This window comes from Cornus florida, unplaced genomic scaffold, assembly GCF_030987335.1.
Source record: "Cornus florida cultivar Cherokee Brave unplaced genomic scaffold, ASM3098733v1 CherokeeBrave_3.0.0_Hap2_Chr09, whole genome shotgun sequence".
Classification (NCBI taxonomy): Eukaryota; Viridiplantae; Streptophyta; class Magnoliopsida; order Cornales; family Cornaceae; genus Cornus; species Cornus florida.
In genome coordinates this window covers 51,085,447-51,157,535 of record NW_026775579.1, presented here as the reverse complement: position 1 = coordinate 51,157,535, position 72,089 = coordinate 51,085,447, and the positions used below count along the sequence as shown (strand labels likewise).

At 36.8% G+C, this 72,089-nt stretch overlaps 2 protein-coding genes and 1 pseudogene across 2 annotated transcripts; 1 reads left to right on the top strand and 2 right to left on the bottom strand.

Moving 5' to 3' along the window:
- The first annotated feature begins 15,213 nt into the window (after positions 1-15,213).
- LOC132272603 (GDSL esterase/lipase 3-like) lies at positions 15,214-21,960 on the top strand. Its single transcript, XM_059773718.1, has 5 exons — positions 15,214-15,292; positions 15,419-15,762; positions 21,219-21,472; positions 21,572-21,627; positions 21,722-21,960. Exons 1-5 carry the CDS (start codon positions 15,214-15,216, stop codon positions 21,958-21,960), a joined length of 972 nt encoding a protein of 323 aa, XP_059629701.1.
- A 687-nt stretch (positions 21,961-22,647) lies between these two features.
- Positions 22,648-40,053, bottom strand: LOC132272602 (receptor protein-tyrosine kinase CEPR2-like; annotated as a pseudogene).
- A 17,962-nt stretch (positions 40,054-58,015) lies between these two features.
- On the bottom strand, positions 58,016-63,402 carry LOC132273899 (receptor protein-tyrosine kinase CEPR2-like). Its single transcript, XM_059775004.1, has 3 exons — positions 62,873-63,402; positions 59,064-61,700; positions 58,016-58,654 (listed from the first exon to the last, which is right to left on the bottom strand). The coding sequence occupies exons 2-3, from the start codon at positions 61,621-61,623 to the stop codon at positions 58,302-58,304; spliced, it is 2,913 nt and encodes a 970-aa protein (XP_059630987.1). The 5' UTR covers positions 61,624-61,700; positions 62,873-63,402; the 3' UTR covers positions 58,016-58,301.
- Between the last annotated feature and the right edge of the window lie 8,687 nt (positions 63,403-72,089).

The following is a 72,089-nucleotide window of genomic DNA, read 5'->3' as shown; positions in this document are numbered from 1 at the left end:
CTCTTCCGCAGGTCGCTCCAGGTCAATGTCCATGCGATCGGCAGCCGGACCGACTGGTGCGTCGTCCGCTGCAATATCTGCTGCTGTTGGAGGTGCCGGCTGTGCCTGGGCTGCCTCCTCCTCCTCTAGTTCAGCTGCTGCCTCTACAGCTGGCTCCTGAAGACTCCGAATAAGAGCATTGTAGCTCTTCTTCTAGTCACTCCTCCTATAGAAGCTGGACCGTGCAAGGGGCTCCTCATCTGGGGGCACTCTGTAGCACTGGTCAAGAAGGATCTGCGTGATGAGGTGTCCGAAGGGTAGGACCTTAGACCCCTTAGGGTCCTTCCTAGAAATGAAAGAATCATACAGCAACCTCATCACACTCCAGATGAGGACTGGGATAGATACCCAGCAGCCCGTGTAAAAAGCGTAAAGAGCTGTCAAGTAGTCATGACACCTCTGGATCTTGTGGCCCGCCATGTAAATGTTCTAGAAGAGAACTGTGTCGATAAACTAGAGGTCATCAGGTAAAAAGGTCCTGGTGGCGAATGTCTGACCACCGGCATGATGGCCTGTCAAGGAGACAGCCATGTCAGAAAATGAAGGCCTATGCAGCCTCGGGTATGTCTCTGCAAGCTCAGGTGGACACCGGTGTGGGCACTGGCAAGCACGGGCCAGAGTGTCAACTGTGATGACAATCTCGTGGCCGTCCACTGTAGTGATCATCTCCGCGGTAGATCGTGGCGAGGGCCGGAGATGCTGAAAGAATAGCCGCACCAGTCGCGGATATACAAGGCCGGTGACTGGGGCAAGGATGGCTGAGAGGCCCCACTGCATGATATTTTGATAGCCAGACCGGGTCAGGATAGACTCGGAGAAGTACTCAGTATCGAAGTACGACTCCTGAGCCACTGTCATGGCTGCATATCTCGGCAGCAACTGGTCACGGCGCTGAGCTGGTAGAGATGGCTGCGGTGATGGCATGGCGGCTGCATCTGCCTGATGGCGCGCAGGAAAAGGTGATGGTGTGAAGGCTGGAGGAGCCTGGGATGTAGATGGCACGTGGTCAACTCCCTCCTCAGCCTCGTGGGATGGGGACTGAGGGGGAGTAGCCTGTGTGGGCTCCTCCTGAGCATGAGATGGCTCTGCAACCATCTCTATCCTGGGCCGTATATGTCTGCGGGGTCGCTGTGGCCCCGAAGATCGCCTGGCTACTGTCTTGAACCGTGGAGGCATGATCTATAAAAAGACAAGAAAATTTCAATATATAAGTCAGTGCCAGATATATAAGAATTTAAATGCATAATAGAAACATGTACGTCAAATAAGATAGACAAAATATGGATGACATGAATCTATGATAATGATGAAATGTGAGTCATGCTAAGCAATGTAGGTATGAAATGCATCCAATGTGGAATATCACAGGCATTGTGCATATAAAGATAGTATGAAGACGACACAAGATGAATGGAGTGTGTATGTATGATCTTTGAAAGCTCGATCGATCGAACTTTAAGTTCGATCGATCACCGAAAATTTTCGATCGAAGCATGAAAGTGCACAAGATTGGATCGATCGATCGAACTGTGCGAATGCCGAATTTGAAAAGTCGCAGATCTGTGAGATTTAGAGTACGGGGCCCACACAAACGTGTTTGTGGGCCCATCTACACACCATTCATACAATCAACAACACCCAAACACTCCCCAACTTCAAATCAAATAAAAAACCCCCAATTTTGGTTTGGCCGAATGCATGTGTGTATGTATAGCATGTAATCTTGAAATTGAAGCTTCAACAATGAACGATTCATACATATTGAACATGATTTAACATAAACAATCAATAACATGCATCAATTTAAGCTTGGAATCAAGAAAATTGCATTCGGTTTACCTCTAAACCGAGAGAGATAAGATGAGAGAGAAGAGGCAAAGCCGCGATGAAAATGGAGCTTATCCTTGGCGGAATTGGCTCGCCGGAGATGGGGAAGATGATTGGGATGGAGGTTGGCCGGATTGAGCTTGAGATTGAGAGAAAGGGAGACTTAGGGTTAGGGTTTGTTTCGAGGTTGGATCGATCCAAGTGTATCGATCTAACTCGGTTTTATTTTAAAAACACGATATGCAGAGTTCGATCGATCGAACCTAGGTCTCCACTCTAAAAAAATTTTTTTTTTTTTTTGAATTTGAATTTTGAATTTTGAAAAATCAAAGGAAATTAAATTAATGAGATGCAAATTTCGATCGATCGAAGAAAGATTTCGATCGATCGAAGAGGATAAAGAATGTACAAGTTTAAGGGCTCAAGAGTTGACACGTGTTGGAACTTTGGATCGATCGAACTTGGAATTCGATCGATCGAACTTGGAAAATTTTGAAAAGTCCCGAGAGCATACATTTTTGAAAAATAGATGAGGCCTGAAATTTTTTCTAAGTGTTGGGACTCATGATCGATCGAACCACATGTTGGATTGATCAAAAGATAGTTTGATCGATCGAAATGGTTTACGATCGATCGAACTTTCAAAAATTTGGAGATCCCGAGAGCATGCATTTTGGAATTTGGGTGCAGGTCCAAAATTTTTCTAAGCGTTGGGTGCAAAATGAGAGCTGGATCGATCGAACCAAAACTTGGATCGATCGAACCAAAACTTGGATCGATCGAACCAAAACTTGGATCGATCGAACCAAAACTTGGATCGATCGAACCAAAACTTGGATCGATCGAACCAAAACTTGGATCGATCGAAATTATGCCTAAATGCTGAAAATGACTCGAATGCTCTTGCAATCCCTTACTCAGTTCCTTCTAATGTATATGAACCACAAAAACAGTATCTAGACTTCGCAAGAATCAAAATGCAAGATAGAAATGAGGGAGGAATAGGGTTTTGACATCCTACGAATTTCGGTGCTAATCTTTAACGTCTATAGCAAGACCTAGGGTTCTTTTAACCTGAATCAAATGCATCCCCTCCTTTTTGGGATGAGAGATGTTTCGAGTCACTCCCAACAAATGGTTCTTGGAAGAACTTGTTGGGGTAAACTCAAAAGACGTCTTGAGTTCCTTGTCAAAACTTTCCTTGGGCTTCCACGCCCTTTCACAACAAGAGTTCGAAATCACTTTTCTTGCATGCAATTCTGAAGATGAAGATGAAGGCTTTGAAACATTGTTCATACATAAAAGCTCATTCCTTTCACAAGCAAGATCATGATATTCCTCTACCACATTAACCTCTTCCTTATATTTGTCAAATGGATTGGGTGTGGGGTTAAAGATGTTCAACTTCACTCTCATGTGCCCAAAAGAAATCTTCATTATCCCCGTCCTACAATTTATGTTGGCATTTGAGGTTGCCTAGAAAGGACGGCCAAGGATAACCGGAATTTGGTTCTTTGGATTGGGCACCGGTTCCGTGTCAATGACGACAGAGTCAACCGGGAAGAAGAACTTATCAATCTTAATCAACACATCCTCAATTATCCCCCTAAGCTTCTTAATGGATCGGTCGGCAAGTTGTAAAACCACCGACGTCGGTTTCAATTCACTTAGGCCCAATTTGACATAAACCGAATAGGGAAGAAGGTTAACACTAGCCCCTAAGTCAAGAAGTGCCCGGTTGATGACATGTTCACCAATGATACAAGATGTTGTAGGTGCACCGGCGTCCTTAAACTTGGGCAAAGTGTTGTGTTGTAGAATGGAACTCACTTGTTCGGTTAAGACCACTTTCTTTGATATTTGGCTCTTGTTCTTCCGCTTTTGGGTGCATAAGTCCTTCAAGAATTTGGCATAAGCCGGAATTTGCTTAATTGCATCCAAAAGTGGAAGATTGACTTTGACTTGCCTAAACATATCCATTATCTCATTGTTCTTGGTCTTTTGCCTTTCTTTTGAAATGGACCCTTTCAAGGCGTCCGGAAATGGAGCTTTTTCAAAAACTCTTTCAGCATTTTCTTTCAAAGAATTCTCAGCATTGGACTTGTTCAATTCATTGGATTTCAAATCACTTTTCAAAGAAGAATCATGAATAACATTTTTCAAAGAACTTTTCTCAAACACATTTTTCAACACTGTTTTCAATGAATCTCTTTGGAAAGCATCTTTCAACTCACAATTTGAGGGCTTCTCATTCTCAAGATCATGCACATGCAATGAAGGAGGAATAGTGTGTGGAACGGGACGGGTGACAACTTGAGGTTGTACCGGTTCACTCTCTTCATTAGGCATTCTAACTTGATTGTCTACTACCCTACCACTTCTCAAGGTTGTTACCGCATTGACATGCTCAACATTATGCCCTTCCAATGAGGATTGGGGCATTCATGTGCATCTTTCCCTTCTCTCTAGCATTAAGTGTTTTAGCTATTTGCCCTACTTGGGTTTCTAGCTTGGCAATTGATTGAGAATGAGAATGCAACAATTGAGTATTTGCTTCTAGAGTGCCCAAAGCATTTAAAACATTTTCCTCAAAAGCGGAACCTCTAGAATTTCCTTGAGAATATGATTGGTTAGGAAAATGAGAACTAGCAAATTGATTTCCTTGTGAGTTATATGGTCTTGAACCTTGGGATCCTTGGTTTTGAAGTGGAGGTGGAATGTATTTCCCTTGAAAATCGCCTTAGGAAGAGTTTGAGCCCTCCCCTTGGTTTTTCCAAGAAAAATTAGGATGATTCCTCCAACCGGGATTGTAATGGTTACCATAAGGATTGTTCCCTTGGTTCACAAATGTTGCATTAACTTGCTCAATGGGTTCATTTTGAATTTGTCCATGAGGACAATTAGAAGTAGAATGAAGAACACTAGAACAAGTCATACATGATTCATTTTGAGCTCTAGGAGAATGGTTAGGAAAGGAAGACACTTGATTCGCCAAGTTTTGATTGATCAATTGATCAAACTTTTGAGATAAAGACTTCATTTCAGCGGTTATATCATTTGAGTGGTCAACTTGATGCAAGCCAACACTCTTCCTACCTTGAGAATTTCTACCATTCCTAGATGACAATGTTCTATGCAAAGAGTTTTCACTCATGCTCTCATAAAGACGCCACACGTCTTCCTCTTACCGGTCTATATAAGAACCTCCCATTGAAGCATCAACCATGCCTTTATAATTGTCCGATAAGCTTTCAAAGAAGAATTGGACCAATTGCCATTTAGGCATGTCATGGTGAAGACACTTCCTAAGCAATTCATTGAAGCGTTCCCATGCCTCGTGGAAAGTTTCTCCCTCCCCATGTGTGAATTCTCTAATGGCGGTTCTCATAGCATTGGTCTTAGAAATCGGATAGTATTTTTTCAAAAATTCTTGTTGCATTTCTGCCCAAGAAGTTATAGAAAATGGCCTAAGGTTGTTAAACCAATACTTCGCCTTATCTTTAAGGATGAATGGAAAAATTTTCAGCCTTAAAACTTCTTCCGGCATGTCCGTGTATCGAACGGTAGAACAAACTTCAAGAAACTCATCCAAATGCTTGTAAGGTTCTTCACTAGGAAGTCCATGAAAGTTAGGTAGTATTTGGATAGTTTGTGCTTTAATCTCATAATGGTGTGCTCTAAATGGTGGCAATTGAATGCATGTGGCTGCATTATACTCATTAGGCACATAGTGATCTCTCAATGCGAGTGGTAGATTAGCAACTTGAGGTGCAACATGGACACCTTGGTTATATTGAGCTTGATTAATGATGGGGGGTTGTGGTGCATACATTGGCCTTGGAATTCCCATTGGAATTTGGCCTTGTTGTTGAGGAGGTTGATGAATGTATGGCCTAGGCATGCCTAATGGAACTTGCATATTATCATTTTGCACATTAGGATGAAGGATGCCTTGTTGGTCTATGTGACCAAGGTCTTCAACATGATTATCATTGAGAGCGTCCATTGGTAGATTGGTTCTATGTGAAGTTCCTCTTCCCCTTGGATTCCTAATAGTGGATTCTAAATGCAAATCAAGAGGGACAAGAGTAGGTCTCAATGAACGACGACCATGCATGCACAATGCAACACGAATAAGCAACTTTCTCAACAATGCAATTAAACTTCATAACCACAATTTTCAAATGCAGTGTATGTCAAATAAATGCCTCCACGTGGGCCCCCGATTTAACTAAGGAGATTGAGTAAGAAGGTCTCACAATAGTCCTTTAGCACTTCAACTCCAAAATTAAAAGCTTAGCTTAGCAATTTTACTTAACAATTTTTCATTTTAAGCATTTTTCCTTTGCTTTGCTTTGCTCCTTAGCTTGGAATTACTTTGCTAGCTCCTTGCTCAATGCACCTAGTTAATGGAGAACAAATTCAATAAGTAATAAAAAATAGAAAATAAAAAGAAAGTAAAGACACGATCTAAAGAGTACTAATCCTAATTGAATTTCACAATTTGACGTTGCCAATTGAAAATCCCCGGCAACGGCGCCAAAAACTGACCGGTCATTTACAAGGGTCGTGATACCAAGTCAAGCTTGAAGAGTTATGAATTTAGGAGGTGGCCAAGTTTTACATTTATAGAAAGCCACTACTACCTTTCTTTATATAAAATATAGATAGGGCGAGTAGGGATCGTCCCAAGGGATTAGATGGTGTATCGAATTATGAAACTGTGGTAATTAAGGTTAGTAGGTCGAGTGATCACACAATTGATTGGTTGGTTGATTAAGCTAAATTGAATTCAACTAAATAAAATAATATGAAGTAAACAAGAGAGAGAGAGGTCTTGGGGTGTAGAGATCACCACCAAGCAATACTTTTCTATACTACTAACAAGTGATCAATTGAGGGTAATGGATGTGTTGCAATATGATAAGGGTGTGTGTGCATTAGGTTGATTCAATTGGTAAGGATGACAAATCAAGCAAGTATTGTCTAAACATCATGTGAAGAGCATAATATATCTAAACAATAGAGCATATATTGTCTAGACAACATAGGGATAGCACAATAGATCAAAATAAGTCATTAATCCTTCATTAAGCTCACAATCCACATACAACACAATATTAGAGGAATATGCCATTTGGACTCACAAGCATGGAACATCAAACATCAAGAGTAGATTGTCCTCCCATCTAACATTACACTACCACTACACTAAATCTACACTACTAGCATGAAAATAAAGCTATCTAGATTAGGGGAGAGGCACAAACCATCAAGAATAGGCATAAACCATCAAATGAACCAAAATAGCATTCATTAAGCATATCATCTTGATAATCTCTAGATCTATAGCATCAATACACATAGGCATGCATCAAAAACACTAAATCTAGGGATAAGCACATGAATATCCTACTCTAGCATACATAGACATATGGATAGAATAGAATAGTCAATTGGAAGCATTAAACCATACAAACCATGAAATAATCAAGATTTATATATACATGAATATCAAGATGTATCATACAACACTAATCCCTCAATAATACACAAGATTAGAGTATAGAAAGCATGCTTGGGGCTAACTCTAGCCCCAAGAGGATGTCTAGCCACTCATGGTAGTGATGATCCAACCCTCAAGGGCTAACTCCATGGCTGCTCCTTGTTGGTGAAGATCTCCTCCAATGGTGCTCTAGCTTCCCTCCTTCCTCCTCTCCAAGAATAGCCTCTAAGATCAATTTTCAATGTGTGACAAAAGACTCCCTCAAAAAGTGTATCATATTCCTTATATAGGTAGGTCAAATACACCCCATGATGAGCTGTGGTCGTGCAAGGCATATTCTCCAATGATTGGATGAAGGACGGAATAAATGAGCTGGACTTTAACTTTTTCTCGCTGGAGGAAGTTCGATCGATCGAACCTTAACTTGGATTGATCGAAAATGGGTTTGATCGATCGAACTGCATCTTGGATCGATCGAAGTGGTCTGACTCCTCCGGATAATGACAAGGCTGGGATATTTTCAAGATATTTATGGGGAAAAAGACAAAAGTGGTTGGTAGGCGTACAGCTGTGGATAAGATCAATCATTTGAATAGGACAAAATAGGGTTCGATCGATCGAAGGTGATGTTCGATCGATCGAACTTGGAATTTCAGCAAAGGCCAAGGTTGGATCTATCGAGAAGTACTGTGATCGATCATAGATGTTCGATCGATCGAACTCTAAGTTGGATCGATTGAACTTTTCAGCTGCACAACTTGATTCCTTTTTGCTCCTTTCTTTCTCCACTTTGCTCCCTCCTTTGGTTTATCTTAGGATTGCTTCAATTAAGCTCTTATTTGGCTGAGTTAGCTAAATTTTGGGATTAGTGCCTGAAAATATAAATAACACGTAATAAGTCTAAAACGGCAAAGTAAGATAGATAAAGGTACTAGAATGCTTAAGCTTAACGGGTTTAAATGCGCACTTTTCAGTGCTCATCATCGATAGCTAGACGAAGCAAGATCGCACATTAATCCTCATCTACTGGGTCCGTTAAGAAGACTTTCTCTACTTTGCGGATAGGGACTATGCTGTCAATGTAAGGCTTAAGCCGTTGGCCATTAACCTTAAACAGAGATCCATCGGCCGGATCTTGAAGCTCGACTGCTCTATGAGGAAAGACGGCGGTGACGGCATATGGACCATACCACCGTGAACGGAGTTTACCGGGAAAGAATCTTAATCTAGAATTGAAAAGCCAAACTCTTTGTCTAGGGGCAAAAGACTTTTTGACAATGTGCTTGTCATGAAAAGCTTTAGTCTTTGCCTTATAGATTTTGGCACTTTCATACGCATCATTGCGAAGTTCCTCAAGCTCATTGAGCTGCAATTTGCGAGTAGAGCCAGTTTGTTTGAGATCAAAGTTGAGCCTTTTTATGACCCAATAAGCACGGTGCTCTAGTTTGACTGGAAGATGACAGGCTTTGCCAAAGACAAGTCGATACGGTGACATGTCAATTGGTGTCTTATAAGTTGTCCAGTAAGCCCAAAGTGCATCGTTTAGTCTCAATGACCAATCTTTGCGGTCCGACCGAACCATTTTTTCTAGGATATGCTTAATCTCCCGATTAGATACTTCCATTTGACCACTCGTTTGAGGATGGTAAGGTGTGGTAACCTTATGAATGACAGAGTACTTATAGAGGACGGATTTAAGGTAACGATTTTAGAAATGAGATCCACCGTCACCGATGATGGCTCGGGGCATACCAAAATGACTAAAAATGTTGGATTGAATGAACTGAATCACGACTTTATGATCATCAGTTTTGGTAGCCTTAGCTTTAACCCATTTGGAAACATAATCCACCGCTACAAGGATATGCTCATAGCCATAAGAAGATGGAAATGGTCCCATGAGGTTGATCCCCCACACATCGAAAATTTCAATAATGAGGATGGGAGTGAGGGGCATCATGTCTCTCCTAGACATGGATCCGAGCTTTTGGCAATGTTCACAAGATTTACAGAAATTGTAAGCATCCCGAAACAAGGATGACCAATAAAATCCGCTTTGAAGGACTTTGTCAGCGGTCTTTCTAGCACTAAAGTGTCCCCCATAAGCAAGAGTGTGGCAGAAATTTAGGACATTTGTAGTTTCATTGTCGGGAACGCATCTCCGGATGATTTAATCCGGGCAGTACTTGAACAATTCCGGATCTTCGCAAAAGAAATGCTTAACTTGGGAGAAGAAACGGTCACTTTCTTGTTTTGACCAATTGGAGGGAATTTTGCCTACCGCAAGGTAGTTGACAATGTTCGCACACAAAGGGAGATTTGAATGGGAAATCTGAAATAGTTGCTCATCCGGAAAGGAGTCTCAGACCATAGCAAATTCAGAGGATTTCTCAATGAGTAAGCGAGAGAGATGGTCTGCGACAACATTGTCGGTCACTTTTTGTCCCGGACTTCTATATCAAACTCTTAAAGTAAAAGTATCTATCGAATTAGGCGGGGTTTGGTCTCTTTCTTCACGAGCAAATGCCTAAGAGCGGCATGATCCGAAAAGACAATGACCTTGGATCCAAGAAGATAGAAACGGAATTTATCCAAGGCATACACCACAGCCAACAATTCTTTTTCAGTGGTGGTGTAATTTAATTGAGCATCAGATAGAGTCTTGCTAGCATAATAGATGACGTATAGAAGTTTATCCACACGTTGGCCTAAAATCGCGCCTAATGCATAATCGGATACATCACACATGATCTCAAATGGAAGAGACCAATTAGGCGGTTTCATGATTAGGGCGGATGAGAGAAGAGTGCGAAATTTCACGAAAGCTTCCATACAAGCTTCATCAAAATTGAATAGAACATCCTTGGCAAGAAGATTACACAAGGGCCGAGAAATTTTGCTAAAATCATTGATGAAGCGACGATAGAAGCTGGCATGGCCAAGAAAGGAACGGATTTTACGGACAAAATTTAGAGGAGGGAGGTTAGAGATTAACTCAACTTTGGCTTTGTCAACCTCAATTCCCCGTTTAGAAATGACATGTCCTAGAACAATGCCTTCTTGGACCATAAAATGGCTTTTCTCCCAACTTAGGATATTGAGTTGCATAGAAGATGTGGAGCTTGACTTGCATATTGCCAAAGGCAATGTCCATCACCCCGGTTCGGCAATTAATTGAAGTGTTAGTCGTAGCTAAAAATGGCTTACCGAGGATCACGGGAATATGCTTCTTTGGGTTATAGACCGGTTCCATGTCAAGAACCACAAAGTCTATCGGGAAGTAAAATTTGTTCACTTTGATAATGACATCCTCAAGAATGCACCGTGGGTGCTTGACTGATCTATCGGCAAGCTGCAAGACTACGGAGGTTGGCTTTAAATCCCCCAAACCTAGTTATAAGTAAACTGAATATGGAATCAAATTTACACTAGCTACTAAGTCAAGGATGGCCCTTTCTATCTTGCTATCGCCAATGACACATGAGATAGTTGGGGCGCCAGGATCCTTATACTTTGGAGGAGCACTATGTTGAATGATTGCACTCACTTTTTTAGTTAATCTCACCTTCTTTAGCAAATGATTTTTGAAAGTGCACTTTTGAGTGCACAAATCCTTAAGAAATTTTGTATAGGGAGGGATTTGCTTTATAACATCCAAAAGAGGCAAGTTGATCTTTACTTGCTTGAAAACTTCCCACATGTCTTGAATTTTGCAATTCTTATTCCCAAAATGTGTCGACTCTTAGAGACGTTGAGGAAACGGAGCCTTAGGTTCATAAGAAGTCTCTACATTTGGGTTGACAAACTTGGAATTTTCAGCATTAGACTTTGGATTTTCCGGAGTGAACTTTGGAATAGAAGAGAGAGGATTTGGATTTTTAGAAGGAAGGGTTGTTCCATCTTTCTCTCCATTAACCTTGTTATCCACAACTCGACCACTCCTTAGGGTGGTGATTGCTTGGACTTGTTCATGAATAGGCCCACTCGGAGGAGGGGTTTCGTCAATCACATGAATCCCTCTAGGATTCTCAAATGGTTGAGCGAGAAGCTTCCCTTTATCTCTTTAAAGGAGTTAGTTCATTGAAGTCGCTATTTGCCCCACTTGATTCTCAAGCTTAGCAATAGACTGAGTGTGGGAGAGTGGGCTGCAAAGATGACAAGAGTTGCTTGTTGGATTCCATCATTTGCTTGTTTAGAGATTCCATCATTTGCTTATTTGCAGCCAAAATCTCATCAGTTGGGAACGCAGGAGGTTGATTAGAGACGTTTGGATTATACTGAGGACAGTAGCTTGACGAGGCCTGAAATGGCCTATTTTGAAATTGAGAAGAGGGCTAATTTTGATGCCCTTGATTTTGAAATTGCGAATTTTGTGGGGCTTGTTGCCTCTACGAGAAATTCGGATGATCTCTCTATCCCGGATTGTAAATATTAGAATATGGATTATTTTTGGGCCTTGAGAACATCGCATTTGCTTGCTCTTGATTGGGATTAGGAAATTGTTCCGGTATGGGACAATCTTCCGAGAGATGGAAAGGACTAGTGCATGATGCACACACCGTACTAGCCGAATTTTGAGACAAGAAAGGAGATAAGGAAGGAGATAGATGTGGTGCCATCAATTAATAGAATTTATGAGCTATGACATCTACTTGAGATGATTCTTCCCTCATTGTCTTCGGTTGACAAGGGTTGGTGTTCTTGGCATTGATTGAGGCTGGGCCCTACGAGAATTATGTTGCAATGAATTCTCACTCAGATTCTCTAGTAAGGTCTAAGCCTCATCCGTACTTTTAGACATGACATCCCTCCACATGATGAGTCAACCATGAATCTATGGGTGTCAGTCAAACTAGCATAGAAAGCTTGCAACAATTGCCATTTTGGAATTAGGTGGTGCGGACATTTCCTAAGGAGGTCTTGTAGTCTTTCCCAAGTCTCATGGAGTTGTTCCCCATCGCTTTGTGAAAAGCTAAGAATAAAACACCTCATTAGATTGGTCTTACTCACTGGATAATATTTTTTTAAGAATTCTTGTTGCAATTGAGCCTATGTAGTGATGGAATTTGCAGCAAGGGAGTTCAACCAATATTTTGCCCTATCTTTTAAGGAGAATGGGAAGAGATGCAAATGGAGAGCATTGTCAGGGAAGCCCCTCAGCTTGATGGTAGAGCATATTTCAAGGAATTCATCAAGGTGCTTATAAGGGTCCTCATTTTCAAAGTCATGAAAAGATGGAAGCATTTGGATGGTGCTAGACTTGATTTCATATTGAGCGGCCTCAATATTTGGCATCACTATGCAAGAGGGATAAACATAAGTGGTAGGGATGAAATGGTCCTGAAGAGTCATAGGAACCACGTTTGGAATTTCAGCTCTATTATTATGGATTCCCTCATTTCTGACATCTCCAACATTTTCAGCCATTGTGTTAAATTCAATTTCAAGTTCTCTTATGCTAGTAGATTCCCTAAGGTTTCTTCTAAGAGTTCTTTCAAGTGAATTTATGTCAACTGGTGAGTCAAGAGTTAGTAAGGAAAGTGACCTACGGCCAAACATCAACAACACATAGCACAATCAAGACAACAATTCATCACCATCAACTCCACATACGATGTTCCCTTTCTCCTCAATTATCAATACAGAAATGTAAATGGCCACGATAAGGACTGATGCTTGCAATTGAAAAGAAAAATAAATAGCCTTGACAAGGGCTTCACAACTTAACTATATCTAAACTAAACACATGCAAGATATTCACAACTTTGAAACTAGAGTTTCGAAAACTTACCTGAAGTCGTCTAGACTTACAAATTTGCTAGCTTTCCTCAGCAAGCCTTAAATATCTAGAATCTCACAAACACTTAAAATGTCACAATGATCAAAACAACACAGGAAAATATTCACAAAACACAATATTGACAATCAATCCAAAGGTAATCCTAAAACCTCGGTTGCAAAACCGTTTACAGTCCCCGGCAATGGCACCAAAAATTGGTCAACAGATCGATTACAATTATAAATCAACCCTTTTGCAATAGCACAAATCATTGTAAAATAGGGCTATTGGTCGGGTAAGTCGAACCACTGGGACTGCTAGTTTATGGCGACTAAGGTATCTAGAATCATTTTTAGAATGATGATGGGGTATAGAGGTTTGTAAGAGTTGTCACTAAAATTATGAATTGAAAAATGCATAAAACAGTAATGCTAAGAAGTAGAGAGGCAAAGACAATTACAAAGGGGACTAGGGAAGTGAATTCGCGCTAAACCCTGAACACATGTTAGATCAAGACTACATTGGGGATAGACAATATATATATGATGGTCAAGAATTATACAGCAACACATGGTTACCTTATAATCATCTAGAAGTTCATTAAATCAAAACAAGAATGATCCATCAAAAGTTTATACATTTGAACTACCTAAACTAGGGTGCAGCATCAAACATACTATCTTAAGCAAAAGATCATCAAGTCTTTAATCAAATGATAAAACACATGAAGTTAGGAATCAAGTATAAACCATCAAAGGAAATACCTAAGCAATAGAATATTAAGTTTCTCTATCAACATGCCATGAGAACCATTCATAATCTTATTTCCATTGTCACCATGAAAATGCAAGCATTATGATTAATATAAGAACCATCTAAGATAAGATAATTAACTTACATCAATCATTTATAAACATTAGAATTCATTACAAGAAGTAATATGCTCTAGATTATGAAAAGACCAAAAATTATACATTATTATCCCCAAAATAGAGCCTAATCTAGTACATGATTACAAGGGGAGGCTTCATCACCTCCCTAGATGGAGGTTTAGTTACCCATTACTGCAGAGAATGAAGAGGATGAAGAAGAAGAACTCTCCATTGTTGCACCTTGAGCTCCAAGAACACCTAAAACCTCTCTACCCTCTTTCTTTCTCTAAAAAGCTTAATGTAGAATGTGAGATATCCAATAATAATGCATCAAGGCTCTTATCTAGCCAATAACCCCTCTTCTCACACTCCATCACGAGCTCTAACCACTCCAAAGAAGTAGAACCACACAAAAATTGCAGAGGGAACAAGTTCAGCACAAAAGCAGGAGCAGATGGGCTGCTCTATATAGATCGGCAGGCGCCCACGGTGTCCTGGCGGGCGCCCGCGGGCTTTCAACTTCGAAGATGGCTATTGGCATGGTTGGTGTGCGCCCGCGGTGGCTCTGCGGGTGCCCGCAGGGGCCCGCGAGCCTGTGGCGAGGCCCCGCAAAACTAGGCAGAGAGTTGAGGAGTTGGCGGGCGGCCGCGGTGGCGCAGCGGGAGCCCGCTGGACCTTGTGGCTGCAACTTCATCAAGGCTTCTTGTAAGCCTCTTCGAGCCGGAGCGTTGACACGGTCTCCACTTTGAACACTAAGCCAAGAACTTCATGCATACAAGGACTCAAAAGGCCTGGCCCAAAAGACGGTCCTCAACAACGATGCACTTACTTCAACAAGAATGATGTCAAAACCGCTTCTTTAATCATAATCGGGGAAACCGACCTGAAACACGACAAAAGTACACAAGTAAAGTAAAACTGTACATTATACTTCATTAATGGACTTAACTCAAGCAAGAAAGGGCGCTTGAATATGCAATATTCGGTGCTTATCAGTTCCACAAGAAATGTCTCCCGTATCTAGCTTACAATTAATCCCAACTTCGCCATCAAACTCAAATTCCTTATCTCCAAGTTTAACTCCAAGAAGAATGAAAAGTCTTAGTGACGTGTATGCAAGTTGCAATTTTTGTGTTGTTGAACCGAAGAACTTTGAAGAAGCAATTAAACAAGAGACATGTAAGAAAGCTATGGAAGATGAAATTTATGTAATTGAGAAGAACAAGACTTGGGAGTTAGTAGAGAAGCCGGAAGACAAAGATGTGATTGGTGTGAAATGGATTTTTAAAACAAAATATAATCCGGATGGCTCCATTCAAAAGAACAAAGCAAGACCTGTAACAAAAGGGTATTCACAATAGCCTGGAATTGATTTTCAAGAAACTTTTTCACCAGTGGCTCGTCTTGACACAATTAGAGCACTCATTGCCTTGGCGGCTCAAAATGGTTGGTCCTTGTATCAACTTGATGTAAAATCAGCCTTCTTGAATGGTGTTTTGAAAGAGGATGTCTATGTAGAAGAACCTCAAGGCTTTGTTGCAAAAGGAGAAGAAGAGAAAGTTTACAAATTAAAGAAGGCTTTGTATTGCCTAAAACAAGCACCCCGGGCATGGTATAGTGAGATTGATTCTTACTTCATCAAAAAAGGCTTTCAAAGGAGCAAAAGTGAGCCAACCTTATACTACAACACACAAGATAAAACTGGGATTCTTATTGGTTCTCTTTATGTTGATGATTTGGTATTTACCGGTAGTGATGAAAAAATATGAAATGAGTGATTTGGATTTTTTGCATTACTTCTTAGGCATTTAAATTTATCAAAAAGAAGGAAGAGTTTTTATATGTCAAAAGAAGTATGCAAAAACTCTTCTTGAAAAATTCAAAATGTTGAATTGTAAATCCGTTTGCACTCCCTTGGTTGTGAATGAAAAATTGATGAAAGAAGATAGAAATAACGAAGCGGATGCATCTCTCTATAGAAGCTTGGTTGGAAGTCTATTATATTTGATATTTTCAAGACCCGACATCATGTATGCTACAAGCTTATTATCTCAGTTTATGCACAATCCAAGCCAAATTCATGTTGGGGCTGAAAGAGGGTGTTGAGATATATACAAGGTACACTTGATTTTGGCATCTTGTATGAGAAAAATGTTGATGTTGTTTACTCCATTATTTTTTTGTCTAATGGAAAGATGACAAATGGCGAGTTTTAACGAGCTTACCATTTGGGGTTTTCACACTAATTATCTAATAAAGGAAGGTGTGACATGTAATTATTGACATGGTTTACCACTAGAAAAGAGAAGTATGGTGAGGTCTAATGGAACTCGCCACACTGGATTATAATTCTGGTTAATATATTCTTTTGGAACATTGAAACTACATAGTTTCATTAGAAGAGTAATTGGTCGAGAAAAGCTTCACCACGTGGAATTATTGATTTAAAGGAAAGTGGGGAGTCCCATTAGGACTTACCAAGTTTGGGATATAATGTCTTAAAAGGAGATGGCATGGAGTTATTACCTTGAGCTTGCCTCATGAGAAGGTTAAAGTCAAAGATTTAACCAACCAATAATTTATCAACACATGGCGAGCTTCATTAAACTTGCCACGGTGGATTAATTCTGTTAAAGATAAATTTATTGGAAGATCCTATTCTTATAGGATACCAATTAAATGGGTATTTTCCATTTAAATTAAAGTTGATTAAGTCACGCAAAGGGGACGTGGAGGCAATATTTTCTCCTTATTTTTAGGAGACATCAGCAACTGCCCAAGCCAGGTTAACCTTTGTTGCTAAAATTCAGCAGGCCGTGGGGATTCAATTTATTTTTATAAGTATATATATATATATATATATATATATATATATATATATATATATATATATATATATATATATATGTAACCCACGATGGAGTAATTATCGTGAGTCCATGATGCCTTGAAGTCTAATGAGGTAGGGTTGAGGAGAGGTTGCTAGAATTAGGGAAGTGCAACACAACCAGGACGCCATGAAGTTCATATGGAGGGTTCAGCCTAAAATCCAGGAAATCGTGGTCTACGGAAGGAAAAGAAGTGGGTTAGATATAATCCCATGATGAAACATTCGCAGAAATTATGGAGTCCATGGCGTCATGAATTTCTAACCCAGAAAGGAAGGTTTGGTTGAGGGAAGTTGCAGAAAATCAAGGAGATGTGGTCTAAGGAACGTGGGATGGTATATATTTATGCGTATATATATATATGCGTATATATATATATATACATATTTGTATATGCAGCCCACGATGAGAAAATATCTGAAGTCCAGGGGCCACAATGCCATGAAAACCAAGATGAAAATAGAAAATCCAACAGAAGGAGGTTATTAAGGCTTAAAGAGAAACGTGGATCTTAGAATAATTCCTATAAACATGCATGTATATATGGAATTAGAGGAGAAGAAGGACTTTAAAGAAGGAAAGAATTACAAGAAATCGTGGAACATGATCAGTTGAAAGTGGTGGAACCATGAAAGGTAACTTCCACTATTTGAAGTAAGTAATTCGTGTCTGAGAAGAAGAAGAAATCAACAGCAAATAAAGGATACATGGGTTTACAGAATTAGACACACACACACACACACACACACACACACACATATATATATGGAATTACAAGGATTGTGGGGACACTTGACTAAACAAGAATACGTCGGTTGAAAGTGGTGGGACTTCATAAGGGAACTACCACTAACCGAGGGAAATTATCAATGATTACGGATGATAAGGCTAAAGCCTACAAAATCATGTCTAAAATTAAGGAAAGAAGTGGACAACATGGGGAAAAAGAACAAGATCGTGGGACACCTGTCGATTGACAAAGAGGACATGTGGAAATTTACTTTGAAACTACCCATGACGTGAGTTCATTGAGGACTAAAGATAACGTGGCTGAAATCTGCAGCAGCGGAAGAAGGAGATGGAAGAAAGAAGTTACAACTGCCTAGGAATCATGGGACATATGGCAGTCTGAAGCCATTCCACGTGGAAGCTGCTGAAGTTGCCACACCAAGCTGCTGCATGCATGGAATCTCTATAAATAGAGCACTCAAGGCTAGTTTGCAAGGCCTGCCTGCCCAGCCCAAACAACACATCGACACAAGCATCTTTGCTTTCATGTATCTCTCATTTCAATAATGAGTTTACACTATGTCTAAACCTAGCACTCTGCTAGTACATGTATTTCCATTCCAGCAATGAATACATATTATTTTATGTTGAGTCCAGCACTTTGCTATCCCATATAACTTTCATTCCATGCGATGAATTGTCAGTCCTGTACTCCTTTTGCTACTTTCAGCCAAGTCCTGCACTCCGGTTATCTTAATTTCCAGTCTTGCACTTTTAATTACTTTAAGTTTGAGCTTTGTACCTTCAATACTGTCTTCATTTCCATTAGCCATAGAATAGTTTGACGTCCTTTTTCAAAGGCAAAAAAGACCCTTCGAAGATGGTCATTCTAGACCTTCGTACAATCGCCTAATCCTTACAACTTTCCAACTGGATAACCGTTCGGATTTCTACTTTGGAACTACTATAGTTCCTGGCACGCCCGCACACCACGCTATTCTATTCCACATTTCCACATAATCCGGAAAGCGGAACTAGTGCTTTCTCACGAGCCGAACAGATGCAAAGTTGTTTGGTTTTTGTGATAGTGATTGGGCCGGATGTGTTAATGATATGAGAAGTACTTCCGGTTATGCATTTTCTCTTGGTTCGGGTGTATTTTCATAGGCATCTAAAAAGCAAGAAACGGTGGCACAATCTTCTACCGAGGCTACGTATATTTCAGCATCATTGGTAGCGTCACAAGCAATATGGCTAAGGAGAATTTTTGAAGATGTTGGTGAAAAGCAAAAAGAAGCTACTCCAATTTTATGTGACAATAAATCCGCAATTGTTATGACAAAGAATCTTATTTTCCATAGTCGCACAAGACACATTGCAATCAAACATCACTTCATTAGAGAAGCCGTGGAAAATGAAGAGATTCAACTCAAGTATTGTAAGACTGAAGACCAAGTTGCGGACATTTTTACCAAAGCACTTCCCAAAAATAAGTTTAAATACTTTAGAGAATTGTTGGGTGTCACAATATGGCATTAAGGGGGGGGGGGGGGGGTGTTAAAAATAAATTAATGCCATGTTCATTGTGCATTTTGGTTTATTCATGTATTGTTATTGTACATGTATCAAGCAGGTACATGTATCAACTGTGTACATGTATCAAGTGAGTGCATGTATCATGTGTGTGGTTGAGAATTGTCTTGGAAAGTTCAAAGGTCTTTGGGAGAATAATATATATAGTGTAAGAGATTTGTTGTTAAGATATATCAACACAACAAAGAATTCAATACAATACAGAAAAATATTGTTTCTTCATTCTTCTCCTCTCTTCACTTAGAAATTATTTAGTTGGTTGAAACTACATGTAATATTTGTAATTTATTTACATATGTATATATATGTGGTGGAGAATTGTTATGTGTATGAATATATATATATATATATATATATATATATATAATTGTGGTGAAAAAATAAAAAGAAATTTTTTTTTTTTAATTAAAAGTGGTGGGACCCACCACTTATACAAATTGTGGCCAAAAGGCCATGTTGGCCTCACATTTTATCCCATTCCTGTAAGCTCTCTATCTCTCCCCCTTCTTGATCCTTTTTCTTTTTCTTTTCAAAATAAAAATTCAATCCTTGATTTCTCCTTCATTTTTTGGTATTTTTGAGAGCCGTTTGCGGCAAAACGAAGAGCCTGTCAAGACTTACGATTTGATCGGAGCAAAAGTGATTTTGGTGCACTCTAGGGATTTTGAATTTAGGACCCATTTTGAGGATTTTTCTACAAAATTGTGGTAGGGGTTTCTAATTCATATTTTCTTGGATTTTAGTGAATTACCTTTTGTTAATCATTGTAAAGCATGCCTAATTTTTGTGGATTCTTGTAAAGACGACTTAATTGTTATATATGTACTATGCGGTTATGTGCTAATTGTTATTTGAGGAGAATGAATGCTTAAATGATGTATATAAGAAATGTGATTTTGTGTTAATTGATGTTTTGTGTGTAAGCATATATGTTTATTATGTTAAATCAATGTTGAATGAAAGCATGAATTACGCATTTTGAAATTTATTATGGAGAGCATATGTGAAATTCAATAGTTGAATTGTGTTTAGAAGCATGAAGTATTCATGCATCCATTGGGAAAGAAAGAGAAAGGGAAAAGTGTTTTTGAAACAAATGAAATCGTTTTGAGAAAATTATTTTTGAAAAGTGTTTGTGAAAACCGGATGCCTAGGAGGCACCTAGTGGTCCGTGATGTTAGTGTAGTCTAGAGGGGAGTATGGTTGAGCTAACTAGGTCGGATGCGACGCCTTGGAGGTGTCTTGTGATCGTGGATAGTTAGCCAATCCACCCTTCGTGATGCCTTGGAGGTGCCTTAGGTCGGATTGCACTAACAGTTTGGAAGTTGAAACGGTAATATTTTGGAAAATGGGGAGCAACATGGGCATGACATTGCACTACATAGGCATACATGGTACAATTGTGACTTGAATGACAATTGTGGTTATATTTGACGTTGTGGTTATGGATTATATCTCCGGTATAGTATGATCCCATTCTCTTGATTTCTATTCGATACGTGGATTCACGGGATCATAAGAGGTGTATCTTAGGCACCTCCTACTGAGCGTTTAGGTCACCCCATTATTTAACATTTTTCAGGATACGGGAAGGAAGTGGCGGACGACGCTCCTCTACAGGTTTTGATGGGTTAGTGGACTGTTTTGTCATACTTTGTAGTTATGATCACATTTAATTATTATTATTATTATTATTATTATTATTTATAAACCCTGGAATAACATATATAATATGCATTGACATAGGAAAGGTCGGTAGTATCCTTAGTTGACCTCGAGTTTGGGTAAGGACCCTGTTAGCGATTCGAACCCACGGTTTCGGGTCGTTACACTACAGCCAACAATATATATATATATATATATATATATATATATATATATATATATGATTCTTTTTTCTTTCTCTTTTTTTGGGTTTTTTTTCATACTACTGCAAATAAAGTGTTTTGGATGTTCAATATAAGATTTTCTCATTCTATGTACAGGAAATATACAATAAAGGAGGAAGAAAATTTGGATTTCAAAATGCAGGACCTTTGGGTTGCATACCGGGGACCTTGAAACGCGAAAATAGCAGTGAGTGTGTTCAAAATAACTCTGCAATGGCAAAACTACACAATATAGCTCTGTCTAAAGCCCTCCAGAAGTTAGAGAGTGAGCTACATGGATTCAAGTATTCAATATTTGATTACTACACTTCGCTCAGCCAAAGAGTGAACTACCCTTCAAAATATGGAACGTTATGGCCATCTTCTCATCATTTGATATTTTCCATAGAACTATGTCCTTAGTTACATAAACTGGTGAGGCCTAGTGCATAAGGCTCCTGCTAATGCAGGGTCTGGAAAGGGTTAGATGTATATGGTCTTACCCCCGCACGCAGAGGCTATTTCTGTGATTCGAACCCATAACCTCCAAGTCACAATGCAGCAACCTTATATATATATATGTGTGTTAAAGTATAACTCTTTCTGGTTTTGGTTTAAAGGTTTCAAGGAAGGGAAGATAGCATGTTGTGGCAGCGGGCCTTTTAGGGGAGTCAATAGCTGTGGAGGAAAAAGAGGAGTGAAGAAGTATCACTTGTGCAGGAATCCTAATGAACATGTGTGGTTTGACTTTGCGCATACCACGGAAAGAGCTAATCAGCAATTAGCACAGCTAACGTGGAGAGGAGTTCCTAATGTCACTGGACCTTATCACAATGTGAAAGCACTATTTGAAATGTAATAGTCCTTCAAAACATTCAGGTTCTACCTTCTAAATGTTTTGTCTCCGATGGAAAACAACATTATTTGCAGTACATTTACTTGTTAGTTGCTAAAATGGTAAAAGCTGAGAATGCATATTCGAGTCGTACGCAACCATTTTGTGCAAATAATTGCAACAAATAATTATGTACCGAGGTTAAAAGAGGATTGCTGAACATACGCCTAGTTCAAGAGAAAAACATAGCTTTTATGGCTTTCACACACTGTTCCCCATCACCCGATTCAGAGCAAAACATACCAAGCTGGTGTTCTGCCGTTTGCACGGATGATTAAGCTTCGACAGAAATAGGATCCAAAATCACAAAACCTGTATCTGCAAGGCTCAACTTGTCCCAAACAACATCCACATATGTGTAATATATGTTTACACACACACACACACACAGGAAACAAAGCAATCTTTTTTTATTTCCAAGTTGACACTTCCTGTAGTTGAAATTTTATCATTTCAAGAAAAACTTTTTCTGTGCTATCTTAAACTCACTGAAGTATAATCAAGCTTGACACAGAGGCTCATAGTATGAGACCTTTGTCCAAAAATGTCTAACTAGTAACAACATTCTCAACCAATACTGCGAAATGTATAACAACAACATTCTATAATATACCAAAGATTGAGTTAAAATTTCCTTGATCAAGAAGTAATACGGTTTATTTAGGGAAAAAAAAAAAAAAAAAAAAAAAACGTAAAACGGTTTATATTAAAAGATGTGTAATGCCAATAAGTTCCGTCAAAGATTGCAGTATATACTATATACAATAATAACTTCAATTAAGGTGGAATACAACACCAATCCATCGATGGTACTCTAAAGCTTTTAATTATAAAAACTAAAATTGAGTACATAAATTTTGCGATACTTGGCTGGCATGCACAACCGGACTTAAAATTTGCACAAAATTTTTCAAGAAGAAAAGATAAGCTGCTTAAAGTGAGAAAGAACTAGAGCAAAACCTTTTAATTCTTGTTGGAGTTGTCTTGAGACGTGACAGTGGAAGGTGCAGCATCAACAAGCATCTTCACGACGTCTTTCATGCTAGGGCGCAAATTTGGCAGCTTGGTGGAGGTGCAAAGCATAGCAACTTTCAACACTTCTATCATGTCATCTTGGACAAGATCAGACACCACTTTAGGGTCAAGAACTTTGAGAACATCTTCTCGGTTATTCAGATGAGCTGAAACCCGGTAAACTATGTCCTTTCCCTCTCCATAACCGTCCTCTACTGGTCTCCTACCAGTAACTAGTTCTAGCAGCACCACACCAAAACTATAGACATCACTCCTTTCGGTGATGTTTAGAGTATAGGCCAGCTCTGCGGAAGACAATAAAAAATGACTGGAAACAATTGCAGTTCAATAAGTCATTCGCTGAATAATCAATTGGTTAAGATTTGAACCTTAATCCATCAAACTGTAAATTTCAAATTTTCAAATAATATACTAGACAGATTTTCAAAAAAAAAAAAGAAAGTAAATTCAGAAAGAAAGAAATGAGCATGTCCATCCAGAAAAAAAATTAAAATTAAAATTGTCATAAAAGGTGTTGTCCCAACCAACCACTGTCACAAAAAAAAAAAAAAACCGAATTCTCACCATCATAAGCAACTAGCAATAATATTTCACACAGAACACTTGAAAGTGGAAATGAGTATATTTTCTTTAAGAAAAGGAAAAAGAAGAAGCAAAACTCACCGGGAGCAATGTAACCATGAGTGCCAGCAAAACAGCTTGATTCAGAAATCCTAGGGGTCCAGGGGACCCTCCTGTGATCTTTGCAACCCCAAAATCAGCAATTTTTGGTTCATTATCCTCATCAAGTAAAATGTTTGTTGATTTGATATCTCTGTGGAGAATTGGTGGGAAACAATCATGATGTAAATAAGCCAGTCCTTTTGCAGCTCCGAGAGCAATTCTGTACCGCTGGTACCAATCCAATTCTGGTTGCCCTCCCTCGACTTCTTGCTGAAGTGCGTCGAAAAGGTTACCATTAGGCATGTACTCTAACACCAAGAAACTTGACGCTTCTTACTTTAGACAGGCATAAAGCTTCAGTACATTTCTGTGCCTGATCTTCCCCAAAATCTCCATTTCTGCTGTCAAAACCTTCACCTCATTTCCCTTCCATATTTGCTTCACAGCCACTGTTCCACGGCCTTTCTTCAAATCCAACCGATATACTTTACCTGTACCTCCGCTTCCAATCAATTTCTCCTCATCCAAGTTACATATTTCATCTGCATTGAACTCCACCGGGTGAAAAGACTCAAGCTTCCATTTCGGATCTTTTTCCATCTCCCCGTCCAGATCATTTTCCACGCCTTCATTGAGTTTGAAGTTCCTGTAACTCACAAGCAATAAGCCACCTAGAATGACAACCAAGGCAGACAGTATGAGGCAGAACATAACTAGTTTACTTTCTATAAATCCTTTGTGACCATGCTCCCCTTCACAAACAGCCATCCCCAAATTCACCTGGGTTGTGGAACTTTTATCAATACATAGCCCCTTGTTTCCTGAAAATGCTCGGTCTCCTCCCATAGTAAGAAGATCAGATGGAACTCGTCCCGATAGTTGGTTGTTAGACAAATCAATGGAACTTAGCTTCAATTTCTGTAAACTTTCTGGTACTGGACCAGTAAGTTTATTTCCCGAAAGATTCAGAGAATTCAGATATCTCATATGCGAAAGGGTATGAGGGATATTACCACTTAAAGAATTCCGAGCAAGATTTATGTCCAACAGCCTAGCACATTCACCCAATTCTGCTGGTATTGATCCTGCAAATGAGTTATCATACAAATACAAAGAAGACAACTGCTGTAGAAGGCCGATTTCAGAAGGTATATTGCCGGAGAACTCATTACTACTCAACTGGAGCTTTTCTAACTGTGTCAGCTTTCCAATTTCTGGTGGAAGATTACCCGAAAACCGGTTGTTCGGCAATACCAACTGATTCAGGCTGGTGGAAACCCCAATATCTGGAGAAATCGTTCCGGTAAAATCATTGTCGCTAAGATCAACCATTTTTGCATAATGCAGTGCCCAAAAGGTATCTGGGATTTTCCCGGACAGGCGGTTTTGACTGATCCTCAACCTCTCTAAGGACTTACAAGCGGCATAAGAATCCGGTAGCTCCCCATAAAATTTATTTTCCACAGCAAGCAAGAACTGCAACTTCCCACTCTCACACAAGTATCTCGGAAAGGCACCAGAAAACTGATTCTCTGATATGTCAAAACTAGTCAACGGCGAAAACCGGCCAAAATTTTCTGGGAATTCTCCTGAAAAACTGTTCTTGAAGATGTGAAAGGCATCAAGATGACGCAAATCTCCGAATCCTGGAGGTATTTTTCCTGAGAAGTTGTTCAGAGACCGCTGAAAAACTTTTAGTTTCTTCAGATTACCGATCCCCGGAGGCAATTCCCCATGCACTTGATTCCTCGATATATCAATATCCTCCAATTGAGTGAGCTTCGCAAGCCCTGGCAGAAGTTCTCCTGTCAAGTTGTTCTTGTGAGAAATATTTTTATAAATTGGCATATTTTGGTAATAAAACAAGTCCTAGTCGAGTTGTAATTTTAGTTACCATATCAAACTTGACATCGACTGCAGAATTCAGAGGTTGACGGAAGAGGAAAGTATTGTTGATCGTTGAAAAGGCAAGAATGACGATTTAGACATCGTTTCCCACTTATTCCCACTTAGGACACAATAATATACATGGTATATTTTCAGAGTTACCAAAATACAGACAATCCAAGTTCAGGCTGGAGTCTGTCTGGTGGGAACCGGTTCCAGAGATTAATACTCGAAGGATAATTCTCTGCCAAGTGGGAACCGGTTCCAGAGACTAATACTCGAAGGATAATTCTCTGCCAAGTGGGAACCGGTAGCAGAAATGGGAACCAGTAACCAAATACGTCGGAAAGGCTTTTGATCTTCTTGATTTACTTTGGACTGCACAGTTCACGAGGTTTTTTCCATAACAATTGACGTATTTTATCAACTGGGGTTTCATCGCTAAAATCTTGGTGTCATCTCTAACTTTATACTTTGCTTTTATTTGCATGTGATTAACTGTTTAATTGTTAAAACATAATATAAGCAAAGTTGTTAAGGACACAGATTTGTTTTCTAGAACAAACTAAAACTTTCTAATTAATATCCGCTGCGTACGACTCACAATTTTGGTATCAGAGCAGATCTCTATACACTGAGTTGATCCTTGTTGGAAAATTTAGTTTTGTTGTTTGTTTTCAAAAATTGTTTTCAACATCATGTCTAAAAATTCTAGAAGGTTCCTTAAAACTAGAAAGAATATAAATTGTAATAAAGGAGATCCTTCTAAATTGAAAGATAAAGAAAACAATAAAGATGCTTCTATTACTTTTATTGCTCATGTTGATAATGATACTGCTAATAATTTTTCTTTGTGTGTAGGAAAACTTACCCAACTTGAGTTATTGAGCAAGGATGTCAAGGAGCAATCTAAGAAGTTAAGAGAAATAGAAAGCATGAATGATGCCTTGAAAAAGGAAAGAGATACCTTGAAGATGGAGAATGAATCCTTGAAGAAGGATGATGAGCAAAAACGGAAATTGCTTGAGAAGAATAAATCTGAAATTCAAAATTTTCATGACAAGGTAAAATTCCTTGAGAGCGAGGTAAGTTAAGCTAATTCTGCTAGAGAATCTTTTATTACCAAATTTAATTTTCTTGAACTTGAATTGAAAAAATCTCAGGAGAAATTAATTACTTTTACTTCTGGGCAGATTAAGCTTGATAAGATGATTATTGTTGGTAAGCATGTAAGTGATAAAACTGGATTAGGTGTTAATGAGGCTTCATCTAGAAAAAAAGGTCAAACTGTTTTTGTTAAACCCATGAACTTGAATGTGCCTATTGTTAAGCCTAAAGTTTTTGTGGAGCCAATGCATGCTAAGAATATGTCCAAGGTGCTTTATTGTTCTTATTCTGGTAGAACTGGACACAGTCCACACTATTGTTATAAAAAGAAAGGGATAATTCTTTTTATGATTTTCATGATTATAATTTATTTGCACAAAATAGGTTTCATGCTAGAAAACAAAATTGGAATAAACCTAAAAGTTTTAATGCTAAAAGGAATTCACACTAGAAAAAGAAAGATTTTTCTGATTTTCATTCTCATGATTTTCATGCAAAGAAAAAGGTGTTTTCTAAAAAGAAAAAGGATTTTGTGTCACCTAAGATTTCTAAAACTAAAAACTTACCTAAGAAAGAGGTAAAGTATGAAAGAGAATTTCAGGAATTGAGAGTGAGAACTGTTTGAATCAAAAAGTCTGATTTGATCAAGTATGTGCCTGTTGAGTCCTTGGAATAAGTTTCCAAAAGGACTTCACCGTTGAACTGAGTCCTACTAAATTTAGTGATCATGGTTTGTGTTTAAAAGAAAATTTTGTTGCCATTGGATCACTTGTTAGGGTTTGGTTTAAGTTTGAGTTTCTGATCATAGTCTTCATGATATATTTGTGAAAATTCTTTCATTGAATTTATGATCTATCTTTGAATGCATATTTGGACACATGATTTTTTATTAAAAATAGATTCTTGACTTGTAATCTATACAATGAAAGTTCATTTGCATTGATTAAGGGATGTTTAGATTTAAATATCTGAAGTTCATAACCTTTTGTGCACTAGTCCAAATCTAAAAAATTTGATTAAAAATCTTTAATTTGTTGACTAGGGTATATTGATCATAAAAGTTATAAAGGTTATTGTTTAAAAAAAATATAGGAGCTTTAAAAACAAAATGAAAAAAAAAAAAAAAAAATCAGCTTGAAAAAGAAAAAGAAAAAAAAAATGCTGAATTCTCTGTTTAGGAAAATGCTACCTATTGAGATGTGGTCGAAAGCTCCCATGAGACTTTGAAGTAGAGCTAATTGAGTAAAAAGAAAGGTGGAGACAAGTTGAATTGGGGAATTGTTGTCTGCTCTTTAGAGTGAAAGCCACCTAACTTAGAAAAATTGCTCAAAGACAATTTTGTCTTGATGCTTTCCGATCAATATGGTTTAGATAATGATTTATTGCTAATTGATTGGAAATTGATGAGATGGATTGCACACACACACTTGAACTTGTTAGATTGATTTCTAACTATTTCATTAAAATTTGCAAGTGTAAATTCATGTTGTGATTACTTTTTGAGAATTGAAATTGACTGACTACTTTGTGGTGTCAAGAATTTGTGTTCATAGATATCTCTATAATTCTCTGGAAAATTGGATCAGGTCTGGACTTGAAAAACTTTGGTTAAATTGCTCAATGATTTGTGTTTAGTTTTTTTTAAAAGGAAAAATTAAAAAAAAAAAAAAATGAAAAAAACTGAAAAAATTCAAAAAGATTTTTTTTGTTTTTAAATTAGTTTTGTTGAGGTTTGGATTGATCATTAAGTATTTCATAAAGTCGAAGGAAAAAGTTCTGAAAATTTTCAAGTTAAGAAACCATATTGTCCATTACCTATTGGTCCCCATGGCTCCTACCAGTTCAAGTTTAAAAGATTCAAGCATTAAGTTACTGGAGGCTTGCTACCGGTTCTCAAATGTTGGTACCAGTTCCCCAGTGGTCAAGATCCACTTCAAAGTCACTGCCCAGTGGAAACCGGTTCCCACTTTGGCAACCGGTTCCTGGCAGCGAGAATGAGCTTTAAAGTTTCACTTTTTGCTCTTTGTTGGATCAGATTGCATAAACCCATTCTCTCTCTAGAGTACCCACTTTTGCTATCTATATTGCTCACATATATTCACATCTTCAAATGCATTATTCTCATAATATTGTTGCTTACATTCAATCATATATTGTTATCTTTGTATCAACATAAAGAATTGAAGATTGAAGCTTGGAAGTTGAAGAGACTTTGTGGAGTTTAGGAGTTTAAGAAACTTAGAGATTGAGACTTGTTTGGGTTGTGATTGAAGCTTTGTTTGCTTTGATATTGGGTTGATTGTTGGGGTTTTGAAGAATCAAATCAAGCTTGTCTAAGAACAAGTGTTGAAGTTCACACTAAGTGTTTGATAGAATTCCCAAAAGAAGTTGAAAGCTTCAAAGCGAAGAATTGTGTGAAAAACATGGCATCTCAATTACTCAAAGAAGCCAAAGGTAAAGAAATTGAGATTCCAGAAGCTCCCAAGCAAGCTAGAACTAGTATTGTCATCGTGATGCATGTGTGATAACACAATGGATGCAAAGCCTGATGAGGATGATGATAAGAATGATGGTGGAGAGTATTGATTTTCTTTCTGACATTATTTCTGGACATACTAATGCCTGATATTTTGTCCTGCATCATGACATCATTTTTTATCAGTTTTTACATTGTCATGACTTGATAGATTTGGATATTCTGTTTTGGTTTATGACATGTATTAAACTGATTCCTGTTTACTCTGTTTTTGTATTATTTCTCTCTGATTATTTTGCTATTATTTTGTCAATTTTGTTCCAAGAAGGTGGAGAACAAGATTACATTAAGGGGGAGAAAATCTATAAAATTTGGATATTAATTCAGGGGGAGTTTTTACCTTGTTTTATTAATCTTTCACTGATAGTTTTGCTTGATCCATGTGCAGGAATTCAGGTGAAATTTTGTCCAAGAGCTGAAGAGAACAGAGTTAATCAAATTCCATGTTTCCTTAAACAATTGTAATTTATTTTTCTGCTTTGGGTAGACTATAAATTGTTTTTAGGGTTTTGTCACGAAATTACCATAGGGGGAGATTGTGGGATATATTTTTGTAAATTGGCATATTTCGGTAACAAAACAAGTCTTAGTCGAGTTGTAATTTCAGTTACCATATCAGACTTGACATCGACTGCGGAATTCAGAGGTTGACGGAAGAGGAAAGTATTGTTGATCGTTGAAAAGGCAAGAAGGACGATTTAGACATCATTTCCCACTTATTCCCACTTAGGACACAATAATATACATGGTATATTTTCAGAGTTACCAAAATACAGACAATCCAAGTTCAGGTTGGAGTCTGTCAAGTGGGAACCAGTTCAAGATTTGGGAACCGGTTCCAGAGGCTAATACTCGAAGGATAATTCTCTGCCAAGTGGGAACCGGTAGCAGAAATGGGAACCAGTAGCCAAATACGTTGGAAAGGCTTCTGATCTTCTTGAACCAGTAGCCAAATTGGGAACTGGTAGACTTGAACCGGTAGCCAAATTAGGAACTGGTAGCAACAGTCCTGACAGCATTCGAACTTTCAGTTTCCTGTTCTGCTGAATCCCTTTTTTATTCCACTTTCCTTCTAAAGTCCTATGCACGAAATTTCCCTTATTTTTAAGAAGAATAGGACTTTGCAAATATAAACCATGTCATACACAAGGTTTATTTGACGGCTTTTGTTATATAGATTCAATATTTTTAAAGCTTTAGGAAGTTAATCCCTCTCAGAAAATCAAAGTTAATTTTTTTGTAGTCATCCTAGAACATAAACATATTCACCTAGTTAGGTTAGAGTTGTGGAGTTCGAATCCTGATCGTGATCATACAGTTGTATCAACATCAATCAAACGAAGCAGATCTTCTTCTACAAATATCAAGTGTCAGTCTGAGATCAAGTTGCTGTTGGACAAGGAGTCGCAAAGCCAAAGGATCGTCAGCGGTTGATATGGGGTAGAACGATAGGGTGTGAGCCAGAGTCAAAGTTCGGTATACTTTGTTTCAAGCATAGTGGATTAATTAACTTTGGACTGCACAGTCCATGAGGTTTTTCCCATAACAGTTGACGTATTTTATCAACTGGGGTTTCCTCGCTAAAATCCTAACTTTATACTTTGCATTATTTTATTTGCATGTGATTAACTGTTTAATTGTTAAAACATAAAATAAGTAAAGTTGTTAAGGACACAAATCTGTTTTCTAGAATAAACTAAAACTTTCTAAGTAATATCCGCTGCGTACGACTCACAGTTCTTATAAAGCTTGATTTTGTTGAGATTTTGTAATTTAGATATAGATTTAGGGAAATTGCTGGAGATCTTGTTCGCGGAAATATCCAGTCTCTGCAGTTCCTTGAGTTCGAATATCGATTCAGGGATTACACCTCTCAACCGCGAAGTACCCAAATTAAGAAATGTCAAGTTCTTCAGATTTCCAAGGCTCTCCGGGATTTCGCCCTCATCATAGTCATTGTCTGAAAGGTCTAATACAGTCAACCGAGTTAATTTTTCCACCCAAGTCAGAAATTTACTAGAAAAGGGGTTCCATGTGTTGGGAAACGTGCTAGTTTTAAAAACTTTTTGAGGGATTTAAATTCATAGATCTTGATTCATTACATAGAGACAAGTTTTATGCAAAAATAAAACATGATGTATCATTCAATTAAAAGATTGAATACTTACATCAAGGTTTGAGTAAACCTTAGATCTCTCCTCTAAAGTGAATGTTCTCACTTATTGTAGATCCCTTAGCAAGATGCATTCTCCTTGGATCTCCATCTTCTTAATAATTGTTTTGCCTTTAGGAATCACTCATATGCCTCCATGAATGACCTTGGAAAACTAGGCTTGTGGGAGCCTCCATTAGATGAGAACATTAACCCTAATTTTCTAGAGAGAGAAAATTTATTCCTTTTTTCCTTCTCATAAAAATCACACCCCAAAACATACATAGACCATGTATATATATAGGTAACATAAAGATAAGGAAAATGAAACTATAAATCCTTCTCAATCTCTAATTCACATATCTCAAATCTAATATGATTCCAATATCAAGTTGGGCTATGAGTGAGAATCCTTTGGGCTTATTATTTTTATTGGCTACAATGAATTAATAATTGGCCCGGTCCATGAACCCAATTAAATTAATTCATAAATTAATTTCTACTCCACTAAAAGAAATTAATTAAACTCCAATTAAATAATAAATAACCTCTAAGTCAATGTTGCACTTTGACCCCTCTATGCATAATTAGTTATCGGATAAATAATGCCATCAATCCGACTACTTAATTAATATATTTATTTTGGTACCTTTGATTATTTCTGGCTTGATCACAATAAAAACATTTGTTTGACAAAAAATAATAATTTAAATAAATAAATATATAATAAATCATTTTGTCTAAAAACATACGAAGGCCTTCGAATTTACTTTGTGATCAACCTTAATCAATACAAAATAAATACAAGTAGCAATGATGCAAATATTGCAAATATAACTCTCTAACTATTAATTACATAACTACCCAAAGTATCGGTCTAAGAATCCGCCGAACAAATCAAAGTAATTATTAATTAATAAAAGAGTCTATAATTTTCTCATGCTTAAGAGTCAAATGCCATGACGGTGATAGGGAGCAATTGCATACGACGGCTCTCGCAATATATCTCAACCTAACGCGGATCCAGTTCAAGTCTTAATTAATTATGAGTACATCCATAATTACCGACTATGAACCATTTATGATTACTATTTATATTCATGTATTAATCGCCATCACATACATATATAAATATCTCTTGTAATCAAGTGGACACTATCAATTCTATAATGAATCGAAACATAATACATTGAATTCACCAATTGTATAAAAACATAAATATTTCATAAACGTCAGGAACATATGTCACTTTAATCCAAATAGGAATTTGCTATGCCAGGGCATATAAATCCCAACAGCTCCCACTTGCCCTCATAGCTAATTCAAATTGCACCTAACTCCAATGTTATCCAGATGATGATCAAAATTATTGATCAATAACACCTTTGATAATGGATCAACAAAGTTGTGTTCCAATGCAATGTTCTAGCCACAAGTACATTTTCCTGATAGCCAATTCAAATTGCATCTAACTCCAATGTTATCCAGGTGTTGATCAAAACTATTGATCGACAACACCTTTGTTAATGGATCAATAAAGTTGTGTTCCAATGCAATGTTCTAGCCACAAGTACATTTTCTTGCCGGACAATATCATGTAGAACATGATACTTCCTATCAGTGTATTTTGTTCATCTATGGAACCTTGGGTCATTGGTTTGGACTACTTCTGCACTATTGTCGCAATATAGCTCGATAGGCAGGCTAGTATGCTCCACAACCTCTAAATCAGTGAGATCAAACCAATAGGCTTCTTTTGCCGCCTTTAAGGCTGCAATATATTCCACCTACAGGTTTGAGTCAGCAATTGAAATCTGCTTAACAATCTACCAACTGATTTCCCTTCCATTAAGTGAACATACACTAAGTCATGAACCTTATAGTATCTATTTCTGATTGAAAATCAGAACTAGCATACCTGACTAAGACCATATCATCATATCCATAAATGAGTATGATATCATTGATTCTTCTTAGGTACTTAATGATATTTTTCACAACAGACTAGTTGTCAAGTCCAGTATTGGACTGATCTTTACTGATTATCCGTACTATGTAGCGGATGTCCTGTTTGGTATAGACCATGGCATATATGAGACTCTCATATGCCGAAGCATATTGTTCCAGTCTCATTTGTTCAATCTCCTTTGATAGTCTTGAAAAACTACTTACTAGAGAGAGCAATCCATATCAATAAAGTAAGAACTCATTCTTTGAGTTATGCATACCAAACCTGGTCAAAACTTTATCAATGTAGGATTATTAAGATAAGCCTATTTTCCTTTTAACCTGATCTTGCAAAAGCTTGATCCTAGGAATATAGCTTACATCTTGAAAATTCTTCATTTAAAAGTAATTGAACAACTACCTTTTTATTGATGACAAAACTTCCACGTCATTATAAATGAGTAGGATGTCATCAATATATAGAATTAAGAAAAATAATGACATTCCCTTGTACACTAATGATTTATTCACTAAGAAATCTTTTGGTATCTTTTTGTAGATTAACTTGCCTTCCATAGGTATCACCCTACTAGAAAGTTCTACAAGATCCCAGAATTTATTAGAATACATAGATTCCAACTCTGATTTCATAGTAACTCGCCAAAACGATCTGTATCCATATCGGTTCACGCTTCCGTGTAGCTTACTGGGTCCAACTCATGTTTAACAGGGATGTCCATAACGGTCTCACCTAAAAACATGATTCTGTCGGATTGGATAATTATTTTCCCACTACATCAATGTACCGATGAAGGAATCTGTGTATTAGATGATGCTGACGCATCAATAGGGAATTCATCTATAATTCTAAATCTCTATACTAAGTGTGTTCATATGTGGTACATCTGGTACTCATACCATATTCTCTAACACTATACTACTAGGTATGTGATTTATAATATGATTCTCCTATAGATAAACAGTGAGTGTAAAAAATCAACTTTTATCATTGAGATCATAAAATAATCCGTCCTAGTGACTTTTAGAGTAGCTATCAAATCTATCATGCGTATGATCTGTTTCCAACTTACTTGTCCATATCAAGCGCACATGTGCAAGACTACCCCATATGTGCATGTGATTCAAACTAAAATTTAGTAAAAAACACAGCTCAACGGTATCCTTGAGACAGACTAAGATGGAATGCAGTTCATAATGCGCATCGATATCATTAACGCTAAACTCTTAAATGAAAGTAATAATGTGGCATAACTGATCATAGATCTAACCATGTTAAGTGGAATTCTGTTATTCCTATTTGACACCTAAATGCATTTAGCGTCAATTGCGAAAAACTGGTACACAACACCCTCATTAACCATATAGTCTTTGCACTATCCCAAGAAATACTCATATCCTCGATCAGATCGAAATATCTTGATAAGTTTACCTAATCTGTGCTCCACATCAGTCTTGACCCTCTCAGAATATACCAAGAGTATAAGACTTGTGTCGCAATTGGTAAATTTATCCAAAACGTGAGTAATCTTGATTGGATGTTCATAAGACCACACGTGTCCATATGTACCGACTCCAATTGTTCTTTATGTCTATTTCATTTGGCTGATTAAGCCCTTAGAGTTATCTATCCTTCAAAACAGGATTCACAAGTTTGGTTTAGGCTCCTCTGCCTCACTAGGTAATAAACCTTCTTTGACCAATCATTGAATCTCATTTTGATTGATTACAACCCAAAAATAGACACCAAAAAATACAATGAGTCAGGAATAACAAATTTTCTCTTAACATTCAATCTAGAAATGCAACATTATTTTCTATATCCTGCAAATCTTAAGAGTTTGTGATTATAGTATATTAACCATCTTTCAATACACCAGAAGCAATCGCATATCTATTCAATTTTATAAAACCAGTTTTACAAAATAACGATCCAGTTTTTATAAACCACAAGTGAAACAAAAATTAGATAGCGTCTAACCTCTGTGCATAAAGATAATTCTCTAATACTAATATCATCATACTCTTTAATTTCAGATGTAATACTCCCACTGACTTAGCTACAACCTTGACATCAGGTCAAGTACAAATATATTCCATATCATCGAGGCTTCTGGATTCCTGAAATCCTTGCAATGAATTGCAAACATGTTTAGTGGCTCCAGATTCTATTCATCAGGAATTAATAGATACAACCACATAACATGGCTCAATGATTAAATATATATTTTCCTATGCCACGTCATTGCTTAGACAGTTTGTCCTTTAGTGTCTTAGTTAGCGACAAAAGAAACAGTTTTCTTTGCCCTCAACATACACTGCCTTATTCCCTTTAACCTTTTGGATACCCATGTTTTGTGCTAGCCTAGTCCTATTATCATCCTTCTTCTTTGCTTTGCCCTTCCACTTGGGCCTAGAAGAAGATGGTATAGACTAGGTTAGATTGATAGGAACGCCCATACTCTTGATTATCCCTTCATCTGTTACCAATTCTATAAGAATATCAACAAGTGTGAACTTAAACTGATTCCTTATTTAGTTCACTCTAACAGAGTCGAACGAGTTTGGTAACAAGGCAATAATCATGTCAACTTGAAACTTACCACCCAAGTCAGCCCTATTGATCTCTAGCTAATTTTTAAATAATAAACAATCATTTTCCAAAATTCGACTTCATACTGGAGTTCCTTAGGCTATCTTGATGCTATTCAAGTCTGATATAGTACTTTAGCATACTCTCTATCTAATCTCACCAAAACATCTTATTGATATATAACATGATGCTTGAAGAAAATAAAATAATGTAAATGTTAGCTTTGGAGCGTATTCGAGGTAATCTCTAGAATATTGCACCAAGTCATCTCATTTGTCTTATTTCACTTATTCAAAGCATTAATGTTCTCTTGGGTATCTTAAAGTAAAAAGAATTAGATTTAGGAGTTGTAAATACATTTATATCCTTACGTTGTGAATAAAATATCTAAGTTCCTTTCCCAGTCAATATTAATGAGGTCCAATTACATTGAATATGTAAGCAAGCAGATAAACTGGATTAGACATAATTAATCTTAATATAAATGCATTCATACAATATGTAAGGTGAATTATTAATATTGTCATGCATATTTAAAATTAAAATGAGTTTGTTTATCACATAATATAATAAATCTCAATCGAACAAGAGATCATTATTATTATTGGTGAACAATCCCTTTTAATTAATGCGGGTCCCTCAACTTTGTAACATAATAAATCAACCAATCAATATGTCAATAACTTATCCTGATGGAGGAGTTCATTATTACTATTGTAGAGATTCATTTGCTATTAGATGAGCACTTCCATTAAAATAATAATATGTGGGTCCCTTAACCACTACATGAAAAATCGGATAATCAATACGCCAATAACTTATTCGGTTGGCGAAATTCATTATTGCTATTGGCGGGCAAATCCCATCATTTCTATATCTCTTAAGACAATGCCTTGTCTATCATATGAAATGATTCCCGATTTTATTTAGCCTTTCTAAAATCACCTAGTGTAGACCACTCCGTTGGGGAGCTAACACTATTGATTTTAGATTGAGTGTATAACGTTATTAAAACTCTAATGAAAAATAAAAATATTAAATATCTTGTCATTATAATCTAGACTCTTTAAATCATGCGTAGGGCCTTATTTTTAAAGATCTAATTACAATGAACATTTAATATTATTGTTTTCATGAGACAATCATTCTTGTAATATTAAGACTCTTCAAATCATGCGTAGGGCCTTATATTTGAAGATCTAATTATAATGGTATTAATAACGAAGGCCATGGGGTAATGTATAAAAATCCCCACTCCCACTCAATTTTTAATCATTAATAATTAGGGTTTTCATTTTATTCAAATACATGATATGATGCACGCAAAACGTCTTGATTTTAATTCAATTAAATTTAGAAAACATTTGGACTTAAATAATTCACTAATATTTAATTTGAGCCACACTTCAAAAATAATTTACAAAAATAATTTTTCGTTTCCCAATAAGTGCCCTCTAATTAATTAGTAATCAAATCTAATTAATTTTCATAATTTAATTAATATAAATCAAGTCATTTAATTAAATATTATAGATCCAATGCATGAATAATAATAATAAACAATTAATTATTCCATGCATCAGTTAAATAAATAAATAACAGACAGAAGCAATTTAAATGGCCAATGGATGCAGCTTTTAACATTTATATGCTCTAAGTAATGCGCGAGGGTCTATCATTAGCCGCGTCACATGGGATTATTTCCCATCAATCCCTCTTGATCTTCGGCCAAAACCTTGCCGCCGACAACTCTCCGGTCGCCAAAAAATTCCAGAAATTAAATTAGGCCTTAAAAAATTCCAGAAAAATTTCGAAAAATTTCTAAAAAATCCTAGAAAATCCTGAAGCCTAATTTAACCCTCTTGGACCTTCTTGAAGCTTCATAGCATCCTTTGACGAAGATTACATGGCTTTAAAAATATTTACAATTTAAAATACAATGGAAAAAATTAAATTACATCATTGAACTTTCAAACGGCTAAATCAAAGCCTTAATTACATTCATCCAAAGATAAAATTACATTCAATAAACCTATAAGCTTCATCCATGGCCCAAACACACAACATCATCCATTCATAATTATACATACATCATCATGTATCAATATATTAAATCATACATCAATATATATATATATATATATATATATATATATATATATATATATATATAATTTGGATCCATGATGATGAATTTTCATAAAAACATGATCTCTAGTAATGAATCAAACCATGCTCTGATACCACTGTTGGGAAACGTGCTAGTTTTAAAAACTTTTCGAGGGATTTAAATTCATAGATCTTGATTCATTACATAGAGACAAGTTTTATGCAAAAATAAAACATGATGTATCATTCAATTAAAAGATTGAATACTTACATCAAGGTTTGAGTAAACCTTAGATCTCTCCTCTAAAGTGAATGTTCTCACTTATTGTAGATCCCTTAGCAAGATGCATTCTCCTTGGATCTCCATCTTCTTGGTAATTATTTTGCCTTTAGGAATCACTCATATGCCTCCATGAATGACCTTGGAAAACTAGGCTTGTGGGAGCCTCCATTAGATGAGAACACTAACCCTAATTTTCTAGAGAGAAAAAATTTATTCCTTTTTCTTTCTCATAAAAATCACACCCCAAAATATACATAGACCATGTATATATATAGGCAACATAAAGATAAGGAAAAGGAAACTATAAATCCTTCTCAATTTCTAATTCACATATCTCAAATCTAATATGATTCCAACATCAAGTTGGGCTATGAGTGAGAATCCTTCGGGCTTATTATTTTTATTGGCTACAATGAATTAATAATTGGCCCAGTCCATGAACCCAATTAAATTAATTCATAAATTAATTTCTACTCCACTAAAAGAAATTAATTAAACTCCAATTAAATAATAAATAACCTCTAAGTCAATGTTGCACTTTGACCCCTCTATGCATAATTAGTTATCGGATAAATAATGACATCAATCCGACTACTTAATTAATATATTTATTTTGGTACCTTTGATTATTTCTGGCTTGATCACAATAAAAACATTTGTTTAACAAAAAATAATAATTTAAATAAATAAATATATAATAAATCATTTTGTTTAAAAACAAACGAAGGCCTTCGAATTTACTTTGTGATTAACCATAATCAATACAAAATAAATACAAGTAGCAATGATGCAAATATTGAAAATATAACTCTCTAACTATTAATTACATAACTACCCAAAGTATCGGTCTAAGAATCCGCCGAACAAATCAAAGTAATTATTAATTAATAAAAGAGTCTATAATTTTCTCATGCTTAAGAGTCAAATGCCATGACGGTGATAGGTAGCAATTGCATACGACGGCTCTTGCAATATATCTCAACCTAACGCGGATCCAGTTCAAGTCTTAATTAATTATGAGTCCATCCATAATTACCGACTATGAACCATTGATGATTACTATTTATATTCATGTATTGATCGCCATCACATACATATATAAATATCTCTTGTAATCAAGTGGACACTATCAATTCTATAATGAATCGAAACATAATACATTGAATTCAACAATTGTATAAAAACATAAATATTTCATAAACGTCAGGAACATATGTCACTTTAATCCAAACAGGAATTTGCTAAGCCAGGGCATATAAATCCCAACACCATGACACATCAAGAACCTCCAAATTTGTCAGAGAAGAAAGATCAGGCAGGCTGCCATTCATATAGTTTCCGGTGAGATTCAAAACTCTTAGGCTGCTGCAATTGTTCAGCTGGGCCGGAAGATTCCCGGAAATCAAATTCGTCGTCACCGCTAGAGATGTGAGGCTCTGCAGCACAGAAATAGAAGCCGGTATCTCACCAGCTATGGTCTTATTGTCTATCAAAATTTTCATGACTCGACCGGTGTTTGGATCACAAGTAATTCCAGCAAAGTTGCACGAAGACTCCGCATCGTTCCAGGAATCTAGATAATTCAAAGGGTCTTGGAGCTAGTTTTTGAACTCGAGGAGTGCCTCAATTTCGACTGTTGAGAACATGCAAGGCGGGAAAAGGAAAAAGAAGCATAGGAGGGAGGTATTCATCAGAATTTGGAGGGAGAGGAGTGGAGTTTTGGCCATTGTGAGAATTTCAGAGGGGCAAAATGATCATTTGACTATGGTAAACAGATGTAGAACTCCATTATTGCTTGGAATAGCTGAAAGACAAAGATTTAACAATCATATAACCACATAAAAAAAGTTAGCAAGTGTATCAAATACATAAGAGACAAATACTAAGCTGGCGTTACTACGTCAATTTGTTTTTAGTTGTGGATTGTTAAGAGTGACATCTCCCTTATAAGCCACTCATTGTTTATCTTCTCCATATTTGTTTAATTTCCATTTGATCGCTATGTAATATATATATATATATATATATATATATATATATATAGACACACACTGAACTCACACATAAACATTGACCAACATGACTATATGAGGAATCAAATTCTACTAGGATCTTCCATAATAGGATATTTTATTTTAATTTTTTTAAGGATATCACATCCCAAAAAAAATATGCAAACAACATTCAGCAAGAAGGAAATTGCTCTTAAAACAAATGTTTAAAGATCAAAATACAATTTTGAATTTAAGGGTAAATACTGTTCCTGAACCACATATCACAATCAAAAATTTATTTAGATTCTAAGTGATTCTTGTTATTTTCATAAGTCAATTTGTGCCCCCACACCGGCGCGTCGCTCACCAAAGATGCTTCATCTACAAATATTAGGGTTCATGGATGATCCTTTGAATTTGAACAATGTCAGTTAAAATACATGGAGATCCAACTATATAATAATTTCAAAGTTACACACATCATATTATCTTACAATATGAGAGCGAGCATGAAAAAAGAACATTTATACTACTTAGTACAATTCTTAAATAAAATAAGTAAAAAAATTCTGATTTTCTGTTTTTAAAATTTCCCTTAATTTTCTAAGCTTTTTCTGCAACTCAGAGAAGAATTAAGTGACAAAATTTTAAAGAAAAAAAAATAATAAAAATAAAAGTGAAACATTTAACAAATCATAAATAATAATTATTTTTGATTTATATGCACAATCATTGATATATTCATTAACAAAAACAACGTGATTTCAGGAGATGTACTTACTTTTTTGACTCAGAATCACTTCATGGGTTCTTTCTTTAAGTACTTAATTTTAAATTCAAACCTATTATATACACCTCAAAAACACAAAACATAAACTTCTTGTATAGCATTATATATGCATACACACACATATACACAACGAGTGTGTGTTAACGAGTAAACAACACACACATATAGAAGTAAAGAAAATGTTCTAGAATTTTATCGGAAAATTTGAGGGATGTTGGAATCCATGCTTCAAAATGTAGTTTCCTTCTATGTCATTCTCCAATGTTTTTTTTCCTCTCTTGTTCTTCACTCTGACACAAACCCAATTATCAAATTCTGAGAACCAAACAGAATTCGTGACTGCAGAGTGCACCTGTTGGATTTGTTTTGCCCTTCTTTCCTCATTAAATAAACTTTTGATTGTGATATGTGGTCGACCGAAGTGCACCTGTTGGATTTGTTTTGCTCTTCTTTCCTCATCATCCTACTCTTGACTCTTGGGTTATGTTCTGAGCCTTGGAGAGAACTTAGTTTGATCCTACGTAAGATGTTTTGACGTTGGAAATGATGAGATTGACGTAGATGACCTCGAGTTCGAGTAAGAACCCAGCTAACGGTTCGGATCTCTGGGTTCGGGTCATCACAGGAATGGTATCAAAGCGATGGTTCGAAAACCTTTAGGACGACGGGTAGAGGCCTATATAGGATTGCATGGGATGTTGATTCCATTGTTTATGTGACTTTTTGCTACTTGCTTATTACCTGAAGAAGCATGTTTAACTGTCTATGTGCTTACGTGCTTAAATGTTTATGGTAAAATGTTTCTTATATAGTTTTGCATGCTAAGTATCGATATGGCATCATGTTATGTTGAGTCATCCAAGGTGAACCTTAGCATCTATTTTAAACCATTTTCTCATTTTATAGCACGATGTCACGGCGTGAGGAACCCAGGGAAGTTGACCTTAGGCCGACTAGGGGTAATGTTGGCGAGAGCTCTAGCTCCAATCCGGAGGAGCTAAATGATGAGGACATACTTCTTAGAAATTTGATTCCCCAGAGAGGTGTCCCCACAAGGAGGGATAATGTTGAAGCACCCGTAGAAGTGGGTGAAGGTTTTACGGACCTGGTGTTGAATCGTTTGTTGCAAAGTGCATTGAGGGTAACAATTACTGCTCAGCCGTAGCCGGCACCACAACTTATAGTTCAAGTTGAGGAGACGCCAGCTCAGAAGCGTCTTAAGATCATTAAGGGGTTTTCTCAGTTGATGCTAGTTATGTTTGAGGGCGGTGCGGATCCAATGGTAGCAGACGACTACATGGATCAAGTTGAAACTCAGTTGACCTCAATGGATGTGACAGAGGATCACTTGAAGATTATCCTAGCAACCTACAAGTTTGCTAAGGATGCCAAGCTTTTGTGGAAGACGGGTACGAATCGGCATAAGGTGGAAGAGATGAGTTGGGACAAGTTCAAGGAGCTATTATACAAGAAGTATTTTCCAATTTCTAAAAGATAGGAGTTAAAGGACTAGTTTCTTGGCCTTATTCAAGGCAATATGTCAATGGCGGAATATGAGAACAAATTCACTTCATTTTCTCGCTTTGCTCCGGAAATGGTGAGAGATGAAGTTGACAAGACTCGAAAATTTGTCTCTGGACTCTATAATCAAATGAGGCCGTTGATAACGGCATAGTTCATCAAGGTTTATTCTGAAGCAATAGAGAGGGCTTTGATGCTTGAGGCTGATATCAAAGATAAGGATGCAAGAAGGGAATAGTGGAAACAAAAGAGAAGTGCAGGGCCATCTTCAGAAGGATCTTCTTGGAAAAAGAATAAGGGTGGTTTGTTTCAGTTTCAGGGGCAAAAGTCCGCACGATCTGCTACTACCACTCCTATACCAGCTGGGTCTAACAGGAGTGGAATTATTTGTTTTCAATGTCAGCAGCCTGGGCATTACAAGTCCAGTTGTCCCATGAGATCATCTTCAGTTTCTTCAGCTCCAAAGGCTTGTTATGGGTATGGCCAGCAGGGTCACTTTATGCGAGACTGTCTGAGTCAGGGAGCAGGCACTAGTAGTGGCAGAGGGTCACAATAGAGGCTGTCACAGTCGACTACAGTTTAGTCAGGTTTTAGACCACCGCCACCACCACAGCCTGCTATGTCTTCTCAGGGTGCACGATCCATTAGGAGGGATGCTCCTACTATGCCAGCGCAGCAGTCCGATATTCAGGTTGGCAGTTCTCAGGCACAAGCACCACAGGGTCGTGTCTTTGCACTCGCACCGGCTGATGCTTCTTCTGGACCGTCAATTCTTCGAGGTATCTTTCCAGTGTTTGGTTCTTGGGCTTGTGTTTTGTTTGACTCTAGTGCATCTCATTCCTTCATATCATCATCATTTGCACTTGTATCGGGGTTAGAGGTTAGTTTCATGGATCAGGCGTTGTGTGTTGATACACCAGTTGGGGTTTCAGTGTCTTTGAGTCGAGTTGTTCGGGATTATTCCATTATGATAGTCGGGCGGAATTTTGTGTTTGACCTTATCCTCCTGGAGATGACTAGTTTTGATGTCATTCTCGGGATGGATTGGTTAGCTTTCTTTCATGCCACGATTGATTGTTTCAAATGTAGAGTTACAGTTTGCACTCCTGAGGGAGATTGTTTCTTTTTCGTGGGAGATCGGAGTGATTCCCAGCCTTCATCATTGTATGGAATTCGAGAACGAAGTCGTGGAGATTATTTCTTAGCTAATCTTCTAGCCGAAGAAGATGATGGTGTGGGAGAAGACTATCCGGAGGTAGTTCGTGATTTTTTAGACGTGTTTCCAGAGGATTTGACAGAGTTGCCTCCACACCGAGAAGTGGAGTTTACTATCGACTTGATGCCCAGTACCGCGCCAATTTCTATGGCACCGTATCATATGGCACCAGTTAAGTTAGAAGAGTTGAAGAAACAACTTGATGATTTGAGGATGAAAGGTTTCATTCGACCGAGTGTGTCGCCGTGGGGCGCACCGATTTTATTCGCTAAGAAGAAAGATGGTTCTTTGAGGTTGTGCATTGATTACCGGAAGTTGAATCATGCCACCATCAAGAAAAAGTATCCTTTGCCAAGGATAGATGATTTATTTGATCAGTTGAGGGGAGCCAGTTGTTTCTCGAAAATTGATTTGAGGTCTGACAATTATCAGTTGCGGGTTAGGGATAAGGATATCCCGAAGACAGCATTCCGTACACGATATGGACATTATGAGTTCCTTGTTATACCTTTTGGCTTGACTAATGCGCCAGCGGCATTCATAAACTTGATGAACCGCGTCTTTCACGATTACTTGGACCAGTTTGTGGTAGTTTTCGTGGATGACATTCTTGTGTATTCACGGACTCGGGAAGAGCACGAGATCCATTTAAGTATTGTTTTGTAGATTTTACAGGAGCACCAATTGTATGCCAAATATGAGAAATGTGAATTTTGGCTACAGGAGGTGAAATTTTTAGGCATGTTGTTTCTGAAGGTGGAGTGTCAGTGGATATATCAAAGGTTGAGGCAGTTTTGAATTGGGAGTAACCCAAGAATGTGGTTGAAATCCGGAGTTTCCTTGGTCTAGCGGGTTACTATCGGAGATTTGTGAAAGATTTCTCCCGTTTGGTAGCTTCTATGACCCGATTGACCCGAAAAGGAATCAAGTTTGTGTGGAATGAAGCCTGTGAGTCATCTTTTCAAGAGCTGAAGACAAGATTGACTACATCTCCAGTGTTAGTGATACCTGAGCGTGGCTTGGGTTATGTGATCTATTGTGATGTTTCACGTGATGGGTTGGGATATGTGTTGATGCAGGATGGTAGAGTAGTGGCTTATAAGTCTCGACAATTAAAGACTCATAAGTACAACTACCCTACTCATGATCTGGAGTTAGCGGCAGTCGTATTTGCACTAAAGTGTTAGAGACACTATTTGTATAGTGAGAAATTCGAGGTATTCTCGGATCACAAGAGTCTTAAGTACCTTTTCTCCCAAAAGGACTTGAATAACAGACAGAGACGATGGGTTGAATTTTTAGAAGATTACAATTTTAATTTGCAGTATCATCCGGGCAAGGCAAATGTGGTAGCAGATGCCTTAAGCCAGAAATCTCGTGGAACTTTGGCCGGATTAGCTATTTGGAAATGGAAGATGCTTAATGATCTGGCGGAGATGGGATTGTATTGTGTTGACGACGATGGTTGCAGTGAATTGGCATTCTTGTTTAGTCTTGTGGCTCAACCAACTCTTGTTGTAAGAATGATTGAGTCACAAAGACAGGACTCGAATTTAGATGCCATTCACGCTTTAATCTCCAGTGGTGAGACAGTAAAAGATTGGGCCTTGCATGCAGATGGGGGTCTACGGTTCAGGGGTTTGTTAGTGGTTCCCACAGTTTGTCGGGAGGACGTCTTACGGGAGTTTCACACTTCTGGCTTTGCAGTTCATCCAGGTGGTACTAAGATGTATCACAATTTGAGACGTCAATATTGGTGGAACGGGATGAAGAAGGATGTTGCACAGTTTTTGGCTAGATGCCTTACTTGTCAACAGGTGAAGGCCGAGCATCAGAAACCGGCTGGGTTGTTGTAACCATTGCCTGTAGCGTAATGGAAATGGGAGCAGATTGTTATGGATTTTGTGACAAGTCTTCCAAGGTCACGGAAAGGCAATAAGGTCGTATGGGTCATCATTGATAGACTGACCAAGACGGCTCACTTTTTGCCTATTAAGGCAACAGATGATGCAAAGGCACTTGGTAATCTTTACGTGAAGGAGATTGTAAGGTTACATTGAGTCCTAGTAACCATTGTCTCAGACAGGGATGCCAAGTTCACTTCAAAGTTCTAGGAAGGACTTCAAACAACGTTCGGTTCAGCGTTGCATCTTAGTACGGCATTCCATCCACAGACAGACGGCCAATCGGAGTGTACTATCCAGATCTTGGAGGATATGCTTCGGGCATGTGTGCTTGACTTGGGTGGCAATTGGGAGGACCATCTTCCACTCATTGAGTTAGCATACAACAATAGTTATCAGGCGAGCATTGAGATGGTTCCTTTTGAGGCATTGTATAGAAGACCCTATAGATCTCTAGTTTATTGGATTGAGGTAGGCGAGACAGCTGCCTTAGGACCCAACATGGTACTCAAGACTACCGAGAAGATTAAATTGATCAGACGAAAATTGCTCACAGCTCAAAGCCGACAAAAGAGTTATGCAGATAGGTGGAGACGACCACTATCTTTTGAGGTAGGAGACCATGTTTTTCTGCGGGTTTCTCCACGGAAGGGTTTGGTGAGGTTCGGGAAAAGTGGCAAGTTGTCACCATGATTCATTGGATTGTTTAAGATTTTGGACCGTGTAAAAGAAGTTGCCTACAGACTTGCTTTGCCACCACAAATGGACAGGATTCACAATGTTTTTCATGTGTCGATGCTACGGAAGTATGAACTAGATCCATTTCATGTTTTGGATTAGGTTGACGTGGAAATTGATGAAGACGTCTCTTATGAAGAAGGACCGGTGCAGATCCTTGACACACGGCAGAAGGTGTTGAGGGGTAAAACAGTCTAGTTAGTAAAAGTTCTTTGAAGACACCACGAAGTCGAGGAGGCTACTTAGGAGCTTGAACAACAGGTTCGCTCTAGGTACCCAGAGTTGTTTCCATCCCCTGGTATGGCTTGATTTCGGGAACGAAATCCTTTTAAGTTGGGGAGATTGTGATGTTTCCAATTTTCAGCATTTTTCATTTTTCTGGAATTTTGTCGCCGCAAGGGCATTTTTGTCTTTTCACGTCTAAAGTATGGGATTTTGGTCGGGTCCATTTGTATCATAATTATTTTATTTATTGTGTTTAAAGTAATTGCATGTTAGATGTGCATTTATATGTGTATGAGGTGTATAATGGAAGTAAAAGAAAAGTGAAAAAGTCAAAATGGTGGTGGGACCCACCACCCACTCACTTAGTGACTTAGAGACCATATTTGGGTCTCAAATCTCACCTCTCCCGTAAGTCTTTCTCTCTTCTCATTTCTTTGCATTTTTCTTCCATTCTCTCAAACAAACTTCAAGCTTTGATCCCAAACTCAATACTTGGAATTTTTGAGTGTCGTTTGAGGCAAAACGAAGAGCACAACGAGCTTTACACGTGAGTACCAACAATTTAAGCTTTGGGTCTCCCTTTGAATTTTGAAAATCTTGACCCATATTAAGGGTTTTGCATCAATTTGAGGTAGGGGTCCTTAATCCATGCAATCTTATGCTTTAGTGAGTTAATTCTCCATGAATTGTTGTTTAGCATGATTAAATTGTATAAAACCTAGCAAATTGTTTGGTTGTTGTGTATACATAAATGTTACATGTGTAACTATATGTATTAAATGATCTATGTGAAGAGCATGCCTATGTGTTGATTTTCGTATGCCTAAAATGTTAGATTTTTATTTTATGGAGGCATGTTGTAGATACCTTAGCAATTCTTGGGAACCGTGCTTTGTTAGTCAAACTTGAGCTAATTGTCAAATGATGAACATGGACATGGCATTGATGTATCTATGCACTAGCATTGGGCATAAATGGGAGAAATCGTTTTGAAATGAAAAAGGGAATTTTGGGGGAATTGTTTTGAAGAATTGGTTTTATGAAAACCCAGTCGCCGCGGGGGTACCAAAGGGCCGAAGGGTTAATATAGCTTAGAGGGAACTAGAAAGATTGCCCTAGCGTGGTTGAGCTAGCTGGGCCCAAAATGACGCCGCGGGGGTACCAAGGGTAAGGGACACAAGCCAATCCTTCTCTCGTGTCGCTGCGGGGTCACCAAAGGGCGGGTTATATTAACCGTTTGAAAGTGATGGTTTTGAATGTTGAAAATGGGGAGTAACATTGGCATACATTGCATTCCATGACATTTCATTGTTTATATTGAGATTAACTGTTATGTTGAGTTTTCCCGACATAGCATGACCCCGAATTCTGTTGTTCTATTCTTTGGTTGGATTCACGTAGTAGTTGTTAGAGGAGAAGGAGAAAATGCAAAACTCTATTAATCCGGGCACAATATGCTATATAACCAGCAAAAAAAAAATTCCATAAATTTTGAGGAGTCAATTCTTGAACAACCGTTATTATGTGTATTAATACAAGTTTTTTTTTTTCACAAATTTTATACAAATTTTTTTTTAATAGTTAGTGAATGCTCTTCAATCCTTTATTAGATTAGACATGATATGACGACAAAAAGTGCCTCTTTGTTTCGAAATTATTTTAAAACTTGATTCTTAATTTCTAAAATTGGCTGTCAAATGATTTATTTTATTTTATTTTATTTTATTTTTTATTTAAAAAAAATTCTTGGTGGAAGCTTGCATACTAATGGGGTGAACTTCGCGTCTGGCGGGGCAGGTGTACTAAATGAAACTCGCCAGGGAGTGGTATGTAGTCTCTGAGTTGCATATTTCTTTCTTCAGTGGCGCCAATCACCATGGAAATTTTCTACTTGTTAGTTTTCTTGTCCATTAAAATTCATAGGAGAATTTTAGTAGAAGCACTGTAATAAGATGAGAGTAATCTCGAAACAAAAACCCGTGTTATTTCTTTCCATTCTCTTAGATCGGCCATGTTTGGGAGCGCCAAATCAGTGCCTTGGAATCGGAATTGGAACTATAATTTTCTCTAATTTTAATTCCACAGTGCTGATTCAGTTCTTCCAAACGCTACATATGACTATATAACATATAATGGGACAAAAAAAAAAAGAGAACAAAAACAATCAAACCAGAGAGACTGGTGGTTTATGAGAAGAATGGTAGCTATGCAGTCATAGTGAGGTTAGTTATTTAAACTTTAGTTCACAAAACCAAGCCATTGGCTCAGGTAGTGTGACCCCTCCTCTTCAGAAGGGAGGTGAGAGTTCGAGTCTCATAGTGGACATTTGTGAGGGGGGGTTTTGTGAATATTTATAATATGATGGAATTTGTTAAATAATAGTAGTGATCTATTGAACTTAACCTCCTCCTGTTCCTTTTTTTATTTTATTTTTTTTCCCCTAAAAAGGGCATTGGATAGAAACCTAAGTTGAAGGGTTCATTAATTTAGGAAAATGCTTTGTCCACTAAAGATTTTGTTGTATCCAAAAGGAAGGTGTGAGAATAACTTCAGTCAATTGCAACACTCTTGACTGAGACTTCTTAAGTGACTTATGAGACATAAAAAGACTCAGATAAAGAACATTACTCTCTAATAATCACTTTATTTCTAATGCCAATTCTGTGTTTCATTTTCCAGATAAACCTTAAAATGCAGCTAGATTACTTCCTAAAGGTGAATAAAGCTTTAAGGCAGAAACTAGGTGATACAGAGGCAAAAAAGATGATGATGAGAGCTGTATACTTGTTTAGCATTGGTGGTAATGACTACCATAACATCTCCTCTGATCTGCCTCAGTCTTACAAGAGAGAGTATGTAGGGATGGTCATTGGCAACTTGACATCAGTGCTCAAAGTAAGAATATATATCTTTTGCAAGTATATATATATATATATATATATATATATATGTTAAAAATAAATTAATGCCATGCTCATTGTGCATTTTGGTTTATTCATGTATTGTTATTGTATATGTATGAAGCAGGTACATGTATCAACTATGTACATGTATCAAGTGAGTGCATGTATCATGTGTGTCGTTGAGAATTTTCTTGAAAAGTTCAAAGGTCTATGGAAGAATAGTATATATAGTGTAAGGGATTTGTTGCTAAGATATATCAACACAACAAAGAATTCAATACAATACAAAAAAATATTGTTTCTTTATTCTTCTCCTCTCTTCACTTAGAAATTATTTAGTTGTTTGAAACTATAGCCAACATAAGTGGTATCAGAGCTTGATTTCGATCAAGAGCAAACTGGGCGTGAAGCTTATTGACGAGAAAACAAAACCCGATGAAGATCGATCGTAATCAAAACCAAGGTGCCCATCAATTAACACTTCCCATTTTTTTATGGGGAAATTATGATTTTTGGTATGTGAAGATGAAGACCATTTTTCTCTCATATGATTTATGGGATTATGTTGAAGATGAATATGATGAACCGGAGGATACAACAACTTTGACGAATGCCCAAAGATAACAATTGAAAGATCATAAGAAGAAAGATGCAAAAGCTTTAGGCTTGATTCAACAAGGAGTTGTTGATACAATCTTTCCTAGAATTATCAATACTTCTAAAGCAAAGGAGGCATGGAATATCCTCGAGAAGGAGTATAGAGGCAGCATGAAGGTAAGAACTATAAAACTCCAATCTTTGAGAAGAGATTTTGAAAATATGAAAATGAAATAAATGGAGTTGTTGAAAGATTATTTTTTTAAACTTATGGAGGTGGTAAATCAAATGAAGACCTATGGAGAAGATATTTCTAATCAAAGAATTGTTCAAAAAATTTTAATTGGTTTGCCAGAAAAATATGACTCTATTGTTGTTGTTATTAAATGGACTAAAGAGCTTGAAAACTTGAGTGTTGAAAAATTGATGGGTTCCATAAAAGCATTTGAGCAAAGGTTGAGTAGGCGCTCCGAAAAGACAATTGAAAGTGCTTTTCAATCCAAGCTCATTGTTAGTTCCAAAAATCAAGAAAAATACCCATCAAGTTTTGATCGATCCAAAGGTGAATCTTCTAAAGGTGGAAGACACGGAAGAGGAAGAAGAAGAGGAAGAAATTCAAGAGGAAGAGGAAGAAATAACTTTGAGAGAAGTGGAAATATAGAGTCCACTCAACAAAATTATGGAATTTGCAAAAGAAGTAGCCATGTTGACAAAGATTGTTGGTTTCGGGGAAAACCTCAATGTTTCAATTGCAAGAAATTTGGACATATTCAAAAAGATTGCCGATTGAAAACAAATCAGCAAGCTAATTTTTCTGAAAAGCAAGAAAGCGAAGCGAACATGTTTTATGCTTGTCATGTGACATCGGAACAAAAGGATGATGTGTGGTTTCTTAATAGTGGGTGTAGTAACCACATGATCGGAGATAAAAACATATTCCTGGAGATTGATTCTTCATCAAATTCTCAAGTGAGGATGGGAAACGGTGCCTTGGTCCAAGCAAAGGGAAAAAGGTACTATTGCCATAGAGACAAAAAAAAAATGAAGAAAGCATATTCGGGATGTGTTACTTGTTTCGGATTTGGAGCAAAATTTGTTAAGTGTTAGACAGCTTGTAGAGCATGGGTACTCCATTCATTTTGATGAGGACTCTTGCAAAATGTATGATAAGGGAGGATAAAATCATATTGTGGCAAAAATCAAGATGGAGAAAAATAGAAGCTTTCCTCTCACTTTTTCATGTTAAAAAAATATGGCCTTGAAGATGGATGTTGTTGATGAGTCATGGCTTTGGCATAGAAGACTTAGGCATTTGAATTTCCAAAGCTTAAAGAATTTACAACAAAATAGCATGGTGTATGGGCTGCCAACAATTCAAGAAGTTAAAGAAGTTTGTGAAGGTTGTGCTCTTGGCAAGCATCATTGAGAGTCATTTCCAAAAGAAAAGGCATGGAGGGCTAAAACACCATTAGAGCTTGTTCATACCGATATGTGTGGACCGATGACAACACCAACTCAAGCTGGTAACAAGTATTTTATTATTTTCGTTGATGATTTTTCAAGAATGACATCGATTTATTTCATGAGACAAAAATTAGATGTGTTCTCTATTTTTAAAAAATTTCAAAAGCTTGTTGAAAGGCAAAGTGACCATCTTATCAAAGTGTTAAGAAGTGATAGAGGTGGAGAGTACAACTCAAATGAGTTTGAAAAGTTTTGTGAAGATATTGGCTTGGAGAGGCAATTAACGGTTGGGTACACTTCACAACAAAATAGAGTGGCAGAAAGAAAAAATAGAACAATTATTGAGATAGGAAAATCAATACTTCATGAGAAGGGGCTACCTAAATCATTTTGGGGTGAAGCCGTGTATACGGCTATTTACTTGATGAATAGGAGTCCAACAAAAGCGGTGGAGAATAAAACTCCATTTGAAGCATGGAGTGGAAGGAAGCCATCATTGAACCACTTGAAAGTTTTTGGGTGTATTTGTTTTACTGATATTCCAAGAGAAGTGAGGCACAAACTTGATGAAGCTAGTGAAAAATGCATCTTTGTGGGTTATAACTCAAAATCAAAGGGCTATAGACTCTTTAATTTGAAGAAGAATAAATTGAATATTTGTAGAGATGTTCTCTTTAATGAGAAGGCTGTTTGGGATTGGAAAGAGAAGAAAGTTCAAGATCAAATCTCCATTTTCAATTAAGAATCAGGAAATCAAGAAAATGAAAATGAAGATTTTCTTGAAGTTCCACAAGAAATGTCTCCCGTATCTAGCTTACAATCAATACCAACTTCTCCATCAAACTCAAATTCCTCATCTCCAAGTTCAACTCCAAGAAGAATGAAAAGTCTTAGTGATGTGTATGCAAGTTGCAATTTTTGTATTGTTGAACAGAAGAACTTTGAAGAATCAATTAAACAAGAGACATATAAGAAAGCTATGGAAGATGAAATTTATGTGATTGAGAAGAACAAGACTTGGGAGTTAGTAGAGAAGTGGGAAAACAAAGATGTGATTGGTGTGAAATGGATTTTTAAAACAAAATACAATCCGGATGGCTCCATTCAAAAGAATAAAGCAAGACTTGTCGCAAAAGGGTATTCACAACAGCCCGGAATTGATTTTCAAGAAACCTTTTCACCCGTGGCTCGTCTTGACACAATTAGAGCACTCATTGCCTTGGCGGCTCAAAATGGTTGGTCCTTATATCAACTTGATGTAAAATCAGCCTTCTTGAATGGTGTTTTGAAAGAGAATGTCTATGTAGAACAACATCAAGGCTTTGTTGCAAAAGGAGAAGAAAAGAAAATTTACAAATTAAAGAAAGCTTTGTATGGCCTAAAACAAGCACCCCGGGCATGGTATAGTGAGATTGATTCTTACTTCATCAAAAACGGCTTTCAAAGGAGCAAAAGTGAGCCAACCTTGTACTACAACACATAAGGTAAAACTGGGATTCTTATTGTTTCTCTTTATGTTGATGATTTGGTATTTACCGGTAGTGATGAAAAAATGATTGATGATTTTAAAAGAAAGATGATGAAAAAATATGAAATGAGTGATTTGGTTTTGTTGCATTACTTCTTGGGTATTGAAATTTATCAAAAAGAATGAGGAGTTTTTATTTGTCAAAAGAAGTATGCAAAAACTCTTCTTATAAAATTCAAAATGTTGAATTATAAATCCGTTTGCACTCCCTTGGTTGTGAATGAAAAATTGATGAAAGAAGATGGAAGTAAAGAAGCGGATGCATCTCTCTATAGAAGCTTGGTTGGAAGTCTATTATATTTGACATCTTCAAGACCCAACATCATGTATGCTACAAGCTTATTATCTCGGTTTATGCACAATCCAAGCCAAATTCATGTTGGGGCTGCAAAGAGGGTGTTGAGATATATACAAGGTACACTTGATTTTGGTATCATGTATGAGAAAAATGTTGATGCAAAGTTGTTTGGTTTTTGTGATAGTGATTGGGCCAGATATATTGATGATATGAGAAATACTTCTGCTTATGCATTCTCTCTTGGTTCGGATGTATTTTCATGGGCATCTAAAAAGTAAGAAATGGTGGCACAATCTTCTGCCGAGGCTAAGTATATTTCAGCATCATTGGCAGCGTCACAAGCAATATGGCTAAGGAGAATTTTTGAAGATGTTGGTGAAAAGCAAAAAGAAGCTACTCCAATTTTATGTGACAACAAATCCCCAATTGTTATAACAAAGAATCCTATTTTCCATAGTCGCACAAGACACATTGCAATCAAGCATCACTTCATTAGAGAAGCCATGGAGAATGAAGAGATTCAACTCAAGTATTGTAAGACTGAAGACAAAGTTGCGAACATTTTTACCAAAGCACTTCCCAAAACTAAGTTTGAATACTTTAGAGAATTGTTGGGTGTCACAACATGGCATTAAGGGGGGTGTGTTAAAAATAAATTAATGCCATGTTCATTGTGCATTTTGGTTTATTCATGTATTGTTATTGTACATGTATCAAGCAGGTACATGTATCAACTATGTACATGTATCAAGTGAGTGCATGTTGTGACGTTTTCGATTTTTACCATTTTTAATTTTTCTAGAATTTTGTCGCCGTAAGGGCACTCTTGTCTTTTCACTTAGTTGGGTCCATTTGCATTTTGTGCACGCTAATTCATGTGAGTAATATAGTATTTATGTGGTAGTGTATTTAAATGTGTTTGTGGTACAAATAAAAGCAAAAGAAAAAAAAAAGTAAAAGAAAATAATTATGGGTGGGACCCACTTTATACCTTTTAGTGAGTTAGAGACCTTTGGGTCTCATTTCCTCACTCTCCCGATGGCACTCTCTCTCTCCTCTCTTTCTTGATTTTTCCCTTTTTCTTTTGAACTCAAGCTTCAATTTTTTATCCCTCTCTCATTACTTGATCATTTTGGGTCCCGTTTGTGGCTAATTGAAGAGTGCGTCGAGGGCTTCAAGTTGATCGGAGCCAATCTCCATTTGGCTACCATTTGAGGAGTCTCTAGAATTCTAAGGGTTGAGGCAAATTGGGGGTTTTTAGCTTGAATGGAGGTAGGGGCTTCCTAATTCACATTATTCATGCACCTTTGTGAATTAATTTACTTGAATTATGTTATAGCCTGCTTATTTGTGTCAATTGTACCCAAAAAATGTCTTGAATGTTTATATGTGAATATGTGAAGACTTGTTTTGATTGCACTATTTGAAAAGCATGCTTATATTGTGAGTTATGCCTATTGTATTGTTCACATGCTATGAATGGTGTATGAAAGCATGCCCTATTATATTTTGTAATAATCCAATTATGGTTTAAATATTAGAAGTATGAGAACATGCTTACTTGTGCTGTGTTAAATTCCTCATTTTCATAGTATTGAGATCATGAGACATGCATGTACACCATTGGGTTCCATGAAGGGAAGAAATTGTTTTTGAAATGAAAATTGGGAGTTTTGGGAAAGAAAGTTTGATAAAAATGTTTTGGAAAACCCAGTCGCCGCGGGGGTACCAAATGGCCGGAGGTTAATATAGCCTAGAGGGGACTAGGGAGTCGCCCTAGCGTGGTTGAGCTAGCTGGGCCCCATAATGACGCCGCGGGGGTACCAAGGGTTAGGGACACTAGCCAATCCTCCTCTTGTGTCGTTGCGGGGTCACCAAAGGGCGGGCTGTATTAACAGTTTGAAAGCGATGATTGAATTATGAAAATGGGAAGCGACATTGGCATGCATTATATCTCCATCGAGATTGATAACCATGTTGTATTCTCCCCTATGTTGTATGACTCCAACTCCTATTGGCCTATTCTTTGCTTTGGATTCACGGGGTCTCATGAGGTGTGTCTTAGGCGTCACCTACTGAGCAAATTGCTCACCCCATTATATCATTATATTTTTCAGGTCATGGCAAGGGAATGGCGGATGAAAATCCTCCGCAAGCTTGAAAGTTGTTAGAAGATGATTTTTGCTATTTTGTATTTGGCCATTTCATGTGTAATTGTAGTTTTGGGAATGTAAATAAGTTTGTATTTATGGCCATCGAGAAAATGTAATTAACTTATAATTACACTAAATCCTTTAGTGTATTTTGGTGACGTGTGGTGAATTACGTTAATGACGTGGTTGTTGTTATTGAATTTATTGTTGAAATGTATTTAATTTTACACGTGAGTGAAGTGACGTGGGTGGTTAAATTTCCAAATGTTGGTGTATGTGAGTTCTCATTGGACAGTGGCAGTGGAATTGAAAGTTTCCAACCAGTCGACATATGGGAAGCTATACGTCGACTGGTATCCTGACCCCAAACCAGTCTAAGTATGGCTCCTCATATGTCGACCGGTATAGTGTGGATACGTCGACCGGTTTATGTCACTTAAGTGGTATGTATTTAATTTCCCAAAATTACACTTGGCACCCAATTGATGTTGCACGTAATTATTTTTATGACCCAAATAAGTGCAATAATTATGCTTTGACCACCGAAAAGACTACATTGCCCCGAAACTCATTTTATTTGTTACGTGATACACGTAAATGATTATGAAGTCCTTTGGGTCTTAATTTATTGAAATATGGCAAATTACCATGTTGCCTTTTTTGGATCTCTATATTTAAATTTAACGTAAAATGACCGTATTACCCTCGGATGTTTTTGGGTCGGGTAAGGACCCGTTTAATGATCCGGATCCATGAGGAGCTGGGTCGTTACACATGTATCATGTGTGTGGTTGAGAATTGTCTTGGAAAGTTCAAAGGCCTATGGGGGAATAGTATATATAGTGTAAGAGATTTGTTGTTAAGATATATCAACATAATAAAGAATTCAACACAATACAGAAAAATATTGTTTCTTCATTCTTCTCCTCTCTTCACTTAGAAATTATTTAGTTGGTAAACTACAGCCAACAATATATATATATATATGATTCTTTTTTCTTTCTTTTTTTTGGGTTTTTTTTCATACTACTGCAAATAAAGTGTTTTGGATGTTCAATATAAGATTTTCTCATTCTATGTACAGGAAATATACAATAAAGGAGGAAGAAAATTAGGATTTCAAAATGCAGGACCTTTGGGTTTGCATACCGGGGACCTTGAAACGCGAAAATAGCAGTGAGTGTGTTCAAAATAACTCTGCAATGGCAAAACTACACAATATAGCTGTGTCTAAAGCCCTCCAGAAGTTAGAGAGTGAGCTACATGGATTCAAGTATTCAATATTTGATTACTACACTTCTCTCAGCCAAAAGAGTGAACTACCCTTCAAAATATGGAACGTTATGGCCATCTTCTCATCATTTGATATTTTCCATAGAACTATGTCCTTAGTTATATAAACTGGTGAGGCCTAGTGCATGAGGCTCCCGCCAATGCAGGGTCTGGAAAGGCTTAGATGTACATGGTCTTACCCCCGCACGCAGAGACTATTTCTGAAAAAAGAGGAGTGAAAAGTATCACTTGTGCAGGAATCCTAATGAACATGTGTGGTTTGACTTTGCGCATACCACGGAAAGAGCTAATCAGCAATTAGCACAGCTAATGTGAAGAGGAGTTCCTAATGTCACTGGACCTTATTACAATGTGAAAGCACTATTTGAAATGTAATAGTCCTTCAAAACATTCAGGTTCTACCTTCTAAATGTTTTGTCTACGATGGAAAACAACATTATTTGCAGTATATTTACTTGTTAGTTGCTAAAATGGTAAAAGCTGAGAATGCATATTCGAGTCGAACGCAACCATTTTGTGCAAATAATTGCAACAAATAATTATGTACCGAGGTTAAAAGAGGATTGCTGAACATACACCTAGTTCAAGAGAAAAAAATAGCTTTTATGGCTTTCACACACCGTTCCCCATCACCCGATTCAGAGCAAAACATACCAAGCTGGTGTTCTGCCGTTTGCACGGATGATTAAGCTTCGACAGAAATAGGATCCAAAATCACAAAACCTGTATGCTCAACTTGTCCCAAACAACATCCACATATGTGTAATATATGTTTACACACACACACACAGGAAACAAAACAATCTTTTTTTATTTCCAAGTTGACACTTCTTGTAGTTGAAATTTTGATCATTTCAAGATAAACTTTTTCTGTGCTATCTTAAACTCACAGAAGTATAATCAAGTTTGACACAGAGGCTCATAGTATGAGACCTTTGTCCAAAAATGTCTAACTAGTAACGACATTCTCTACCAATACGGCGAAATGTATAACAACATTCTATAATATATCAAAGATTGAGTTAAAATTTCCTTGATCAAGAAGTAATACGGTTTATTTAGTAAAAAAAAAAAAAAATGTAATACGGTTTATATTAAAAGATGGGTAATGCCAATAAGTTCCGTCAAAGATTGCAGTATATACTATATACAATAATAACTTCAATTAAGGTGGAATACAACACCAATCCATCGATGGTACACTAAAGCTTTTAATTATAAAAACTAAAATTGAGTACATAAATTTTGCCATACTTGGCTGGCATGCACAACCGGACCTAAAATTTGCACAAAATTTTTCAAGAACAAAAGATAAGCTGCTTAAAGTGAGAAAGAACTAGGGCAAAACCTTTTAATTCTTGTCGGAATTGTCTTGAGACGTGACAGTGGAAGGTGCAGCATCAACAAGCATCTTCACGACGTCTTTCATGCTAGGGCGCAAATTTGGCAGCTTGGTGGTGCAAAGCATAGCAACTTTCAACACTTCTATCATGTCATCTTGGACAAGATCAGACACCACTTTAGGGTCAAGAACTTTGAGAACATCTTCGCGGTTATTCAGATGAGCTGAAACCCAGTAAACTATGTCCTTTCCTTCTCCATAATCGTCTTCTACTGGTCTCCTACCAGTAACTAGTTCTAGCAGCACCACACCAAAACTATACACATCACTCTTTTCGGTGATGTTTAGAGTATAGGCCAGCTCTGCGGAAGAAAATCAAAAATGACAGGAAACAATTGCAGTTCAATAAGTCATTCGTTGAATAATCAATTGGTTAAGATTTGAACCTTAATCCATCAAACTGTAAATTTCAAATTTTCAAATACTATACTAAACAGATTTTCAAAAAAAAAAAAAAAAAGTAAATTCAGAAAGAAAGAAATGAGCAAGTCCATCCAGAAAAAAAAAAAATTAAAATTAAAATTAAAATTGTCATAAAAGGTGTTGTCCCAACCAACCACTGTCACAAAAAAAAAAAAAAAAAAAAAAAAAAAAAAAAAACCGAATTCTCACCATCATAAGCAACTAGCAATAATATTTCACACAGAGCACTTGAAAGTGGAAATGAGTATATTTTCTTTAAGAAAAGGAAAAAGAAGAAGCAAAACTCACCGGGTGCGATGTAACCATGAGTGCCAGCAAAACAGCTGGATTCAGACATCCTAGGGGACCCTCCTGTGATCTTAGCAACCCCAAAATCAGCAATTTTTGGTTCATTATCCTCATCAAGTAAAATGTTTGTTGATTTGATATCTCTGTGGAGAATAGGTGGGAAACAATCATGATGCAAATAAGCCAGTCCCTTTGCAGCTCCGAGAGCAATTCTGTGCCGCCGGTACCAATCCAATCCTGGTTGCCCTCCCTTGACTTCTTGCTGAAGTGCGTCGAAAAGGTTACCATTAGGCATGTACTCTAACACCAAGAAACTCGACGCTTCTTTCTTTAGACAGGCATAAAGCTTCAGTACATTTCTGTGCCTGATCTTCCCCAAAATCTCCATTTCTGCTGTCAAAACCTTTACCTCATTTCCCTTCCATATTTGCTTCACAGCCACTGTTCCACGGCCTTTCTTCAAATCCAACCGATAAACTTTACCTGTACCTCCGCTTCCAATCAATTTCTCCTCATCCAAGTTACATATTTCATCTGCATTGAACTCCACCGGGTGAAAAGACTCAAGCTTCCATTTCGGATCTTTTTCCATCTCCCCGTCCAGATCATTTTCTGCGCCTTCATTGAGTTTGAAGTTCCGGTAACTCACAAGCAATAAGCCACCTAGAATAACAACCAAGGCAGACAGTATGAGGGAGAACATAACTAGTTTACTTTCTATAAATCCTTTGTGACCATGCTCCCCTTCACAAACAGCCATCCCCAAATTCACCTGGGTTGTGGAACTTTTATCAATACATAGCCCCTTGTTTCCTGAAAATGCTCGGTCTCCTCCCGTAGTAAGAAGATCAGATGGAACTCGTCCCGATAGTTGGTTGTTCGACAAATCAATGGAACTTAGCTTCAATTTCTGTAAACTTTCTGGCACTGGACCAGTAAGTTTATTTCCCGAAAGATTCAGAGAATTCAGATTTCTCATATGCGAAAGGGTATCAGGGATATTACCACTTAAAGAATTCCGAGCAAGATTTATGTCCACCAGCCTAGCACATTCACCCAATTCTGCTGGTATTGATCCTGCAAATGAGTTATCATACAAATACAAAGAAGACAACTGCTGTAGAAGGCCGATTTCAGAAGGTATATTGCCGGAGAACTCATTATTACTCAACTGGAGCTTTTCTAACTGTGTCAGCTTTCCAATTTCTGGTGGAAGATTACTCGAAAACCGGTTGTTCAGCAATACCAACTGATTCAAGCTGGTGGAAACCCCAATATCTGGAGAAATCGTTCCGGTAAAATCATTGTCGCTAAGATCAACCATTTTTGCATAAGGCAGTGCCCAAAAGCTATCTGGGATTTTCCCGGACAGGCGGTTTTGACTGATCCTCAACCTCTCTAAGGACTTACAAGCGGCATAAGAATCCGGTAGCTCCCCATAAAATTTATTTTCCACAGCAAGCAAGAACCGCAACTTCCCACTCTCACACAAATATCTCGGAAAGGCACCAGAAAACTGATTCTCTGATATGTCTAAACTAGTCAACGGCGAAAACCGGCCAAAATTTTCTGGGAATTCTCCTGAAAAACTGTTCTGGAAGATGTGAAAGGCATCAAGATGACGCAAATCTCCGAATCCTGAAGGTATTTTTCCTGAGAAGTTGTTCAGAGACAGCTGAAAAACTTTTAGTTTCTTCAGATCACCGATCCCCGGAGGCAATTCCCCATGCATTTGATTCCTCGATATATCAATTTCCTCCAATTGAGTGAGCTTCGCAAGCCCTGGCGGAAGTTCTCCTGTCAAGTTGTTCTTATAGAGCTCGATTTTGTTGAGATTTTGCAATTTGGATATAGATTTGGGGAAATTGCCGGAGATCTTGTTCGCGGAAATATCCAGTGTCTGCAGTTCCTTGAGTTCGAATATCGATTCAGGGATTACACCTCTCAACCGCGAAGCACCCAGATTAAGAAATGTCAAGTTCTTCAGATTTCCAAGGCTCTCCGGGATTTCGCCCTCATCATAGTCATTGTCCGAAAGGTCTAATACAGTCAACCGAGTTAATTTTGCCACCCAGGTAGGAAATTTACCAGAAAAGGAGTTCGATGACACATCAATAATCTCCAAATTTGTCAGAGAAGAAAGATCAGGCAGGCTGCCATTCATATAGTTTCCGGTGAGATTCAAAACTCTGAGGCTGCTGCAATTGTTCAGCCGGGCCGGAAGATTCCCGGAAATCAAATTCGTCGTCACCGCCAGAGATGTGAGGCTCTGCAGAACAGAAATAGAAGCCGGTATCTCGCCAGCTATGGACTTATTGTCTATCAAAATTCCCGTGACTCGACCGGTGTTCGGATCACAAGTAATTCCAGCAAAGTGGCACGGAGACTCCGCATCTTTCCAGGAATCTAGATAATTCAAAGGGTCTTGGAGCTGGTTTTTGAACTCGAGAAGTGCCTTGATTTCGACCGTTGAGGACGTGGAAGGCGGGAAAAGGAAAAAGAAGCATAGGAGGAAGGTAGTCATCAGAATTTGGAGGGAGAGGAGTGGAGTTTTGGCCATTGTGAGAATTTCAGAGGGGCAAAATGATCATTTGACTATGGTAAACAGATGTAGAACTCCATTATTGCGTGGAATAGCTGAAAGACAAAGATTCAACAATCATATAACCACGTCAAAAAAAAGCTAGCGAGTGTATCAAATACTCCATAAGAGACAAATACTAAGCTGGCGTTACGACGTCAATCTGTTTTTAGTTGTGGATTGTTAAGAGTGACATCTCCCTTCTAAGCCACTCATTGTTTATCTTCTCCATATTTGTTTAATTTCCACTTGATCGCTATGTAATATATATATATATATATATATATATATAGACACACACACTGAACTCACACACAAACATTGACCAACATGACTACATGAGGAATCAAATTCTACTAGGATCTTCCACAATAGGATATTTTATTTTATTTTTTTTAAGGATATCACATCCCAAAAAAATATGCAAACAACATTCAGCAAGAAGGAAATTGCTATTAAAACAAACGTTTAAAGATCAAAATACAATTTTGAATTTAAGGGTAAATACTGTTCCTGAACCAAATATCACAATCAAAAGTTTATTTAGATTCTAAGTGATTCTTGTTATTTTCATAAGTCAAGTTGTGCCCCCACACCGGCGCGTCGCTCACCAAAGAGGCTTCATCTACAAATATTAGGGTTCATGGATGATCCTTTGAATTTGAATAATGTCAGTTAAAATACATGGAGATCCAACTATATAATAATTTCAAAGTTGCACACATCATATATCTTACAATATGAGAGAGAGCGTGAAAAAAGAACATTTATACTACTTAGTACAATTCTTAAATAAAATAAGTAAAAAAATCTGATTTTCTGTTTTTAAAATTTCCCCTAATTTTCTAAGCTTTTTCTGCAACTCAGAGAAGAATTAAGTGACAAAATTTCATAGAATATAAAAGAAAATAAACAGAGTAGTGAAACATTTAACAAATCATAAATAATAATTATTTTTATTTATATGAACCATCATTGAATATTCATTAACAAAAAAAACATGATTTCAGGAGATGTACTTGCTTTTTTGACTCGGAATCACTTCATGGGTTCTTTCTTTAAGTACTTAATTCTAAATTCAAACCTATTATATACACCGCAAAAACACAAAACATAAACTTCTTGCATAGCATTATATATGCATACACACACATATACACGACGAGTATGTGTTAACGAGTAAACAACACACACATATAGAAGTAAAGAAAATGTTCTAGAATTTTACCGGAAAATTTGAGGGATGCTGGAATCCGAACTTCAAAAGGTAGTTTCCTTCTATGTCTTTCTCCAATGTTTTCTTTCGGCTCTCTCTATCTTCACTCTGACACAAACCCAATTATCAAATTCTGTGAACCAAACAGAATTCGTGACTGCGGGAATTTTCTCGGGAGGTTGAATGAGTTTCCCGAGAAAATCTTTCCAAGTCTCCTCTGTTTTCAAAGCCACATGACACCTGAAGCTCCTTTCGAGGAAAAAGAAGCTGTTTGGATACTGAGAAAATATATCCACAAGTTATTTTAGTGGGAAGATAACAAGAAGGAGAAGCTGGAAAAATCTTACTTGGAGAAAACTAATGTGGGAAGCAAGAAAGAAAGGGAAAGGAAAAACAGAGAGAGAGAGAAGAATTTAAGGGATTACAGTAAATTTAAGTGGAGAATCTATAGATGTATATAAAGTTAATTTTCTAGAAGAGAAAATGACAAATGTTCATAAACAGCCTTGTTTTGAGTTTGGAGATAGAAACCTGTAAAACTGCCAAAAGGCATACACCATGGTTCTATTATTGTGTTGTGTCTGCGTCTGTGACAGAGACTAGATAAATATATATATATATATATATATACACACCCATATATATATGCGTGTGTGTGTGTGAATAATGCTAAAAAAAAAAAAAAAAAAAAAAAAAAAAAAAAAAAGAACAAAAAACAACAACAACAACTATTAAGCACAAAAAAAGAATAAGAAGAATTAACTATTGGTAAAAGAAGTAGATTATACTTGTGGGGTTCACATGATATCACGGGACATTGTTTTGGACTGATTTTTTTTTTATTCTTTCTCATAAAAAAAAATACTACTTTGGTTCTAAAATGTTTGTCCTTTTGTTCATTTAGGGATGTCCTATTTGAAAGTGAATGAAAAAATATTGTATAATTTTTTAAAATATTTTGAATTTGAAAAAGAAAAAAAAAAAAAAAAAAAATCTGACTAACAATATGAACTTATAAACTTAAAAGAAGTATGAGAATTTTGGTGGAGAAAGATTCATATAGATAAATTTATATTTATACTCTCACGTGATATCAGCTTGTCAATGTCTTTTGACCATTTTCTTAACCATTGCTTAGTTAATTATTATGCTAATCATAGTTGGCCCATTTTACACTCTTGTCAAGCAACATCACTTATCTTTTAATTTAAGGTTAAAGTGCGAAAAAAAAAAAAAAAAAAAAAAAAAAAAAAAAAAATGCCCTACATAAAAAATGCACAAGAAATACCTCAACTATTTTGAGCATCTCCAATAACTGTCTATTTTTTAATTTTTTTTGTAAATATGATATGTCATACTAGACTTATATAAAAAAATTACACTACTCATTTTTAGCTCGAACTATTGTTTTATACCTCATATGTAAAAATACATCTACCAAACAATTAACCACGGGTCATACCCAATTACTCTACATAACTTTTACAAACTTACTTGGTTCACATTGGTTGACCGATGAGAGAGAAGAGAGAGAAGTGTGAGTGGGAAAGATAAGGTGGGAGAGAAGAGAGAGAAGTGCGAGTGGGAAAGATAAGGTTGAAGCGTTGATGGAATGAAAAAGAGTGAGAAGACATAAAATATGCTGATAATATGTTAGTGTTGTACAAAATACACAATAATTTTACACATTAATGATGTAAAATATATCTTAACATACTGAAAAATAAAAAATAAAAAAGAAGAAGAAGTTTACACAAAAGAGTTTTTTTTAACACACTGCTAGATATGCTCTTAGTATATATATGTAAATTTTTATAATTACAATATTGTAGCAAATTGTCCACTGGTCATCAATTTTTACCTTCGTTTTTTTTTTTTTTTTTGTAAAAACCCCAAAATGCCTTTAATAATATTTGTGCATATACTGTAAGTGTTTATTATTATTTTGTTTTTGCTTTAAGGGCATTTTAAATATTTCAGCTTTAAAATTAAGAAGATAACCTTATTTACTCAATTTGAAAAATATAGAAGAGTTTTTTGAATACACATGTTTTTATATAAAAAATAAAAAATAAAAAAAAATAAAAATAATTGGGCACTCTACCCTTAATTTAAATTGCATTGTTATCCACAATATATAAATGTATATATATATAAATACATACATATATATTTATGTAAGTGTGTGTATATGTGTGTGTGTGTTAGTAATGCGGTTATTATATCTTCCACTTTGCCACTACCAAAACAAGATAACAAAACCGTGGTTATAGAAGAAAAAAATGGTCCATACTCGCACTGATCAAATCCATATTACAAGAAAATTTGATGATAAGGTGGAATATTGATTTATGAGTAGTGCTTTAGATTAGGACACGCACTTCACTGCATAAAATCACGTAGTAGACGCTCTCCATTTTATGATAGTTATAAACTTGGATTGACTCGTGGCTTGACTCCTAAAAAGCAAAATTCGTGACCTTCAAAATTTCCATGCGAGTGGGGACGGTGACTGTTTGATGCAGACATTTCATGAGGACTTGGATTTTAATACTATCATCTTTAAACACAAAACAATTTTTGACTGCAAAGTTGGATGATTACAGTTTCGTCAACCAAATGGAGATAAGTTAATTTCAAGAAGGAATGAGATTTAACAATTATTGTCGTCCTCAATTGTAAGAGTTGATATTTTTTTTTTTTTTTTTTTTTTTGCAATGCACTAGAAACGATAGAGTACAATCGAGCAGTGGGTCATACCTGTTGTTTTGTTGGGTTGATCTGAGTCCTTTTCTTACCCTAATCAACAGTGAGTCTTTCTCGGAAAAAAACACAGAAACAGCACAATTGCAGTGACCATTTACTTGCCATGGACTAGCAGCTGGAATCATTTCCCTACAAACCAACTTTCAAACCTAATCAAATAATGTTAGGGCAAATCATGGTGGCCCCATTGAGTTAATTTTAGGGTATTATACCCATTCCGACACCTCATTCAAAATTTTGATTCAAACATATCCTTAAAATGTTAGAAAAAGACAAGATTGTCTGTCAATATATAATTTATTTTCATTGTAAAATATCAACACTTATGAAAAATCATTTTTGCCCGTTGATTTACCAACCACAACCACAACCACAATCACCCCAACCCTCAAATATTGCCTCTCATCCTTGACCACCATCCTCTTTGGCGAGCCACTACCACATTATTACAACACCATTGAAATGGCAGCCAGTCCTTTACCTTTCGACACTCATCCCACCGCATGGTATGATATTGTCTACTTTAAGCTCAAACCTGCATGATTTTGCTCGTGAATTTTATTCCAAAAAGATCTCATACCAATTGGAGTGGCACACCTACATATATAGCACTTCTCCTTTCTACACTTAAACGATGTGGGATTATGCACCTGTAGTTCTCTCAGTGTGGTAGTCTGCCAGTGTCTCGCACCCACCCACAAGGTCGCTAAAATCACCCCTCCCTTCGGGCCCAATGTCCCAGTTGGCCACATTTCTGACCGAGTCAGACTCTAATACCATTTGTAACGACTCACCCCACCACATAGTATGATATTGTCTGCTTTGGGCCTGAGCCCGCACAGTTTTACTCTTAAATTTTATTCTAAAATACCTCATACCAATTAGAGTGACCAACCTACTTATATAACACTTCTCTTTTTCATACCCAGGTGATATGAGATTGTGCACCTGTAACTCGCCCAATGTGGTGGCCCGCTTAGTGTCTCGTACACGCCCACGGCACACCTGCCCATAAGGTCACCACAATATCTATATCTATATACACAGCGATTGATGAAAGCATAACCACCATTGTCGTTGCGGCAGTTATATCTGGTCCACCTCCACCCTCATAATCCTCATGCTCCCCATTTCTCTAACCCAACACCCTATCGATCCTCAACACCCTATCTATTAGCCATATTATGAATTAGTCTACATTGAGAATTACTTAAATTCTGTTTACAAAATTTATTGGTTTAGGTTTTGATATCTTAATATTGCTGACTCAGTTTTAATATATGTGTATGTGTGTGTGTGTTTGCGCGTAATACATGTATGTGTGTGCGCGCGCGCGCGTGTATATATAAGAGAGAGAGAAGGAAGAGGTGGTGGCTGTGAGTGGGGGCGACATAAGTGCATAAGATGATGAAGGTATTTTGGACATTTAAAATTAGTTAGAATAGATAAATTGGTAATTCACAAGTCAAAGGGCAATAAAGTCAATTTATCTTATGTCATAAGTGGCAGGTGTTGGTTGAGGTATTTTTGTTAACTTTATCAAATCTGAGGAGGTGTCATCATTCAAACAAGACCCATGTACGTTTGTCATTATGGCAAATCTCAAGGGGTGTAGTGTAATTTACCCTTAATTTTATATGGAGAGGTCCAAATAGTAATATAAAAATAAAATTTTAAAAAAATATATTATTGTATATTGTTTGGAAAAATATGAAAGAAAATTCATTAAACAATTCATAAATAAAAATGTTGGAGAATATTAATTGTTCTATTATGACTTAGAGGTCATGAGTTTGTAACGAGAAACAATTTTCTTGCATACGTAAGGATACACACACTGATTCATAACACAACTATCAATAGTCTCGTGCAGTGGGGTTAACACTTTTTGTCTTTTAAATGTTGTCCTACAAAAGGTCTAGTCGAAGATCGTTTATAGGTCTTAGGGAGTCGCATATATAAAGGTATGAAAAAAAAAAAAAAAAACTACTTATGTCTTGCAAATAAACCACCTGAACTATAAATTAAATATCCCCGAACTAATGATTTGTTGCAATTAAGGACAACCCATAACAAAAGACTATTTTTTTTCATTCTTATTAAATTATCGTTATTATATTATCTCTTATCCCAATATTAATTATATCATTTACCTTAATTTTATTATTAGTATCAAGTTATCATAACAATGAAAAATAAATAAATAGAGTTTTTTTTTTCAGTAAATAAAAAATACGATTGTAACCACCATTTTCTAAAATTATTAACTTCTAATTAAAACTTTACTATTTATAATAAAAATTATTATACTCAATTTAAACTTTGTATTATTAAAAAAACAAAAAATCTTTTTCATACAATATATTCATAAAAAATTAATAAATTACTTAAATAAAAAAATTTCATGAAAATTTAAGAAAATATTTATATTTATTTAAACTCTTCTACTTATGATTTTTATTTAAAGAATTAATTTTAAAAATTAAAGATAAATGTATGCAAATTTAATAAGAATGTCATCAAAATAGTATGAATTTGTTTCATAATTTATTTTAATACAAAAACTGGAATTATGCAACGTTGGGAGCACCGAATCAGCAGTTTGAATTTGGGATTGAAAGAAGTTTAGTTATAAATTTTAACTAAATTTTTTTCAATCTCAAATTTAGAGCACCGATTTGGTACTCCCAAATGCAACATAAGTGTAATTCAATAAGAAATAACATTCATGATCATTTAATGAAAAATAACCCAAGAATCGGGGCATTTTGAAGAAAAATGTGATAGTTCAAGGGGGTTGTTTGCAAATTTGAATATAGTTCAGGAATTTTTTTTTTTTTTTTTTTTTTTTTTTTTTGGCACTTTACCCTATAATGTATTTCAATCTTACTATTCATACAGTAATGTCATACCAAATAATTCCATCCATTGCATAAAAATCGATCACACTAAAGTTTAAGTCCATTCAATATTTATGTTGTATTTGAGAGTACCAATTGACGTTTTAAAATTAGAATGGAAGAAATTTTAATTCAAACTTTAAACTAAATTTTATACTATTCCAATTTAGAGGCACCAACTACTTCAAAGTTGGGAGCAGTTTGGTTGAGACATTTTCATGTTTTTAATTGATGCATTAATGTTAGTATGATTGCACCCTTTTACAATTCCTAATCAAATAAACTTTCCTTAAAATAAGAAAAAGAAACATAGAAAAACAAATGAGATGATTTAGATGATCCAAGATGTTCTCAACCAACTATGAACTAATGTCTTTAGGAACATTAAACCACTCGAGGATACCCAAATCTGAACTAATTTGGATTCACTTTTTGTTAATGGTGTGAAGAGACCACATGAATTTAGAAGTGATAGTACTAATTGTATTATGACAAACTTACATCCCTTGGGTCCATTGCACTTATCACTAGTGCACAAATAAATAACAACAATGCATTTGAACCTATGCACCTACATAAATTTAATTAATTTATGTTACATCAAGCATACTATATATGATTAGTGTGGAAAATGAATAGTACTCATCCTTGTTGATATCAATCTTAGGAAAAAGGTACTAAATTTTTTAATGGCTTTACTCAATAATGGGAGGCAGGAAAATGAAGACAACCCAACTATTGTGAATTCCTTAGATGGCATAACAGCTGTATCTTTATATATATATATATATATATATATATATATATATATATATATATATAGGTTAGATCTACTGCAGAAATCATTCATGTGAAAGCACTATGCAGAGACAGCCAGCCTTCCTATGAGCTGTCTTGTTCTTTTAGAAATTAAATGTCTCAATAATTGTACGAAGTTATTAGACAAAACACACATATGTAAGATTGCCTTCTACAAAAGATAAAATTAAGTGGCCTTTTCTTTCCTTTTGTTTTGTTAATTTATTTTTTTTATATTTTTTTATCTTAATAAGAAATACCCCCGCACACTCATTTATTCTACTATTTTAATATACGTTACTATTTCAAATCTCAAAGTGGCACAGGTAGATTCAAGGGGTGTTACCATTTCAAATCTCAAAGTCACATGTATTAGGTAAATTTGAGATGATTCGAATGACAAATCCCTTACTACTTTAGACAATTAAACAATTTTCTTATCCAGAGTTGTAGCCTTGTAATACTTTTTCATCTTGTAATAATTTCACAAAGTTAGGCATAAGCGGACGCCAACTGCTACTAGGTAAAACACTGCATTTCAACTGATTTTACTGTAGTGTTTCGTTTAGTATGCATGAACGAAATAGAATACAAGTGAGAATAGAATGAAAATAAGTATAAAATGGAATAAAATGATCGTTCTCATTATTTTGTTTGTCTGCAAATATGAAATAGTGTAGGAATGGGATTATGATAGCCATTTTAATATTTGATTGGACCAATTTAAAAGACAGAATGGAATGAATTTTAAATTAAATTCTCCAAAATACTTCTTTCAGTGACAAATAAATTAAATTAACAAAGCAACATTGACCTATAATTTTTTTAAAGAAATGCAATGGTGGTGGATTGTAGCGACGATGGTGGTGGAGGTGGAAGCCAGTAGAGGTGGTGGTGGTGGTGGTGGTGGTGGTGGAAGGCAGTAGTGGTGTAGGTAGTGTAATTAAGGCAGCGGTAGCGGTGGCGATGGTGGTGATGGCGACAATAGTGGTGGCGGCAATGGTGACAGTGGTGGTGACAACGATGGTGGTGGAAAATAGTGGAGGTGGTGGTGGTGGTGGTGTAAGGCAAGGGTGGTGGAAGGCGGGAGCAGTGACCGTGAAAGAAGGCATGCAATGGAGCTAGGGATGACAATTTGCCCCACCCCGCCCCGTTTAAACCAGTTTTGGGGGATCGTTTAAGTTATTTGGGCGGGGATGGGGTTTAGCAGTAAAAACCTGCACGGCTTCGGGCGAAGGCAGGTGGAGGTCACCCCACCCCGTTTTGGTGTGTAAATTACTAAAATACCCTCGTTTGTATTAGTATATATAGTTAACATTAAAACTTTTATATTTTGATTTGGAACAATGTAATTTTAGCTTGTTTAGATTTGGTATGTTGGTACTTTTGCCATTATAGAATGTTTGTAATTTTGAATTTTATGTTGAACTATTGCCCTTTTCGTAGATTTTTTCAATAGTTATATAATTGTTTTTGAGGAAATAAATAAACAAGGAAAAATTTTGAGAGTAAATCGAGCGGGGCGGGTGTTCGTGGGGTGAAAAAAATAAAATGGGGGCAGGGAGGGGGTGGGAGGATACCCTGTTTATTCGGTTTTGGGTGAGGACGAAGCGGGAACTTTTAAATAGGGGCGGAGGAGGGTACACTCGTCAAAAACCACCCCATTGCCATCCTTAAGTGGTGGTGGTGGTGGTGGTAGTGGTGGCGGTGTGGTGGTGGAGGTGTGCAGTGGTGGAAGGGAGTGGAGGTGGTGGTGGTTTTTGGACTTGAAACATGAGGATTTTTTGGATACTTTATTTAATATAAATAAAACTAATAATTGAAAATGAAATGGTCATTTCATAGTATAGTTTGGATGGATTTTCATTTTTAGAAATAAATTTTTACTCCAAGGGAAAACTTTAAATTTCATATCAAACAAATAAACAATTAAAATAAGCATATCATTTTTCCATACCAAACCCAATATAAAGATCAACAATAACCACGATAGAGCTTACAACTTTCATCTTTACTCTCCAAAGTCAGTCTTCTCAAAATCTCATCCAAAAGTTGAGTTTAAGGCCAATGGTGGCAAAGTCGGTGAGTGAATTTCTTGTTATACTAAAAGATATATATATTTTTTTTTTCAGAAAAAAAAAAAAAATTGGAAAATTTGTATATATATATAGATATATTCTCGTTAAGGCCAGAGTTGGTACATGAGACTACGGAGAAAGTGAAGATGATTCAAGACAAATTACGTACAGCCCAGAGTTGCCAAAAGAGTTATGCAGATAAACGCAGGAAAGCATTGGAATTTAAGGTGGGAGATTATGCTTTTTTGAAAGTCTCACCTATAAAAGGGGTTGTGAGGTTCAAACGGACAAAATGGAAGCTTTCACCGAGATTTATTGGGCCTTTTGGGACTGTAGAGAGGATAGGTGAGGTGGCTTATAGATTGTCTATACCTCCTAGTTTGGCAACAGTACATGATGTGTTCCATGTGTCGATGTTGAGGAAATGTCTACGACATGATACATAAGCTATTGAGTGTCAGACTGTGGAAATGCGACCCGATACTTCATATGTAGAAGTACCAAAGCGTATTATTGACCGGATGATTAAGCGCCTACGACGCAAGGATATAGCATTGGTGAAAGTACAATGGAGTCACCATGGAGTAAATGAAGCTACATGGGAGTTAGAGGTAAAGACAATCTATTTTGGGGCCTAGTTACGCGGGCTTGTGACCCAAGTAGGGGCGTTAAGGTGATGGAAAGCTG

What these genes read in the sequence shown, in the direction of transcription:
- LOC132272603 (XM_059773718.1), top strand. Translation starts at nt 15,214, where the DNA reads ATGGAAGATGAAATTTATGTAATTGAGAAGAACAAGACTTGGGAGTTA. An exon ending in GGAAGACAAAGATGTGATTG is followed by an intron (nt 15,293 to 15,418) that starts GTGTGAAATGGA and finishes CTTTTTCACCAG; the next exon opens with TGGCTCGTCTTGACACAATT. An exon ending in CTCTTTATGTTGATGATTTG is followed by an intron (nt 15,763 to 21,218) that starts GTATTTACCGGT and finishes TTCTATGTACAG; the next exon opens with GAAATATACAATAAAGGAGG.
- LOC132273899 (XM_059775004.1), bottom strand. Translation starts at nt 61,623, where the DNA reads ATGGCCAAAACTCCACTCCTCTCCCTCCAAATTCTGATGACTACCTTC. An exon ending in TCATGGTTACATCGCACCCG is followed by an intron (nt 58,655 to 59,063) that starts GTGAGTTTTGCT and finishes TTTCTTCCGCAG; the next exon opens with AGCTGGCCTATACTCTAAAC.